The sequence below is a fragment of the Oreochromis niloticus genome, linkage group LG18 (assembly GCF_001858045.2).
Source record: "Oreochromis niloticus isolate F11D_XX linkage group LG18, O_niloticus_UMD_NMBU, whole genome shotgun sequence".
Taxonomy (NCBI): domain Eukaryota; kingdom Metazoa; phylum Chordata; class Actinopteri; order Cichliformes; family Cichlidae; genus Oreochromis; species Oreochromis niloticus.
In genome coordinates this window covers 21,906,410-21,978,498 of record NC_031982.2, presented here as the reverse complement: position 1 = coordinate 21,978,498, position 72,089 = coordinate 21,906,410, and the positions used below count along the sequence as shown (strand labels likewise).

The following is a 72,089-nucleotide window of genomic DNA, read 5'->3' as shown; positions in this document are numbered from 1 at the left end:
AGCCTTATTGTAAAGTGTAAAGCATGACACCATTTATTATATACTACTAAACATTTAAAAAATGACAAAAGAGAGCCTTGTTGTAAAGTTTAAAGCATGTCAACATTTATTAAGGACTAATAAACATTTATAAATGCCAAATGGGAGCCTTATTGTAAAGTGTAAAGCATAGCACCATTTATTATTGACTAATAAACATTTATAAATGACAAAAGTGAGTCTTAAATGTATAATGTCACCATTTATAACACTTAGACCTAAATTACAATCAGTGCTTGAAATAACATTTAACTACTGTCAAAAATGGCAATGTATTGTAAGAGTAACACATGTAACATTAAATGTGTTTTTATAAACACCAAACAGTCACCCACTCCAAAAAAAAGTTCATGCCAGACTGGTTCAAACTGGATATATTTTTTGTATGTCCTTAAATAAGCGTCCCAGCAGTCCATCAGGGTGTCGCGAATCAAGCCAAGATGACCACTCAAGAACCATCAGGTGTTCCTCCAGCAACTTCTCAGTGCGATTTCCTCTTAGTCTACGGACATGTCCTTTGATGGTCATCCAAGCCCTTTCGATATGCTGTGTATGACTGCCAGATTGAGGATCTACAAACCACCTGCTGTGATTTACAGTGTAATGTCTGTAACCTACCTATGTTTGTCAAAACATTCTTGTAGGCTCTCCATTCATCACTGATAATGGCACTACCCAACTTAACATGCTGTCTGATCAGAGGAACAAGGTGGTGCCTTGATCGTTTTTCAACAAGTTTTAACACAAGCCTTCGCCTTTTGTCTTTAATTCCCATCATTCCAAATACCCATTTCTTCCTTTTCCATGCATTTCCAAAGCGTCCACATCCATACTGAAAACAAAAAGAATAAAATTAAACAGAATATCTACAAAGAAACATTCAAAAAGATGGTTGCTTCTTAAAATTTTAGTCATAATCCTGTTATTTAAGTAAATTGGATTTTAACTTAACTACCTAACAGGATGGCCAAGATGTTTATTTATGTTTACCTGTTTTCTGTATTTTAATTTCCTTTTGGGAGTAAAAGTATGTTTTTGTTTAAATATTTTAATTCTTACTCAAATGTTAAAATATTCAAGTAATTATAGTAATTATTATAGTAAATATATATTTATTAATTGATTTTTTATTTTATTTGTTGCACTAATAATATAGTTACTACATTGAAAACTTTTCTTTTTTTTTTACTTATGGTAAAGGTTTCCATGTTTAGAGGACACATTCAGATATGCATTGATTCTAACAAACCTGTCTGAGAGTTTACCAACCTTTCGCTGATGACGGAGACAGCTTTCATCTATAACCACAAACTCTCTGTCACCACCAAGACGGTGTCCATTGTTTATTCTGTGTCTTTTAATTGCACTTATGCAAACATGTCGAATGTGTCTTGCCATGCTACTTAGTGTTCTGGAGCTGCCAGCCACTTCATCATCGATCATATCTATTTGTCTGAGCCTGAGCCCTTGTGAAAATCTGTGATAAAAATTGAGACAATTATTACTTACTGAGGCCCTAATTTTATTTCACGAGTCTTGTATTGGTGTTCAATTATGAAAGGTGCATTGCTATTAATGTCTACATCTACATATACCTGTAAATGAACTTCATCCAACTGAAAAGAGATGTTTTTGATTTCTCAAAGAGGGAGCCAGTTTTAATTGTTCTGGAAACTTTCCTATGACTTGCTCTTTTGCAGCACCTGAGAACATACCAATGAGTTAAGTAAAGAAATGGACCCTTAACCAAGAGCATTAATTGAAAAGATAATTAATTGAAAAGAAATATTTTGTTATATTTAGTACATGCACTACATTATCATGCATTATACATACCACATATATTGGTCTTTCTTCACCACGGAAATCATTTTCATCCCATGGTGACAAACAGGACATCTAAGCTTCTTTTTTAGCAGGTGTTTCTTCTGGAGCCATTTAATGAGCCTTAGTGCCTGTTTTCCTTCTATTCTGGTGCGCAATCTCATTCCCAAAGACATTCTGGTGGAAAAAAGGAGTAATTTATCTTATTATCACCTCTAGTGCAAATCGGTTCAGAGTTAAAGAACTTCACATGCTATATAAAACAAGCCTTATAATCAAAAATAGTCCCACGCAAAAAAGAGGATTGTCTCACCTGTTATAATGTATCTCCGACTTTGTTATGTAGATCTACCTGCTGGATTCCTGCTAAAAAAATATGTTCTGCCGCCAAAGGGAGGGAAAACAAATTTAATTTAAACACAGAGGAGCTTATACAAACATCCAATCACAGTTAACTTTATTAAGGAAAGCCCCTCCTATCAGAGCGCGACAGCCAGTGGAGCGCTCTGGAAGGTCAAGCCAAAGGGGCACGAACAGACACACTGAAGGCGCTCGTTCAAGTTGCTGCGCCATGGATGGAGCAGAAGATAAAAATTTGTGTGCATCTGCGACTTACACAGCTAGCACACGTTCGAAGAGATACAAAAAGCAGAGACTGGATGATCTAGAGTGCACTAAGCCAACGACATCAGCAGTTAGACATGACGGTGAGTATAATGCTAGCTAGCTAGCTACCGAGCCATTTGGCTGCTAGCTACAGTGGCTAACTAACATCACATCACATAACATGTGAATCGCTCTATTACTATTGGTTATTCCAAACGATTGGTATCACTTAGTTGTATATTTTTTAGTTTTGTTTATGTGCATCATTAAATTTATATTAAACACCCCAGTAAGGCAGTACACATAAGAATTATTTGCCTTGTTTTAGAAACGTCTGAACCACCATAGGTGTATATAACATAATTTTTACAAAGTGGCTTTTTATAAATTCAAGTTGTAACAGTTTTTAATCAATATTTTCCAAGTTTAGATTATAAATTATTTTAGTATTGTAATTTAATAATTGTTTGTTCTTTAGATTCTTCTTGTAATCCTGCCCCTACTGCAACTGCCCTTCTTAACAAGGAGCGAGAGAAACTGACTTTTCTTAAAGAGAAACTGGAGTGGCAAAAGAAGAGAATTGAAGAACTGGAAGGAGAGAGAGATTTTCTCCGAAGTCAGCTATCATCCGGCTAAGATGAACAGGCACATGGGTCAATACATGAGCGGGGCACAGAAAGGGATTGGCAAGAATACCAGAGGCGCAAAACACCAGCTACTGGTAGACAGAACAGTCAGCTGAGACTGCAAGACCAGACTGACCAACCTGTGCACTGCCTGGATTGATTACAAGAAGGCCTATGACTCAATGCCCCGCAGCTGGATACTGGAATGCCTAGAATTGTACAAGATCAACAGGACCCTAAGAGCCTTCATCAAGAACTCAATGGGGATGTCGCGTACAACACTAGAGGCCAACTCCAAGCCCATAGCACAAGTCACCATCAAGTGCGGGATCTACCAAGGAGATGCTCTGTCCCCACTGCTGTTCTGCATAGGCCTGAACCCCCTCAGTGAGATCATTAACAAGACTGGCTACGGATACCGACTACGGAACGGAGCGGTTGTCAGCCACCTCCTGTACATGGATGACATCAAGCTGTATGCCAAGAGTGAACGAGACATGGATTCACTGATCCACACTACCAGGCTATACAGCAATGACATTGGAATGTCATTCGGACTGGAGAAGTGTAGTCGGATGGTAACAAAGAGAGGGAAGGTAGTCAGAACTGAGGGGATTGAACTACCAGAAGGCAACATTGCAGACATAGAGGACAGTTACAAGTACCTGGGGATCCCGCAGGCGAATGGGAACCATGAAGAGGCCGCTAGGAAAGCTGCAACCACCAAATACCTGCAGAGGGTCAGGCAAGTCCTGAGGAGTCAGCTGAACGGTAAGAACAAGATCCGGGCCATCAACACCTACGCCCTGCCCATGATCAGGTACCCTGCTGGGGTAATAGGCTGGCCAAAGGAGGAGCTAGAAGCCACTGACATCAAGACAAGAAAGCTCCTGACCATGCATGGAGGGTTTCACCCCAAGTCCAGCACCCTGAGGCTGTACGCTAAGCGGAAGGAAGGGGGCCGGGGACTGGTGAGTGTCAGCACCACAGTCCAGGATGAGACAACGAACATCCAAGAATACATTGGGAAGATGGCCCCAACTGACCGAGTGCTCAGTGAATACCTCAGGCAGCAGAAACCCAAGAAAGAGGAGGGAGACGAGGAACCATCATGGAAGGACAGGCCCCTGCACGGTATGTACCACCGGCAGATAGAGGAGGTGGCTGATATCCAGAAATCCTACCAGTGGCTGGACAAAGCTGGACTGAAAGACAACACAGAGGCACTAATCATGGCAGCACAAGAACAAGCTCTGAGTACAAGATCCATAGAGGCTGGGGTCTATCACACCAGGTAAGACCCCAGGTGCAGGCTGTGTAAAGATGCCCCAGAGACAATCCAGCACATAACAGCAGGGTGCAAGATGCTAGCAGGCAAGGCATACATGGAACGCCATAACCAAGTGGCCGGCATAGTGTACAGGAACATCTGTGCCGAGTATAACCTGGAAGTCCCAAGGTCAAAATGGGAGATGCCCCCAAGGGTGGTGGAGAATGACCGAGCTAAGATCCTGTGGGACTTCCAGATACAGACGGACAAAATGGTGGTGGTAGACAAAAAGAAGAAGACGGCCGTATCGATGTAGCGGTTCCGAATGACAGCAATATCAGGAAGAAGGAACACGAGAAGCTGGAGAAATACCAAGGGCTCAGAGAAGAGCTCGAGAGGATGTGGAGGGTGAAGGTAACGGTGGTCCCCGTGGTAATCGGAGCACTAGGTGCGGTGACTCCCAAGCTAGGCGAGTGGCTCCAGCAGATCCTGGGAACAACATCGGACATCTCTGTCCAGAAGAGCGCAGTCCTGGGAACAGCTAAGATACTGCGCAGGACCCTCAAGCTCCCAGGCTTCTGGTAGAGGACCCGAGCTTGAAGGATAAACCGCCCGCAGGGGCGTGCTGGGTGTTTTATATATATATATATATGTCCTGTTGATCTTGTAAAATTTTAGGCATGCCAGTATCCATCTGTGGGGCATTGAGTCATAGGCCTTCTTGTAATCAATCCAGGCAGTGCACAGGTTGATCAGTCTGGTCTTGCAGTCTCGGCTGACTGTTCTGTCTACCAGTAGCTGGTGTTTTGCGCCTCTGGTATTCTTGCTAATCCCTTTCTGTGCCCCGCTCATGTATTGACCCATGTACCTGTTCATCTTATATATACATATATATATTGTATATATGTATATATAATATTCTTCATATTCTTCTCTGTCTTCCTGTGGATTCAGTGAGCAGATTTGTTACGTTATTGTTTGGGAGATAAACTTTGATTTTAACAGTTTATGAATGTCATTATTTTGTTCAACATTAATTTCTCTATGGTCTTAAATCTGGGATCTCGGCCATGCTTCACTGCAAATTCACTAAATGTTGTCCTTGGTGTGATATATATGTATGTATATATATTGTATTGGCGATCGTGGCTCAAGAGTGGCTCAAGAGTTGGGAGCTTGCCTTGTAATCGGAAGGTTGCCGGTTCGAGCCCCGGCTCGGACAGTCTCGGTCGGTGTGTCCTTGGGCAAGACACTTCACCCGTTGCCTACTGGTGGTGGTCAGAGGGCCCGGTGGCGCCAGTGTCCGGCAGCCTCGCCTCTGTCAGTGCGCCCCAGGGTGGCTGTGGCTACAATGTAGCTTGCCATCACCAGTGTGTGAATGTGTGCGTGAATGGGTGAATGACTGGATATGTAAAGCGCTTTGGGGTCCTTAGGGACTAGTAAAGCGCTATATAAATACAGGCCATTTACCATTTACCATATATATATATATATATATATAAAAACACCCAGCACGCCCCTGCGGGCGGTTTTATCCTTCAAGCTCGGGTCCTCTACCAGAGGCCTGGGAGCTTGAGGGTCCTGCGCAGTATCTTAGCTGTTCCCAGGACTGCGCTCTTCTGGACAGAGATCTCCGATGTTGTTCCCGGGATCTGCTGGAGCCACTCGCCTAGCTTGGGAGTCACCGCACCTAGTGCTCCGATTACCACGGGGACCACCGTTACCTTCACCCTCCACATCCTCTCGAGCTCTTCTCTGAGCCCTTGGTATTTCTCCAGCTTCTCGTGTTCCTTCTTCCTGATATTGCTGTCATTCGGAACCGCTACATCGATCACTACAGCCGTCTTCTTCTGTTTGTCTATATATATATATATATATGTACATATATATATGTATATATATATCTTCCTGTCACAACAGTGTTTATTTTCATTCAAAGGCTTTATGATTTTTCCTATAATGGTGGGCCGGTCTCTAGTCAAAATGCCCGGGATGATTTTTTTGTCCCAGTCCAGCCCTGGATGCAGCTCATCTGCAGTCTGGTGTTACCTACATCTTCCTATTCAGAAGGCAGAATTTCCAAGTTCTGAGTACAATCAAAAGCACCACGACTGCAGTTTTTGTGTTGGATGTAAAAAGCAGGCTAGAATCATGGCGGCGGTCAACGACGGTCCAGGCGTGGGATTTCTCTCGTGGAAATGTGCACATTATTTTTTCCTTTCTATTGGTAGGTGGCACAGTGCACTTGTGGCATGTAAGCAAGATAGAAGACTGGCAATCTTGCTGGGTATCCGGTTACGGAAGCAACACATTAACAAGAGAATTCGGAGTAAAACCAAAGTTACTTTCCCTAGTAACTAGTTACTTTGAAAGTAACGAGTAACTTGAAGTAACTGAGTTACTTTTTTAGAGAAGTAACTAGTAATGTAACTAAGTTACTAATTTAAAGTAACTTACCCAACACTGGAAATAAGGAAGTGGAGTTGAAACCCAGACGACCTACCGCCTTTGTCCTATCCCGATATCTTCACATACCTTGTCTGTGGAGTCAGCGCATACACAGCAAACCAGTTTAAGAATTATAAATCCCTGGAGGCCCACATCCAATTCACAAACGGCTGGGTGCAAGATTTGTCCATCTTTAAGCCTCCACGCTGCGAGTACGTTGTCGTTAAGACATAGGTAAGTCGGTTTGAACTTGATAACTTTCTAAACAACTTCCTTGTTACAGTTTTTGATTTGCACGTACAGCCAACCCATCTATATTAGCCTTGGTTGCAGCCTCTAATGTTGAATCAAAGGTAGCATCTCATGACAGTGACATTGCGCTGCATGATAGTGTCTCACAAGTAGCGCAAGAAACGAGCGACATGATTTCTGAACGAGTTGCTAAACCTGTCAGCAAGGGCTCTAGTAAAGCGCCCAGTAATGTTACTGCAGCCTTAAGTTTAAGGAGTAAAAGCTCGCGTGCGGCTTCAATGGCGCTGATGGAAGCTGAAGTGGAAAGAGCCACTTTAAAAGCGGAGGTGGACGCACTGCAAGAAAAACATGTGCTCGAACTGGAAGAAGTTCAATTAAAAGCAAGAAAAGAAGCATTGGCTCTAAGAACTAAGTTGGTTAAGGCTGATGCAAAAATGCAAATTCTCACCTCTGCTCAGGATCGGCAGAGCCTTGCATCCAGGGCTGAGGTTGAATCAGAAGGCGGGATTACAGCTCCTTCTGGAACATCTACTGAGTTCATACCTGCTGCTACAGCTCAAAAGGCTCCAAGAACAAAGAAAGCCCCTTTAGTTCATTCTCCTTTGCCAATGCCCCTAGAGACATATGTACCTGCTAAGGTTAAACCAGAAGGGGAAAGCCCAAGGCCAATCTCTTCTCAGGTTGATGTTCACAGCAGTGCCCTAACAGAGATTATGAGAAAGCAAAATGAGATTACTCAGATGCTTGTAAAACAACAGAGGTTGTCACTGCTTCCAGCTATAGAAATTCCTGTTTTTGGTGGTGATCCTTTGTGTTTTAGATCCTTTCTTAAGGCTTTTGAGCAAGGAATAGAAACTAAAACTGATAACATGCAGGATAGGCTTTATTATTTAGAACAGTTTACTACAGGACAGCCCAGAATTTTAGTGAGAAGTTGAATGCACATGAGTCCACAGACAGCTTATGTTGAGGCAAAAAAGCAGCTTGAGTGGAACTTTGGTAACAGAGCAAAGATAACATCTGCATTTATAGACAAGGCTCTTAACTGGTCAGTTTTAAAGTCTGATGATGCTTCAGCATTACGAGCTTACACATTCTTTCTAAGAAGCTGCTTCAACACAATGGATGAAGCCGGGTTTCTTGATGAGCTGGAAAATTCAACCAATATGAGGATTCTTGTTTCAAAGTTGCCTTTTAGACTTCGTGATAAATGGCGACTAATAGTCGTTGATATAACAGAAAAGTGCAATCGCAGAGCAAGATTTAAAGATCTTCTTGATTTTCTTGAAAAGCAAACAAGAGCTGCATTAGATCCTGTTTTTGGAGAGAGTCAAAACACAAAAGAGAAGATGGTTTCAAAACCTTCAAAGGCTCAGTTTAAAACTAAAAGCAGTAGCTTTGCTACTTCTGTGACATGACAATGACAAACACAAACTGCAACGGTTTCAGATAAGCCATGAAGATAAAGGGTTAGATCAAACTCAGTGCTTGTTTTGTGACCAAAATCATTTTTTGGACGTATGTGACTCATTCAAACTAAAAGCCAACAAAGAAAAGGTGACATTCCTTAAGAGTAAAGGTTTATGCTTTGGTTGCTTACAGAGAGGCCACATGAGTAAAGCTTGTCCACATCGTTTGACGTGCCACACCTGTAATAAAAATCATCCTACTGTTCTCCACATAGACTCAAAAGAAAGGCAGTGGCAAGCAGCTAAAGCTGAATGTAAAGAATCATCAGTCTCAAATGCTCTTGTTTCTTTGAACTTTGGTAGCCATACTGGGGCCGGGTCTAATGAATGTGCCTTGTCAGTTGTTCCAGTAAAAGTGAAGTTGGAAAATGGGACGAAGGTTGTGGAGACATACGCCTTTCTTGATCCTGGCAGCTCTGCAACTTTTTGCACTGAGGCGTTGATGATGCAGTTAAATGCATCTGGAAAGAAAGTGGAAATCATGTTAAAGACTATGGGTCAGGAAAGGCCAGTAAGTAGCTATAAACTTTTTGGTATGGAAGTAGCTGCTTTAAAACAGAATGAGTATTTGAGGTTGCCTGATGTGTACACTCAAAAGTCTATTCCTGTCACTAAAGAAAATATCCCTAAAGAAGAAGACTTAAGAAAATGGCCTTACTTAAAGGATGTTGAGTTGACACCGATAAATGCTGGCATTGGGCTGCTTATTGGTGTAAATTCTCCCAAAGCGCTGGAACCTTGGAGAATCATTAACAGTGAGGGTAATGGACCCTATGCTGTGCTAACTCGTCTTGGTTGGGTTGTCAATGGGCCACTCAATCAGGGTAGTGAAAAGGATGAGCATGATGCTAGTTTTGTCCAGGTAAACCGCATTTCTATAAGTAGTTTAGAGGAAATGCTGGTTAAACAGTATAATCAAGATTTTGTGGAAAGCCAGTGTAATGAACGTGCAGAAATGTCTGTAGAAGATAAACAGTTCATGAACATAATGTCAGAGTCAGCTGTACTTAAGGATGGTCATTATTACTTGAAATTACCCTTTCGTAAACCTGAAGTAAGAATGCCAAACAACAAGCAGGTGGCTCAGCAGAGGACGCAATATCTGCTAAAACGGTTTCAGAAAGATCAGTTATTCTTTGAAGAATACAAAGAATTCATGCACAATGTTAGTATGGAGGGACATTCAGAAATCATACCACAAGAACAGTTGAAGCATGAGGAAGGAAAGGTGTGGTATATACCTCATCATGGGGTCTACCACCCCCGCAAGAAAACACTGCGTGTTGTGTATGATTGTGCTTCAACATTTGCTGGAACATCACTGAACAAAGAGCTATTACAAGGCCCAGATCTGACTAGCACTTTATTAGGTGTGCTGATTTGCTTTCGGCAGGGTCCAATAGCGCTTATGACAGATATTAAAGGGATGTTTCATCAGGTCAGAGTAGCTGAGGAACACGTAAACCTTTTACGTTTTCTCTGGTGGCCCGATGGTGACATCACAAAACAGCTGGTGGAACATAGAATGCTAGTCCACATTTTTGGTGCAGTATCCTCCCCCAGCTCTGCCACCTATGCACTACTAAAGACTGCTGATGACAACCAACATCTGTACCCAGAGGAGGTTATACATACAATCAGGCATAGTTTTTATGTAGATGGCTGTCTTAAATCTACTCAGTCTGTTGAGCAGGCCATCTCACTTTATCAGCAGCTTACTGAGGTGTGTGCCAAGGGGGGATTTAAGCTCAATAAGTGGGTATGTAGTGATCGCTTTGTCCTCTGTCAGATCCCGGAGGAAAATAGAGCCACAGGTGTAAAGATGCTGGACCTTAGTCGGGATCAGCTACCCACAGAAAGAGCTCTCGGTGTGCAATGGGATATTGAACATGATGTTTTCACATTCAGTATTGTGAACAAGGACAAACCACTTACAAGACGTGGTATTCTGTCCAATGTCAACTCCATTTACGACCCTTTGGGTTTCTTAGCTCCAGTCATTCTGCCTGCAAAACAAATTCTGCAACATCTATGTAAACTGAGGTTTGGCTGGGATGAGACAATACCAGCAGAAATGGCACAAACTTGGCAAAAATGGGTTGAGGATTTAGTTCTTCTTAACAAGTTTAGTATTAGTAGATGTGTCACATCCAAAGGATTTGGGGAGATAAAAAGTGCGCAGCTGCATCACTTTTGTGATGCCAGTGAAACTGGGTATGGTGCTGTATCATATCTTAGGCTATCTAATAGCAAGCAGGAAGTGTGTGTTTCCTTTATTATTGGTAAAGCAAGGGTGGCGCCGTTAAAACAAGTCACCATCCCACGTCTTGAGCTGGCTGCTGCAGTTTTAGCTGTGCGCTTGGACAAAATGCTATCAGTTGAACTTAATCTTAATCTGAGTGAATCAGTCTTTTGGTCTGACAGCACAACTGTGCTACAGTACATTGCAAACACAACCACACGGTTCAAAACATATGTAGCTAATAGAGTTTCCATCATTCATGCTTTGACAAAAGTTGAGCAGTGGAGGTACATCAGTTCAAAGCTGAATCCAGCTGATGCAGCCTCTCGAGGAATGACAGTTGGCTGTTTCCTGAAATCTTCCACCTGGATCAGTGGTCCAGAATTTCTCAGTAAACCTGTTGTTCACTGGCCTGTAGGCATGAATTGTGTATCTGTCCATTTGGAAGCTGACCCAGAAATAAAAGGGAAGGGCCTGATGTGTGCAGCTGTGCTGAAAGAAGATGTGTGTCCCACTACTAAGCTGCTGATGTACTTCTCCAGATGGACAAAATTAAAAAGGTATGTGGCATGGATGCTGAAAGTAAAAGAAAGGCTTAAACTGCAAACAACGAAAAGACAGAAGCTGCTGGACACGCACTGTGGAAATCAAAGATGTGCTAAAAAGGATAATAAATGGAACACTCTGCTCAAAACTGAGGATTTGTCCAAGGCTGAGGAAGCTATAGTGAGCTTTGTGCAGAGAAAACATTATGCTGATGAAATGACTGCCCTAAACTCTGGCAATGTAAGGAAGTCAAGTCATCTGTATAAGCTTGATCCTGTAGTTACTGATGGTGTCTTGAGAGTGGGTGGAAGACTGAGCAAAGCAGATTTACCTGAGGAAACAAAACATCCTGCAATTTTGCCAAAAGAAAGCCATGTTTCAAAGCTTATTCTTCAGCACATTCATGAAAAGGTTGGTCACAGAGGAAGAAATCACATGCTTTCAACCCTTCGCCGTCAATACTGGATCCCTCATGCTAATTCAGCAGCTAGAAAAATAATCAGAGGCTGTATAGTGTGTCAAAGACAACGGCAAAAGCCAGGTGAGCAGAAAATGTCCGATCTTCCTATTGACAGAATCTCAGCTGATCTTCCACCATTTACTTATGTTGGTGTTGATTATTTTGGACCTTTAACCCGCCTTATGGGGCCCATCATGGTGGAGTATGGGAGCGCTTGGTGCAAGAAATAAAGAGAATATTATGCTCTATCACAAACCAGCAAGTACTAGATGATGAAACCTTGCATACAGTTTTGTGTGAAGTGGAGGCTATACTGAATGACCGCCCAATCACACCTTCTTCTAATGATCCCAATGATGTAGAAGCTCTTACTCCAAATCACTTGCTCCAGTTAAAAGGCAAACCTGTGCTGCCACCAGGTTTATTCAACAAAGAGGATCTGTATCTGCGAAGACAATGGAAACAAGCCCAGTATATTGTGGATCTATTCTGGAAAAGGTGGGTGAAAGAATACCTTCCTATGTTGCAGGAACGACAGAAATGGAACAAGATTCATAGGAACTTTTGCATTGGTGATGTTGTGCTTATTGTTGATGGAGCTGCACCAAGAAATTCTTGGCCCATTGGCTGCATCACTGAAACCATGGCCGATGCACATGGAGTAGTTTACCGTGTTAGAGTTAAGACACAAACAAATGAGCTGGAGAGGCCAATCAACAAAATATGTCTCCTGGTGGAGGCCATCTAGAGGAAACAATGAATGTTTGACTCCAACTGAGCCAAGTTCTGGAACCTCTGGCTCTACATTTACACTGACACTCACTTTGCTCTACACTCCATCATGCAACATACACCTTTTTTCAATACAAACAAAGCAAACACATGAACAACAGACTTGAAATCTTAGAACATTGACCTTTCTTTTTGTTTGTTTTTTAAGAAGACATATGGACTACTGAAGAAAATTATTGGTATTGCATTTTGTGATAGCCACTTAGACAGATATAATTCATGTTACACAGGAATTAGGGGTTTATAAAATGCAATTTGTATTCATTTCTGTTTTTTCTTTGCAGTTGTAAGAATATACTGACCTAGTTTTGTTATGTAAATTTGTAATCGATTTGTAATCAATTTTCTTGGAGAAAGTTTTTTGGAAAGTGATTGGTTTATTAGCTTATGGACCCTCCCATTAATCAGGGGATTAAGAGCATCCTGGAGGGGTGTGGTAAATGTTTTGTTTTTTGTTTGCCAAATGTCAGATGGGAGGACGGGAGGCTTAGAAAATGATTTTTTGACCACTTTTGAGGTTGTTAAAGCAAATTAAGTTAACTTTCGTTTAATTTTAAGTTTTAAGAAGTTATTTGGCTGATTTTTGTTTATAATTGTCCACGAAATAAATGTCATATGATTTTTAAACAATGGAGTCAGAAGTGCGTTCTAAAACAAACCTCCCGTTGCCACCCATGGCCTTTTCTTGGACTTTTTTGGTGTTTGGAACATAAAAGGCCGTGACACCTTTTATTAAAAGTGGTTTTTGTGTGTTTCAGGTACTGCACTCACAACGACTGAATGAAACTGCATTACAGCCATGGGTCATTGTGAGCACCAATGGGAGGGTTGAGGCTGCTCACTGCACATGCATGGCCGGAGTTGCAGAGACCTGCACCCATGTCGCTGCTCTTTTGTTTAAAGTCGAGGCTACAGTGCGTATCAGAGGCACCAGAACTGTAACAGACGAGCCAGCATATTGGGTATTGCCCGGAAATATGACCAAGATACAGCCCGAGGTTGCACATAACATTGACTTCTCCTCAGCAGCTGCCCAAAAACGTGGTCTTGATGAAAACATAAACACACTCAAAGGCAAAAGGAGGCGATCGCAAAAAAGGCAGATTCCTATTGCAACGCTGGAGGATTTGTCACCATTACTGGATACACTACTGTCAGGTACAAACACAAATCTTTGTTACCGGCGCCAACCACTGTGACCTCGTTGTGTGGACACAGAGAGACCTTGCTGTGATACGCATCTTCCCTGATGTGGATTTCTGGGAACCACGTTTAAAGCAGGCACAAGACTTCTTTCTTAGTGTGTCTTCCTGAACTTGTCTCCAAACAACGTGCTGCTCTAAATAGCCTTTAATGTTTCATTTTGTGGTTGAAGATTGATGCCAGCTGTGTGTTGCAATGTAAATAGTTTGCATTTCATTTTTATGTACTTGCTAAGTACATGTGAACAGATCAAGAATAAAAAACAAACAAACAAATATACTATTCTTTTCTGTTTTATTGAAACTACTTCACGCAAAGTACAATTATTTACAATGAACTACACATGCAACACAACAGCTTTATGAATACTCAACAAGAGCAAGTTTCATTTGGCCCTGGTTTGACAACCACACTGGGGCACATATTCACCAAAACACAGCAAACCTTAACAATCTTATCAAGCAGTGTTGTGTTTATTTCTGCTCTGCCCTGTTCATTGCACACACAATCCTTCGTCTGCCCTTTAGCTTCCGTGATGCTGTCTGTCCGATAGCCACTGTCCACATTTGCAGCTGGTACCTCAACCTCCACTTATCCAACACAACTGCTGTCCACTGCCTCCATGACATGGTGATTTTGTTGTTGGTCTTTTGTCAGATCTTCATCGATCACTTCTGCACGGGGCACACCTTCAGACTCTGCAGCTGCATAACAAAAGCCTGTAAGATAAAATTAGTGCATACACATAAGGTAGGCTCAGAGTTTGTGGGTTGTTCCCTGTACACAATTGAAGACGGAGCCTTTCAGTCTGTGGCACCAAGGCTGTGGAACAGTTTACCTCCACAACTGCATTTGGTTTACTCTGTGGAATCCTTTAAAAACCAGTTAAAACTTTTTGGTTTAAACAGGCCTTCTATCGATAAACGCTTTTGAATTGTTTTGAATTTACATTGTTTATATGGTCTATTATATTATCTAATGTTTTTTTTTTATTTTAACCTTTGTGTACAGAGCTTTGTGACTGCCTGTCTACAAAAATAAATAAACTTTACTTATTTACTTAATGATTAAATGCAAAGTGGTCTGTAAACACAGTCACACATTGAGTGAAGAAGGAATATGCAGTGCATCATGGGAAGCCCTCAAAAGCTGAGGCTTATTGCAGCGTGACTAAGGGAAAATTCAGGGTTACTCAATCCAGGCCTAACTATCTGCTTTGTCATAGAGGAAAGTTTTAAACCTAATCGTGAAAGTAGAGAAGGTGTCTGAATCAAAACTGGAAACTGGTTCCACAGAAGAGAGGCCTGAAAGCTGAAGGCTCTGCTTCCCATTCTACTTTTAAATATCATAAGAACCACACGTATATGATCAGTCTGAGAGTTAAGTGCTCAATTAGGGTAATACAATACTGTGAGGTCTTTAAGATAAGACTGAACCTGATTATTCAAGACCTTGCATGTGATGAGAAGCACTTTAAATTCATTTCTGGAAAGAAGAGACACCATCGTGGAAGGGCAGGCCCCTGGACAGCAGGTACCACCGGCAAATAGAAGAAGTGGCAACTTAAATGGTGCCAACCAATCAGTGTTTTAAAAAATATCAAATTTCAGTTCATTAAGCTTTTAAAGTCACTGTCAAGCTTGATTTAAAAGTGGAATGTCCTTTTCTGACACATGGCCAAAGGACCACATGGTGTGAGAAGAAGGTAAGAATATTTGGTGTAGTAATCATATTTAAAATGGCATAAATGTTTAAATGAAAATTAATGTGTGTGTGAAGCTGTAGAAAGCAGCTTTTCAGGTTTTAGAAAGTGTCTTTTATTTTGCTCGTTAAAAAAATTCAGTTTTCTTTTCCTCAGGGCAACATTGTGTAATAAGGGGTTCTTCTTGATGGCAACCCAACATTGGGATATCTCAAAAGAGACCCACAGCTCCCATTCCAAATCAGGATCTCCGGTTAGACAATACAAGTAAACAATATATTACAACCCCCTCATAACCATCCACTTGGGGCAGATGTGTCCCCTGCATAAGTCGGGTTGGACAAGGGATTTATTCCTGCTTTTCCTTCCTGCTGTTGCCAGTGCTTGCTCATAGAGGATTATCTGATTGTTAGGGTTTTCTCTGTATTATTGTAGAAACTTTACTTTTCAATATAACACAACTCAAGGTGGCTATTGTTGACTTGGTGTTAAATAAATAAAACTGAATTGAAATGAACAAGGAAAGTGAAGATGCAGCATTCCTGGGTGCACAAGGACACAAAAGTTGTTGTATAATGTGCACCTCTGTTTCAGAACAGTTTTCTGAAGTTTCACACAGAGTGCCTCATGTCATGAAAGTAAATGACATGACATAGCACCATATAACCCAAAGATTGTATCAAGTCATATTTGTAAATATGTTTCAAGTCTTTTTCAGTTCTTTGTTTCATAATTTGTTGGAATATTTTCATAGCTAGATAGACAGATAACATTAGACATGTACTCGTGTGAATAATAATGGAAATGTATAACTAAATACATAAGAAAAGAAAGGAACACCAACAAGAGCCTATAGTAAATTTATAGAGCTCTTCTCAGAAAAGCGTATGTGTTTGACACAACAGTGCATTTAGATCAAGACTCTGATTGTAAAAGCTGCCAGACAAGATCGTCCTCTACATTAGGGGGGACTAATGTTGAAACAGAAACACAGTGACTGGTACGTTTTTGTCATCCTCAGTTGATACAGCCTATGTTCGGAAGCCAAGTCAGACATTGTTAGATCTTGTGCTCCACCATGCATCTATATGACAGTGTCAAATTTCCAGCAGGTTGTTGGCTATGCAGCTGATGGTACAGGTTCTGATTGGCTGATCAGCAAATACACAGGAGCAGCCAACAGGTCAGTCCTTACCTCACTGTTATTCACTGCACAAATCACAAGTTAAGACCCACAGTCCATGATGCTGTAGTGCATATTACATACATATTACAGTATACATATTATACAATAGCTTCCTCTTTGTTCAGTCATTTATTTACTTGATGGCATGTTGTGCAGCTCTATTTGCTTTAAGAGATTGAAATATTTGTGAAAATGAACTTATTCATATTCAAAAAAGTCAGACAAAAGGCTCTGTCCAGCAATCTCTAGGAACATGGTTGTAGGAGTTGAGTAAATGCGCTTACCAGTCTTTCAAGAGTCGCTTGAACAGTTTGTAAATCTTTGATAAAAAAAAAAAAAACACAAAAAAGGTTGAGAACAGGAAAATCGGTGTCAACAAATACATTTATAACAATTTAGGCCTAACCAGAAAAAAGGAAACTAAACATATAACCTTAACTGTACAGAAATAAAGTATTAAAGTAGGCTACATTGTTATCATTGAAATTATTTTAGGTTTAAGGGGAAAAAAGAAAAATAAGTAAATAGCAGCTCATATCCTATTTCTGCTTCAACTGCCAACTCAGCTCATCTAAAAGAGGAAGCTAAAGCATCCATCCAAGAAAAGGTAAGTACTTTAACTAAAATAACTTCATCTGAAAAGTGCTGAAAAAATACATGTGGAAACTGCTTTATCAGGATCCACTGCCAGAATAAAGAATAAATGAAGAATTTGAAGACAGACTTCTTACCCCAAAAGTAGAGCAGATGACGTGCTTTGCTCTTTCAAACAGCGCCTTATAACGAGAACCAACCCCCCCTCTTTGTGACTCAGTATGTCGCTCATGTAAATCAGCAGTAGAACATTTATACCATTAATGGAAATAAGAAGGAGAAAATTGATAACATTACCAGAAATGAGCAGAAGTAGATTAATAACACCTGAGAACATTGCAAAGTAATGCAAATTGCATCATTACATCATTATCATGGTTCAGCTGTGAAAACTGCACCACAGTCAGCCAAATGTGGACTTTATTTCCACAGCCAATGGTGGTTGAGCCGTGAAAGTAAAACGAAAAATTTGAACCAAAGTGTAGCTGGTAAACACAGTATCCACTACATATTGACCAGTATTAGTGGATGCTTTTTAAAGAAAATTTTTGATTATTCTTATTTCTTCTTATTTCTTATACAAGAAACTTTTTTTTTTAATAATTTTGTGTTTTTATTTTTACCCCGGTGTTCTTCAGTCTTGCTCCGATACCATTTGTCTTACAATAATAATAAAAAACAAAATTAAGTAAACTGAATTGAAGTTAAGAGTTTTAGTAATATAAAGTAAACAATAAAAATCTAAACTGAAACAAGCACACCCACACTAGAAACCAACTTAAACTTAACTGAATTGGCACAGAAAAAAAAGTCAAAATGAGAGGAAAACTGAAACTGATAAAAATGACAAAGCAGGTCAGGGACCATGTAGAAAATGAGCAGCTAAAACTGATAACATGGGAGAACTTTGCAAGTTCATGTAAAAACCAAATTATATTACAAAACTCTTTAGAAATTGCTAATATAGAGAAATGAAAGGAATGAAACTGCTACAGACCTTGTGTTTTTTAGACAAGTCAGGCATTACATGGAAATGAAGCAGAAAACTGATTACACTGGCAGAAATGAACAGCAGAAAACTGATCCCATCAGAGAACTTTGCAAATAAATGCAAAAACATAATGATATCACTCGTTTTCTGTTGAGCATTAACAACTTTTTCACATGCCTGCAGAGGATACTGTAATTTTCAGTGCATGTGCTGTGGATTTCTTGGTTATTTCTGAGTGGAATCAGTCATGTCACTGAAATATGAATCAAAACTACTGCAGATAAGCTATAATATCTGAATGAATGAACAAAAATGCATACATTCATTTTTATTGCTGATAATTTAGGAACTAATAATATATCCAACAACACAAAGGTTGTGTGACGGCAATGAAAACTGCTGCAGAATCAGTATAGAAGTAGCTGTTATTATGGAACTTATTTCCTCCCTCACTGCTTTCACCTTGCAAAGAGCGGTGTTTCCAATTCTGTGGAATGTCGGAATTTATATTTTATCTTTAAGGTTCATGTATCCCATTATTTAGATTTAGTTTTAGATTTAGACTAAAACTATACTAAAACTCAATCTCACAGTTAGGAGGACTGAGGCTTCTTACTCCTGGGTGTCGGGTCCTGCCGGGGACCCAAAGGTGTGCATTTGATCCAAGTTGACAGGCATGGATTCGATCCAGAGGCTGCGGTTTCATTGGAAGCTCACCCACAGCAGAACTGGGCACTGCTCTCTGCACACTGGGTCAATGACAGGTTCTCCTGCTCATCCTTCAACATACCATAGATGTCTTGGCCAATATCCAGCACGTTATCATCTTCTTGGGTCTTCCTTTGGTTAACACATCAACATATTCCATGTAGTCAGCCCAGCTAATTGCAGGTACTGGATACTCCTCCGCTTTGGACTCAGACAAAGTTAGGGCCCTAGACACAAAGAGGAGATGGTCATTCAATGCAACAGCCGTCCATCCACTTTCTCCACAAATATCACAAGTCTTGCAGGGTCAAGCACTGGAGCTGGCAACAAAACGCAGAGGCTTTGGGCTTAGTCAATGCTCTCCTGGCATGGACAATTCCCAGGCAGTCAGGGCACGGATTGTGCTGGTTGCTGTCATGCAAAGAGAAACTGGACTCTGAGGACGAACAGGAGATTTCTGCTTGGCTGCCTTCGGTTTGGTATCTATTCCAAAACGCAAAGCAAAATGCTGGACAGGAAGACTTGAAATCTGGGCGCAGCCTCTGCACCAACTGCACGGTAGAGGCTAAGACCGATAGGGCCAGTTAAGCTAACTTTAAGTCGGCAGACAATAGAGCTAACTAGCTGTAGCTAGTTAGCCCAACTCAGCAGAGGCCTTCTTAGCAAGGTGAAGAGTGTAGAACTGAGTGAGTATTCTGACATCCTCTCACAGTCGGGCAATAAGAGATGGAACAATTAAACCTGGTGAAGATAATGATGAGGGGACTTGATGGGCATTCAGTCTCTTGGCTGTGAAAAGGTACGTGAGATTCTTGTGATCAGTCCAGATGATGAATGTTTATTAGCCAAGTCAGGCATTACATGGAAATGAAGTAGAAAACTGATTACACTGTCAGAAATGAACAGCAGAAAATGTATCCCATCGGAGAACTTTGCAAATTAATGCAAAAACAGAGTGATATCACCGGTTTCCTGTTAAGCATTAACGCCTTTCTCACATGCCTGGAGATGATACTGTAATAAGAACAGTTTCAACCCAATTTTTGGTGACCTCAACTTTGAACATTGGTCAGTTTAACCCAATTTTTGGATATTTATCCTAACCCAGTGTGCTGGGTCAAACCAGCGTGCAAAGAGCGGTGTTTACAATTCTGTGGAATGTCAGAATTTTTTATGTTTAAGGTTCATGTATCCCCATAATTTTATGTTGCACAATTGCTTTGGGTTGTGGCACAGATTTGTTTTTTGTTCTTTGTTGCATACTGATTTGCATTTTAGTATAGTTTTGGATTTAGACTGCTACACTGAGATACTAACAGGCATAAACAAAGAGAACCCTTCTTCTTTGAGGAATATGTGAGGGGGGATGGTCTGCCTGAAATGGTGATGGCACCAGAAGGTACAAATCTTTCAGGCTGACTCTCCTACACCAAAAGAGGGCCATAAATTCTGGTGTTAGGAAATGGTCTTCCAATCCTTCCCTCTTCTTTAACTCTACAGGCCTAAACGAAAGGCAAGAGGTGGTTGCCATGGTAATGCAAGTGTTACCTGTAAAAGGGCCATCTCTATATACAGAGATGTCCAGAGAGGTCCAGAAAAAGAAACGTGAGCCAATATTCTGTTTCTGTGACCAACAATAAGAGTGTTTGCTGCCTGGGTGTGGTGCTCTTTGTTCGTTTGGGTCTCCTGAGTGAGCTGAGACACGGCTACCGTTTTTAACTTGAACCTTGAACTGCTTAATAAATTTAAGAAAGTACACTTTGAGCATATTTGTCTTCTCTCTGATGAAAAAACCCAAGAGGAAATGAGGCAGCTTGACCTGCAACAAGTAACCCATAGCAATGGTTTGCATCACCCACAGAGAGTTACAGTTCATTCATGTAAACCAGCCAGTAATACATACACATACATACAGTGGGTGCAACCTGGTGAATCTGAAGAGAGCAAGAATAGTTTGTGGTTGAAAAATTCACCAAGTAAAGTTATCTTTGCTAAAATGCTTCCCATCATCCAAACTGTGTGGTGTTTTCTGAGGTCTGTCTCATAAACCCCACATCAATCTCCCCAGTTAATCAGCAGCCCTCCAACAAATCATCCACTGCACAGGGACATCTCAACATTTAACCTGTAATATACATATTTTTCCCTGCATTACATAATTAATCATTACATTATTTACCTGCATTGTATCAATATCTATATTTACACAATGTCCCAGCTTCATTTATAGCTACATGCTATAATTATGTTACTAATTCTTTCACTGTAAGTCTTTCTGGCTTTTATGATTCAAAGTTAGCATTTTATTAGCTGCTCTGTCTAGCTCTTGCAGAATATTTCCACCAGCTGCCACCAGAAAAGAATGATAAATAGGCATTGCTTAGATCTAAATGCAAGAGATGTGTGTTTTGCCTTTCTGAACACTAGAGGTCACTCAGGTACTCTGTGAAGTTCATGAATTCAGAAGCCTATGAGAGTGATTGTTAATGTTCTCTAAGAAACACATTGCTTTTTATGTGCTCTTTATGCTCTGGCTGGGGAGTGAGAACATATGTGATCAATGTCAGCTGCTCATATAATTGAACATGAGTCAAAAGTTGGTAACTGTCAGCAATGGTTTTGATTATTTTTAAAAACATAAAATCTTATATCACCATACAAAAACAATTATGTTTCTCAGTTTACAAACCATTAGCTTTTTTTTTTTAACATAATTCGAACAGCATTCAAAATTGTTTTATATCCTACATAATGTGCCATATTACAAAATTATTAAAGCATCGAAAATAAACAAAATAAAAACAGTGAAGTTATGCTAGTATGGCTAAACAAGCAGTTAGGATGTTTTTGTGTGATGACCATCCTGAATAGGAAAATAGTCGTTATTAGTCACGACACAGAGAGCTCTATTGATGATGATCAGCCAGGTGGAAGATCTTCATAGTGTCCTGTGTGATCTGCTTGTAAGTCACATTCTCAAACCTCACAAACTGAAAACACAAATCCACTCAAATGAATGCCACTCTAAGCAGCTCCATTCCCTTTTATTAAGAATCACACATAAGTTATGTATCCGTGATTTATTTAAATGTCATTTTAAATGTGATTATACCTTTTGATCTGAGAAGGTTGGTGACTTCGTTTCTGTATGGCTCATTTTGATCATTGTAGTCTGATTTGCCAATCCAATCTGTAATTGTTTTTAGATCATCATCTGCTATAACACCTTTGTTTTGAAGCAGAGAAAACCATGTCTTTACCATCTCTGTGCTGTGTTTCTGAAAGCTGTTTTCAAAAATTTCAAGCCTAGTGTTACTCATTGAGTTGTTCTGAAAGTTTTTGAAGTCCTTATTATGATCCAACCAGAATCTTGGCATTGAACCAAGGATTGTCAGCTTGAAGGTGCTCTTTATATCATTATTACTTATGGCTGCTGCCAAGAGGTCTCTGAAGGCTGGTGATTTTGTACTGGGAAATTCACGATGGACTTCTGTAGGTACATAAACAGTTGGAAGTTCCCGGCCATGAGAACTGTCCACTTTAGAAATGAGACTTCGATCCAGAGGAGATGAGTTTGTTGCCACTTCAAGCATGGCCTCTGCTAATCTGCTATTCTGGTTCTGTTTATGGGCCTTCAATATACTACTGACTGGTGGCTGGTGATCTGCATTGATGAACTGTCCAAGTCCTGGATTTTGAATTACATATTTATGCCAGTTTTTGTATAACTCTACTTTTCCAACCTCTCTCTGAAGTACCTCTTTGCATTCATTTATGATCTTTCTTGGTTCACTTTCCTCTTCCTCTCCCCTCCTTGCTTTAGTTAATTCTTTCTGTTTGATGAAAGGCTCCCATTGGCCTGGGTAACCGAGAAGAAAATCAGCCTCCACAGATTGGAGGCGATTTGCTTCCACAGTGATCTCTTCTTCACTGGCTTTTGGTTTCATTCCCCGTGCCAAAGCATGAAACAAGCAGCTCTTTCCCTTACTTTCTATGCTCATTGTCTGGTTATTCATGTGCACATCATAATGACCATCAGGATACTGGACACTCTTTGGTCTGTAGACTAATGTCACAGTTTTTTTAGCAGGTCTAGTGTCTGGGCTCAGCTCTTGCATTTTCGTAAGTCTTCCATTGCTGTCCTCTGTTAGGATGACAACTTTAGTGCCAGTGGCTTCTGACAGCACTCTGATATCAAGGATGGTGCCTGCAGTCGTGGAGTTCTTGAACTTCTCAGCATATGATTGTGAGTGTTGACCTGCATGTCCTACAAGTTTGTGATTAGAGTTTAGCTTTATTGGCGTGCATGCAATGTGTCTGGTGTTCTGTCCAGCTTTGAGGTTTTCCTCTGTTTTGCGACTCTTTGAGCCCTTTCTTATGTAACGACCAATTGCACCATTTGCCTGGCCTTTAACAATAGAAACTATGTGACTGGAGACCATGTAGACACTTTGGATACCTCCCAGAATTGCTGTTGTTTTTCTGTGGCTATGTAATTTAGCTTTACCAGTCACTGTGGAGAGGAATGGATTCAGCATGTTCTTCCAGCTGAGGTCTTCATAGAATGGCTGTATTGCTGTACTGACCTCTTTGAAAATGGCCAACAGTTTATTCTTCCTGCTCTCGTCCTTCAGGAGATCATGACGTTGCTTTTTATCATCAAGTTGTGAGAGAATAATGAGATCTCCTAATGTAGATGAAGGCTCTTTTTCTATTTTTAATTTCACTTTATCTTCAGTGTCATTTAGTGTCTGAGTCAGTATTTTCCCTTCAGTCTTTCCTGGTACATAGCTGATTATTTCTTTTAACATTTCTTTACTTGTCTGTTTTACTACATTCTTCAAAATTGTCTTTAAGACTACACTGAAGCCATCTTTAGCCTGTCTTGAAAGGAACATTGACATTGATTTAAGCTGTTTACCAAATTTAAATACATTTTTAAAACATTTGAATCCCTTTGAAATCAGCTTTCCAATTCCTGATGCAATAAGAGAGACACCAATAGAAATGGCATTTTCTATAGACCATGAATTCCAGCTGAATTCTCCTGTCACCATGGCCTCAATGCCAGTGATGCAGTCTGATATTCCCTCTGTAATGAGTCCCAATCCAACTTGAGCAAATGTTCCAAATGTAAATACAGTGAGCAGTGCTCCTCCAACAATCTGTAAAACTCCAAGAAAGAACACCAGCAGACCTTCCCATGAGAAACGATTCTTCTCTACCACAGAAAATACACATTTCAGACCTCGATGGTGGGCGTTCATGGCTTCAACTTGGAGATCTTTTTCCTCGTCTGACACCAGTTTAAAAATCTGGATTGTTTTGAACATTGCATCCCTCGCTTTCTCTTTTATTTCATCCGACTTTTGGATAGCCTCAGTAATGTTTTTACTATAACTATACATTATGCACTTGGTTGTTAACTGTTTTTACAGGCTGTTTGGGTTACTGTTTGTTGAGTCTGCAGAGGACATTTTTACAAATTGAAGACAGCCTGTTAGTTCCTCAATGGGAGTGGTATTATAAATACCTTGAAGATTTTCACAGTATTCTGAAAACAGGTTCATCTCAGCAACATCATTCATCATGTGATTTATCTTTTCTGCTACAAGTTTCTCCAGAGAGGACACTGTGCTGAAAGATGGCTGTAGTTGTTCATTGGAGATGATTATCTGACCAGATCCAGGTTTACCTTTGCATGCAGTTTGACCAAAAGCCTGGAGTTCCACTCTTGTGTTCTCATAAAGGAAGGAAAGGATCACAAATAACCCTCCATTATTGTTCACCTCTCTGGACACTTTAATGTCTGTGCCACGTCCAGCAAGGTTTGTGGCAACAATGACATCACCGGGAAACAGCTCCTTGTGTATTTTGCTCAAACTGTCTCTGTGGCAGTAGAGAATGATTTCACCTGGGACGCTGCTGGGAGTCCTAGCCTGCTGTATATCTGTGTGGTTTTTTATGTAATCAGTTTTGATCAGCTTTGTTACATAAGTTACTATGTTGTATGATTTACTCAGTTTTTGTTCATCAATATTTACATATTACATACATATTACAGTATAAATAATATGCAATAGCTTATTGTAAAGTGTAAAGCATAGCACCATTTATTATTGACTAATAAACATTTATAAATGACAAAAGTGAGTCTTAAATGTATAATGTCACCATTTATATCACTTAGACCTAAATTACAATCAGTGCTTGAAATAACATTTAACTACTGTCAAAAATGGCAATGTATTGTAAGAGTAACACATGTAACATTAAATGTGTTTTTATAAACACCAAACAGTCACCCACTCCAAAAAAAAGTTCATGCCAGACTGGTTCAAACTGGATATATTTTTTGTATGTCCTTAAATAAGCGTCCCAGCCTGTGAGAGACTGTTTAGTCAGGTAGGACTCCTGTTCACTGCTAAATGGTCACAGCTTCACAGCAAGAACCTTGAGAGTCAACTTCTGCTGAAGCTTAACCATCATTTCACTGAGTGAAGAAACAATTTATGGTAAAGTGAGCCATACAAATCCACATATGTACTTCCACATAGTGGAAATTTGTATTTGTCTTTTATAATTGGTTTTATTCTGACTTCAGTGTTTATTTGTGAGTGTAGTTTTTATTTGAATTATTTTATTCTGGTGTTTGTATCGCATGTTTTTAGTATTTTTATATGACATTTTGTTAATCCACTGTCTATACTTTAGGGTATTTTAGTAGACAAAGAACATTTTATAGTTTTGTTAGAATTGTGTTTGTCTATTCCTGTGGAATTTTAGGACAGATGTGTGGGTTTTTTGTTGTTGTTTTTTTGGTTTTTTTATTCCTGCTGTCTGCCTTGGGAAATAAACTTTTCCTGATTATACCTGTTGCATCTCTGTGTCCTTTATTTCTGATTTACCTCCCTCCTTGTATTTAAAAGAACCACCCCTAGTATGACATTCTGGCGCATCAGCTTTAGAGTCTACATACATATGTTGAAGTTGCCTTGTTCAAATGTTTTCTCTGAGGCTGCTGTAAATGTGAATATATTTACTGTGGATATTGCTTTAAAAAGCTTTATGTTGTGAAAACCTGAAATCTGGAAATTAGAATTGTTGTGCCTTATTTTTTTAATGGTTTTACATAATTTCTATTTGAAAATACTGAATTTTGTACATTTATGTATTTTTGTTTGTCAGAGCATTTTTAAACAAACTGAAAACATAAATTAGACATTACAACCAGTTACTCAGTACTTGAGTAGCCTTTTCGCCAACTACTTATTTACTCTTACTTGAGTACATTTTTGGATGGCTACTTTTAACTTTTACTTGAGTAATAATAATGCTAGTAGAGTAATGCTACTCTTATTTGAGTACAATTTTTGGATACTCGACCCACCTCTGGCTGTCGATTGTGCGTGCTGCACAATAACATTCAATATTTTGTATTTACTGTTATTTACTGTTAGCTAGATTATTGTGATGGTGTTGTGTTTATTATGTTGCTCTCTTTTTTGCTTAGAACTGAAGAAGCTTCTCGGATGAGAGGTGAAACGTCTTCAAGCAATTTAAAGAAGTCCAGACGCTTTTCTTTGCAAGCTCCTTTGACTACGATGACCTGGATGACTGAGAACCTTCACAGACATACTCTTTTTTGCTTGTTTTCTTTTCTGTTATTTCTTCTCTCAACAGGTGATCCAGCTGATTTTTTTAAGTGCCCTTTCTCACTGTCCCTCTTCCCCTCTGTTTCTCCCTCTCTTTCTTTCTCCCTTTCCTATCCCCCAGTCATGTCTGTCCCGTCTGTAACAACTGAAAATAAAGAGGCGTGTGAGAAAGGTGTAACTGAAAACGGTGATACAAGTCTGGTTTTGCAATCATTCAAATTCAAATTTTAGTCATCACACACAATAATACACAGTACAACATGTAGTGAAATGCTTGTTGCTGTGCAATGCCCGATCATTAAACTACAATAAAGCAATTTACAAAATGTACAAATATTAAATTTTAGAATATTTTAGAACAAATATCAGTGAGAGGTTGAATTAAAATAAGTCATTGAGTCTGAGGTAAAAATCTATCCCACTCAAAGTGCGTCTTGTATCACAGACTAAGATAAGGTTGCTACAGAGACAGTAAAGCTATGAAAGAGGTTTCAGAGTGCAGAGAATGAGGTAGAGGTACATCACAAAACACAATTTATTTAAAAAAAAAAACTTACAGTTAGAAAAATTTACATAGAAAGTGGTTATAAGAGTTCCATAATAGATAAAAAGGTCTAACAGCTATAAAGAATAAATTAAAAATTTAAACTGAGAAGTAAATACTACACTAAGAATTAAAGGTAAATTATAGGATAAAAAATAGGATGTGCAAATGAACAATTTAAGAAAGAAATTATAAGAAGTGTGCAAATAAACAGTGTGCGTGCAGTGACGTGATGTATGAGAGTCCAGTCCTACACCTAGTTCAGGGCCCGAATAGCCTGGGGAAAGAAACTCCTCCTCATTCTCTCTGTTTTTTGCCTTAAGGGAGCGGAAGCGCTTCCCAGACCTCAAAAGTGAAAAGAGTCTATTGTTGGGATGGGATAATTTGCAAAGTTCTCAGATGGGATCAATTTTCTGCTGCTTATTTCCACCAGTGTTATTACTTTTCTGTTTACATTTCCATGTAATGCCTGACTTGCCTGTTAAACATGAATGACATGCTGTTTCAACAGATAGTCAAAACGTCAGGGAGCTACTCCTTAATACAAAGATCAACAGTATAGAACAGTATAGAAGATGAATCAACAGTATATGCATTGCATCACAGTTCATAAAAAAGTGTCAGTAACTTTTATCTTATTGCAATTTGGTTCTCCAGCTGTTTCATTCCTTCCATACATTAGCAACTTCTAAAGATCTCTGTGATGTAACTTGGTTTTTACATGAAGCTGCTAAGTTCTCTCATTTTGACATAACCCAAACGCACAATCAGCATAAACTAGAACAAATGATCATAATAACAAAAACAGCGCTCGGCGGGGGTCCAGGATGGAGGGACTGGGTCCAAAAACAAACCAAAACAGGCCACAAAAATCAAAAACACTGGAGCCCAAAAACTTCAAATACAAAGGGCTAACAAAAGATACCGGAGCTCGGACGAGTCCAGAAACACTCAGAACAGAGTCCAAAACAATAAGTCCATCAGAAGCACAGGAGCCCACGAAACTGTCCAACACAAGATCCATGAAAGCCCCTGAGGCCTGGAAAACAGTTCATAACCAGCCCAGTGGCTGATCCAGAGGCCACTGGCCCAACAATCCACAGTTCAGGAGTTCTGGGGGTCGGCCCGGAGGACCACAGCACAGAGCACCAGGCGATAAAGTTCAGGGGGCTGACCTGGAGGCCAGCAACAGAGACCAAGCAGATCCCAGGACCGTGACACCTTCACCCTAAAGACTTTTTCCAAGATGTCCATTATGAAGGTCTTATACTTTTAATGAAAGCTGAGGTTGGTTTGATTGGTTTGAATGACATTGTTTGACACTACCAAAGAGTCCTTTTTGCTGACACTGAAACCATTGTGGCTTTCGTTGTACTATGGCAGTCTTTTCTTGTTTGAAAAAAAAAATCCAAATTGAAAGTTATGCTGTTATCTGAGACTTCACCCAGCTGGATTCTTCAACATCTCATTGAAATTCCTTATTGAACAATATAGTAAAGGGACACTTGAGCACAAGAATTTACTTTTTGTTTTCCCTGAATCAATTAGAAAAAATGAAACAAAACAATATTTCTTATAAGAAGAGTAAGAAACTAAAAGCAATAAAAGAAAAAGAAAAGTCATAACATCAATCTAGAGTTAATTTCTTATTCTAGTGAACTAACTGATGAACAGGTTGTTTTAAAGAATAATCAAAAAGTTTCTTTAAAAAGCATCTATTAATGCTAGTGAATACGGAATGAATACTGTGAAGCTGTGTGATCACAACTGTATCTTAACCATGTAAGTGGTGAAGGCAGCAGAGCACATTACTGGCATGAGGTTTCCTGCCATTGAGGACATTTATCTTCAACGGTGCCTCCGCAAAGCACACAGCATCATCAAGGACCACAGCCACCCAGCACATCAGCTGTTCTCCTTGCTAACATCTGGCAGATGTTACAGGAGTCTGCCTGCTCAGACTACAAGACTTAAAAACAGTTTTTACCATCAAGCCATACGACACCTCAACCACAACACTTAAATCACACACCACAGATGCACTCAGAAGCTGTCCTACAGTTTCACAAGTACAATCTACACTCTGCACTGGTCACTTCATTCTCATTAGTAAACAAACAAAAACCTTATTCCGTGCAATACTGTACTACTGCCACTCAAAATTTTGTACTGTTCAGTTTGTACTGCTGCTCACTCCTGCCACCGTATCTCATGTGCAATATCCCATTTGCCCCCCCTCCAAGTGTGTACATACATTTATATATATATATAGATAGATAGATAGATAGATAGATAGATAGATAGATAGATAGATAGATATCGTGTTAACTTTTTTCTTTTTACTAAATTTTATAAACATTTTGCTCTTACTATTATTTACTTACTACACTGCTGAGTTACCATCTGCTGCTCGTCAAATACATTTCATTGCAATGTTGACCCTGTGCTAACTTGCATATGACAAATAAAACTAAAACTGAAGTTGGTATTCAAATGTTTTATATCTCAACCACTATTGGCTGTGGAAATAAAGCCAACATCTGGCTGGCTATGGTGCAGTTTTTACTGTTGAACCATGACCTGTTTTGACTATGGAGAATGTTTCAACAATAATTTGGTGTGTTTCATTGGCCTTAGCGGCTACCCAGAGAGTCTCAATAGGAAACCATAAGTATAACTAGAAAAAGCTGTTTTGCTTATTATGGTAATGATGTAATTTGCAATGTTCCCTGATGTTATCAATCTACTGCTGCTCATTTCTATAAATGTTATCAATTTTGTCCTTCTTATTTCCATTAATGGTATAAAATGTCTGCTGCTTATTTACATGAGTGACATACTGAGTCACAAGGAGGAGGGGTTGGTTCTTGTTATAAGGCATAGGTGTTAAACAGCAAAGCATATCATCTGCTCTACTTTTGGGGTAAGACGTCATGCTTCAGATTCTTCTTAGTCTTTATTCTGGCAGTAGATGTCATGGTCCTGGGCCATGTTGGCCCAGTACTCTTGGTTTTCATGTATTTTGTTCCTTATTTAGGCCATGCTTCCTGGGTTGCTCTGTTACGTTGTTCCTTATGTGTTTTCCCCTTGTGACTCTTACCCCCTGTGTGCCCCTCTGTGTATCTGTGAGCCCTCGTCTCTCCTTGTGTTTTATTCCATGTTTTCCCCAGCCCGTTATGTCTGTGGTCTCCCCGTGCTCTCTCTCCTCCTGTCTGCGCCTCTGTGTACTTCCTGTCTTGCTTTGACAGTCTCCCGTCAGTGTCGTGTTTACTCCTGCCATGTCTCGTTATGATTATCAGTGTCAGCTGTGTTCCCCGTGTGCTCCCACTTCCCTCGTTAACCCTCTGTGTATTTATGTCTGCCTCTCCCTCAGTTCAGCGTCGCGTTCTCCCTCATGCTGTGTGTGATTCTCCCTGTGTCTCCTAGTGTACATTATAATTAGCTTTTCCCAGTTTAGTTTGTATGGTTTTTCTGTCCAGCAATAAAGCTGTGTTTTCAGTTCATTCCTGCTTCCGTGAGCTTGTGTTTGGGTCCTCATCCTGCCTGCACACAGCCTAACCCTGACAGTAGATTCTGATAAAGCAGTTTCCATCTTTTTTTGGCCATTTTTAAGATGTAGTTAATCTAGTTAAAGTGCTTACCTTTTCTTAATTGCTACTTCTTTTCCAATATTAGTGGATGCTTTAGCTTCCTCTCTCAGACAAGCTGAGGTGGCAGTTGGGGCAGAAGAAGGATATGAGCTGCCATTTACGTTTTTTTCTTAAAAAAAAACCCAAACAATTTCAATGATAACAATTTAGCCTACTTTATAATTTTATTTCTGTGCAGTTAAGGTTATATGTTTAGTGTCCTTTTTTTCTGATTAGGCCTAAATTGTTAGAAATGTATTTGTTGACACCAATTTTTCTCTGAACCTTTTTTGGTAAGTGCACTTGTTCAGTTTATCGGCTTCAGTTAATTCAAAATGCAGCTGCGCGTCTTTTAACAGGTACGAGAATCTATGAACGCATAACTCCAATTTTAGCCAAATTACATTGGCTCCCTGTTAAATATCGCATAGATTTTAAAATTCTTTTGTTCACTTTTAAAATTCTGAATAATTTAGCGCCCACCTATCTTTCTGAACTACTCCGCTTATACAATCCCAACAGAGCACTTAGATCCTCCAATCACATGCTCCTAGCACAACCTAGGTCTCGAATGAAGTCGAGAGGTGACCGGGCCTTTGCAACCGTGGCACCTAGACTCTGGAATAACCTCCCTGTTCATATTCGTACTGCTGAGTCTATCCAGTCTTTTAAATCACGTCTTAAAACGTATCTTTTTACTTTGGCTTTTGATTCTAACTAGTTGGCTGTTCTAGCTTGTTATGTTGTTACCTATTGTTTGTTGTCCTGTTTTATTGTTTGTTTTAATTGTCTCATGCTTTTACTGACTGTGAAGCACTATGGTCAACATTGTTGTTTTAATATGTGCTATATAAATAAATTTTGATTTGATTTGATTTGGTTTTATTAGTGATGGGAATTCTGGCTCTTTTTAGAGAACCGGCTCTTTCGGCTCGGCTCACTAAAAAGAGCCGGCTCTTTCGGCTCCCAACCGGCTCTTCAGGTTGTTTTGTTGCTTTCATTAATTTATTATCAACAACAATATAAAATTATGCACAAAAGGAATTACTAATTTTAAAAAAAACGTGGTTTTATTTATATATGTTTATATATAAATATATACGGTGGCCCCTAGAGACAAAGCACGTACAAACTCCAAAAAAGCATGTACAAACTCTGAAGCACGTACAAACTTTATCATCCACAACTGAAAATAGTTGTGGATGATTACTATAACTTTCTAATGTGACGTTGTCGTCCCTGGCTCTCTTTCTCTCTCTTTCCCACCCCTCCCCCCTCTGCCCAGCACAACCACAAGGCTGGCGTGCGGAGTGAAGCGGAAAAAAAGTGCAAGAGAGAGGGTGAGAGAGGTCGTGTCCAAATTCATGGGCTGCATCCTCCTGAGGCCGCATTTGTAGACCGATTACGTCACAGCGACCCGCCGAAGGCTGTCCAAATTCGTAGACTCCTCCGAATGCAGCCAACAAATGCGTCCTCCTTTTCCCCGAATTTGAAGGATGGGTCGGGTGTGTCCTTCGTGGCCCACCATATCCCAGAATTCATAGCGCGTCCCAGCCAAACTCCGGTTTCCGGCAATGGCGGCCGCTACTAAGTTTTAAAATTACTTTTATTAATCTTTCTGGGTCACAAAATAAACTTTTAACATATTTTCAGGCGAGAATGTAGCTGTGTAAACTTCAAATATCTGCTCGGTTTATCAAGGTATTGCATATTTGCAAAAGTGCTTCGACGTTTTCGGAGACGTCTGTTACCCACGAGCTTGATAGCTAACCGATAGCTAACCGAGAGCTCGAGGGTCACTGAAGCCGCCGAGAACGGCACAAGTCCCGGCACATCATTTTCAGATCACCGCGGACTTTCGCTACTGAGGTTAAACGTAATATATAAGTCACTTAGACAACCTAAAAATGATATTGTTTGGCTTTTTTCAGTGTTTTATTTGTTCATGAGTAAATCGGTTTGGCTGAGATTAAAGATATTAGATTAGATTAGATAAAATAAAACTTTATTAATCCCCTGGGTGGTTTTCACACAGCTGAATAAACGTCAAACAGAAAACCGATTAAATAGAAGTGTGAGATGGTCGAGAATTTACGCCAGTGTCCTGTTATATTTTAGATAGCAAGGAGCAGACGGCTGTTTATTAAACTCCACCGAGACAGCGGTGACGTTACTCAGAAGGCTAGACCGTCCAATTTCACAGCCGTTTACTTCCGGCCTACCCAACCTTCTGAGGACCCGGCCCACGTAGACCGCGAAGGCCGGGTCCTCAGGAGGATGCAGCCCATGAATTTGGACACTACCAGAAAGAGAAAGAGAAAAAAAAAGGCTCCCAATAAGGAGCCGGCTCGCGTCGTTCACTTCAAAGAGTCGGCTCTAAGAGCCGTTTCGTTCATGACCGACACATCACTACAGTTTATGCTACAACCATCTCCTTAGAGATTGCTGGATAAAGTTTGCTTGTCTTTTTTTAATATAAATAAGTTAATTTTCACAAATATTTCAATCTCTTAAACCTCAAGGAGCTGCACAACATGCTATCAAGTAAATAAATGACCAAACAAATAGGCAGCTATTGAATAATAAGCCCAGGAAAATAGTCTGCTTTGATGACAAAATTCTAGTTTCTTTTCTAATTCTAATACTGTTATTCTGTGCATTGAATAACAGTACGGTTAGGACTGACCTGTTGGCTGCTCCTCTGTATTTGCCAGCAGCCCATCTAACTGTATCATCAGCTACATAGCCAACAAGATGGAAGGAAAAACTCACTTTTAACAGGAAGAAACCCCCAGCAGAACCAGGCTCAGTGAGGGGCGGGGCCATCTGCCGCAACCGGTTGAGGTGAGAGAAAGAAGACAGGATAAAAGACATGCTGTGGAAGAGAGACACAGATTAATAATAAGTGTGATTCAATGCAGAGAAGTCTAATAACACATGTTGAGTGACAAAGGTGACTGAAATGGAAATACTCAATACATCATGAGAATCCCCCAGCAGCCTACACCTATTGCGGTGTGACAGGTGAGACCTGAGTCTGGGAACGGCCCCTGGTAGGCTGAGCTGTTTTTTGTCCCTTTTAAAAGCTCAGGTGTAGGCAATTAGGTATTCTCTGGAGCAAACCTGAAGCTGTGAGTGCTTGGTCCAAGCCGAGCGAGTTGACACTTTTAACTTCTTTTATGAAAGCTTGATGCGGGCCCCCTAGCCTTCTGTCAGAACGGTGGGAAACACTGCCTTACTCTGGCAGAGAAACGTGTAGTGGACTCTTACCAATATCACTTACCAATATTTGTTAGGGTGTGACGCGAACTTGTATACAGAGTAGCGAGCTGCTGCTTTGCCCAGTGGATTTATGGCTGCTGGCCGAGTATATCAGTGTATTTTAATTTGGTTTTAACTGGTGTAATTCGACAGCCAAGGGCTGAAAGCTTATTGTGACGGCTGCGGCTATCGATTTTGTTCAGGTTATTTGTTTTATTCTTTCTGTATCAGTAGGCACCGCAGATATTGATTGCCTTTTAGAGTGGTTTACCTTTTTTTTAATCTATATAAATGTATACCGTTGCAGACAGTGAGGGCGCTGCGTGGAAAACCAACCCTTTTGTTGTCTTGCCGCTTTTTTGCATGCACCACGGTGAGCCTGAGTTAAGACGGCAGTGAAGATTCGCCTTTTTATAGTGTTTTGCCCATTTGGGGTTCTGTGTGTGTTGCCGTCTCTTTTAACGTGTGTTATATGCTGGTTTGTTTTTAACAGGTTCCCCGCAGCGCTTATCCTTTCAGAATTTCACAAACAGCATCTCTGTTACATGACTTTAGCTCAACAAGTTGAAATACGAGATTTGATGATGATAAAGAGTTTTGATGGTTCTCTGAAATATGACTCTGTAAAATGACGCTATAAATTTCACACTGTAATATTGGTAGTTTATGTCTGTAAGACATTCCTGCAGCCTAACTAATTAGTGTGTTATATGGCTTCATGGATAGATAGAGTTGTGTGCCATCTGCATAGCAGTGAAAATGTATCATATGTATCATATGTATATAATGATACTGCCTAAAGGAAGCATGTATAATGTAAACAGAATTGGTCCTAGCACTGAACCCTGTGGAACTCCATAATTAACCTTATTGTGTGAAGAAGACTCTCCATTTACATAAACAAATTGGAGTCTATTAGATAAATATGACACAAACCACTGCAGTGCAGTACCTGTAATACCTACAGCATGCTCTAATCGCTCTAATAGGATATTATGGTCAACAGTATCAAACGCAGCACTGAGGTCTAGCAGGACAAGCACAGAGATGAGTCCACTGTCAGAGGCCATAAGAAGATCATTTGTAACCTTCACTAAAGCTGTTTCTGTGCTGTGATGAGCTCTGAAACCTGACTGAAACTCTTCAAATAAGCCATTCCTCTGCAGATGATCTGTTAGCTGTTTGACAACTACTCTTTCAAGGATGTTTGATATGAAAGGAAGGTTGGAGATTGGCCTATAATTAGCTAAGACAGCTGGGTCTAGAGATGGCTTTTTGAGTAAAGGTTTAACTACAGCCACCTTGAAGGCCTGTGGTACATAGCCAATTATTAGAGATAGGTTGATCACATTTAAGATTGAAGCATTAATTAATGGCAGGACTTCTTTGAGCAGATTTGTAGGAATGGGGTCTAAAAGACACGTTGATGGTTTGGAGGAAGTAATTATTGAAGTTAACTCAGAAAGATCAATTGGAGAAAAAGAGTAACTTAACATCAATGATACTGAAAGTAGGTGTAGATAATATTACATCTGTGACATGATTATGGGTAATTTTTTCTCTAATGGTTAAAATTTTATTTGTGAAGAAGTTCATGAAGTCATTACTAGTTAACGTTAAAGGGATGGTTGGCTCAACAGAGCTCTGACTTTTTGTCAGCCTGTGCTGAAGAGAAACCTGGGGTTGTTCTTATTTTCTTCATTTAGTGATGAGTAGTAAGATGTTCTGGCTTTGCGGAGGGCTTTCTTATAAAGCAACAAACTATTTCTCCAGGCTAAATGATGATCTAAATTTGTGACACGCCATTTCCTCTCCAGCTTTCGAGTTATCTGCTTTAGGCTACGTGTTTGAGAATTATACTACGGAGTCAGGTACTTCTGATTTGAGGCCTTAGTTTTCACAGGAGCTACAGTATCCAGAGTCGTACGTAGTAAGGAGGTAAAATTATTAACAAGATAATCGACCTCTGTTGGAGTAGCGTTCAGATAGCTGCTCTGCTCTATGTTGGTACACGGCATTGAAGCTGCTAAAAGTGGGTGGATTATATTCTTAAACTTAGTTACAGCACTTTCAGAAAGACATCTACTGTGTTGAAGTCTACTCTGTGTAATCAATTATTGTAAATTTAAATTTTATCGGGAAATGATCAGACAGCAGAGGGTTTTCAGGAAACACTGTTAAATGTTCAGTTTCTATGCCATATGTTAAAACAAGATCTAGAGTGTGATTAAAGTGGTGGGTGGGTTCTTTTACATTTTGAGAGAAGCCAATTGAGTCTAATAACAGATTAAATGCCATGCTGAGGCTGTCATTTTTAGCATCTACATGGATATTAAAATCACCCACAATAATTATTTTATCTGAGCTGAGCACTAAATCAGATAAAAAGTCTGAGAAATCAGACAGAAACTCTGTGTAAGGCCCAGGTGGGCGATAGATGGTAGCGAATAAGACTGGTTTCTGAGTTTTACAGCTGGGGTGGACAAGGCTAAGCATCAGGCTTTCAAATGAATTAAAAGTCTGTCTTGGTCTTTGGTTGATTGATAGGCTGGTGTGACAAATTGCTGCCACACCGCCCCCTCTGCCTGTGCGTCAAGGTTTCTGATGGTTAGAGTGACTCGGGGGTGTTGGATTCATTTAAACTAACATAATCATCCTGCTGTAACCAGGTTTCTGTAAGGCAGGTCCGAATGACATTCTGATGTTGTTGCTGTAGTTCTTAGTGGAGTGGCTCAGTGTCTCATTCACTCTTGGCATACAGCTTGATGGCATCTTTGTAAAGTAGGTGGCTGATGATTGCTCCATTTCGTATTTAATATCCCTAGTCTGGCTTGTTAATGATTTCACTGAGGGGTCAGGCCTATGCAGAACACAAGTGGGGAAAGAGCATCTCCTTAATAAATCTCACACTTGAGTTTGACTTGTGCAACTGGCTTGAAGTTGGCCTCCAGTGTTGTTCACTACATCCCCATTAAGTTCCAGATGAAGCTTCATAGGGTCCTGTTGATCTTGCACAGCTTCTAGGCATTTCAGGATCCATGTGCGGGGCACTGAGTCAGAGGCTTTCTTGTAGTCAATCCACAGGTTGGTGAGCCTTGTCTGGCAGTCTCGGGTGACTGCTCTATCAGAATCAGAATCAGAAGACTTTATTTATCCCCAAGGGGCAATTAACAAACAACCGAGCAGCATAACGTTGAAGATAAGGACAATAAGAACAGGCAATAGGAGTGAAATAATAAATACACAGAATATGCAGTATATACAGTTTTAAAATTACACAGTTATTACAGCTATCTACCAGGAGCTGGTGTTTTGCCCCTCTGCTATACCTGCCTGTTGCCTACTGTGCCCCACTCATGTATTGAGTTATGTGACTGTTCATCTTAGATCCTATGATGCCTGACAGACGCTTCTATGTTATACTGAGGCAGGTTATTGGCCCCAGAACCAGTAGGTGGATGGGACTGGGCTCTTCTGGAGATCCTTGGGGATCAGGATTTTCCAGTCTTCAGTTAGCCTTATCTACTAGTAGCTGGTTCATTTGTTCTGCCATGTGCTCATCAAGCACAATCTAGGATATATTAGAAGGATTACAGATAAAAAAGCCTGTGTGTGTGTGTACAGTATTGAAGCGAGATCGATCAACTGTAGACCAGACAACAAACGACGGAGGCCCAGAAAAGTACAATCAAACGATGAGTTTATTGACAACGGAGAACAACCGTCAGCATATGGCTTATTTGCTCTGACAAAAATACACTGAGTTCTGGTTTTATAGCATAGAGGATCACACCCCCACATACACGTCAATACAGGTCAAAAATACATTATGTCCAGTCATTGTTTACAGACAAGGGTACATTTTGTACATCTCTAATAACTATGAACAGACATATAACTTCTCTTTTTGATAACACCTTCCTTTTAAGGTAATAACTTCAAGCTTCAGGGCCTCTAAGGGCTAATAATGGACCCTCGTCCTCAGTCACTAAGTAGACTGAATTGCAGCAGGTCTCAAAGAAAAGCAGAAGACACTTGGGCCTTCGCTCAGGCCTGCTACTAGATTTATGTGTATTGTAAGCATGCATGCAATTAACCTGCTATGTTCTCATCTTCCCTCAACATGTATCACCTGGACACTCTCACCAGTGAAGCTTAAAACCCTCTTGGATAGAACATCAACTCTAAACAAGCACAGTTATGCATTGTGTATAGAATGAACTCAACCTGTGAATAGAATGAATGTGATGACAAACATATTCAATGCAATATGAACCCTGTAAACAATATTACTGATAAAATAATACTGTAGAACATGTTATTAATGCATTTATCATAAGGCAGATTATATGGCAGCAATAAAAGAATCTCTAAATCCCAACAGTATAAAATATAATGAATAATTAAAAAACATGAATGATCATGTAGGGCCAGGCGATATGGCCTAAAATCCATATTGCAGTATAATTTGAAGTATGTGCGGTAACGATATATATCGCAATATATTCTTCTGTGTACCGTATTTTCTGCACTATAAGGCGCACTTAAAATCCTTTAATTTTCTCAAACATTATAATCCAGTGCACCTTACGTATGATACGTATGTATTCTGGTTGTGCTTACTGACCTTGAACTGATTTTATGTGGTACACGGCACTCAACAATCTGTCAAAAATGTTTTAGTATGACTTTGGTAAGCTAGGAAGCTGCACCGCTTGATGGATTGTCGGAGCATTATGGCTACCGTAGTCAGGAGCCTCGCGGAGTAATCTGGGTCCTAAATGCTGTCCTCTTCAGGTCCCAAAGTCAAACAAACACTGCGGCATCACTGAGAGTTAAAAACTGTCTAAATTCTTTCATCTTTATTAAAATGATCAGCGTTGCTGCTTTACCAGGTGTAACAATTAAGTTTAACATCCAGGCATCCATGAAAACAGAATTTATTAAATTTAACAGAGTTAGAATTTAGGGTTAGCAGGAATTTAGCTCGCTAGTTTCCACCTAAACATGATATAGCATGTTCTGACTGAGAGATTTCTGAAAAAAATAAAACGTACACCTCTGCTATCACTTCCAACATAAATGAAGACAGAAAACTAAACAGCAGTGACTTTTTTAGGGTTGCTGAAGTTGGACTAGCTGGTATATAATGATGTGCTATGTTATAGACAAATGCAATTGCATGGCAGGATGCTATAAACGGACCAAGGTTCAGTCAGGAGAACAAGTGAGATAATCCATCCACAATACAAGGTTAGTCATTAATATACTGCAACAACATGGGAATAGAGCAGCTGCAAGAAAATTAATGAATCAATGGTACGGAAGTGGAGAAAGCGCAGTTTTTTGGCTTTCCCTCGTATTCCAAAACGTGCTTTGTCTCTTCGCTATTACTGTCGCCCGGCATAATTTGCAGATGATATTGCTTGCAGCCGCTGCAATGCTTTTGACCAAAACAGGCGCAGCTTGATGACACCATCAACATGCATTATCGCGGTAGAGCAGTGTAGTCAAAATCTCTACCGTTGGCCAAATTCATATCGTTTCTACCGTATACCGTTTATACCGCCCACCCCTATGATCATGATTATCTATCATCTGTATTTTGCTTTCTCATCACACAAGCATGTTATAAACTGACATTAACAGTTCCTGCTATGTGCTCAGGCAACACAAGAAATATTGCTAATTAGAACATCTAAACAAATATTTAAAACGTTTTCTCTACTGTTATAATGCATCTTGTATTTTCCAATCATATCACCTTTTTAAAACCAACACAAAAAACCTTCTTAATAATAAATATTTAAAAAGTTACTGCTATGTTAAACATAATTCTACTTTCTTTTTAATTTTTCAGAAACAAACATATTACTGCTAAATCCACAATCAAGAATGGGGAACCAAGTACCAAAGGAAAGTAACATGGGTGACAGACTTAGATGCATCAAATGTTATGAAGTCCTGCCTCCATGCACATCGTTTGATGACTTAGTTCAAAGAACCGTTCATGGGCAATACGTGCATGTATTTAATGGAGGTGAATACTACAGACCAGTTGGTGACAATGAGTTGTACGAGTGTGAATATTGCTTTAATAAGCCAATCAGGGATCAAGAGGAAATGAGGAGAAGAGAAGAGGAGCAACAAAGGAGAGAGGAGGAGAGGAGAAGAGAAGAGGAAAGGCAGAGAAGAGAGGAGGAGAGGAGAAGAGAAGAGGAAAGGCAGAGAAGAGAGGAGGAGAGGAGAAGAGAAGAGGAAAGGCAGAGAAGAGAGGAGGAGAGGAGAAGAGAAGAGGAAAGGCAGAGAAGAGAGGAGGAGAGGAGAAGAGAAGAGGAAAGGCAGAAAGAAAAACTGAATCAAAGACTAGAAGAATCTTACCAACGAGCTAAAGAGCAGCTGGAGAAGCAACTGTGCAGTGACATTTCAGAAGAATATGAGTCTAAGAAAAATGTTTTAATAACTCATCAGGATGAGTTTGAAGCTACCTATGAATCAGGTAGTGACAGTGATGAGTTTCTTGAAATCCTCTCAGTGAAATGCAGTTTCCCAGTTTCAAATCTCAGTCTGAGTCAGCTCACAGCTGATCAGCTCAGTGAGATCCTTTCAGTCCTGGACAAACTTCTGTTTGATGAGTGGATTCGTGCTCCTCCATCCATCAACACTCTGCAGCACACTCAGGTGTTCATCACAGAGCTCTGTGCTCTGTCTCTGGAGATATCTGAAGAAGTTTCCTTACAAAGCATCTCCAATCATATGCAGTCCCATTTGGGATCCATCAGCCAATCAGCAAGTGGTGTTTTTGAAAGTTTCCTCTTGACTCAAGCCCTGTATCTGAACCTGATGCAGTTTTTCAATGACCGTGACAGATCTGATAATGATGCTGTCCTCATAGCCAAACAATGGGCAGAATGTGAGATTTCCACTGAGAACCTCTTTGTAATTGAATTCCTGAGCACCCTCTCATCATCACTGCAGAGTGCAGTTGGAAAAACATCTGTGTTCACTTTAAAGATGGAAATCCAGTGTTTAAAGCTTCTCTTATCCACACTCACAGATCTAAATGGAAAAGAAGCCCACTCAGAATCCACTGAAATGCTCCTGAAACTTGTGGAAAGAAACCAATGGACTCCAATGGAAGCAGTCACACTGCTTAAAGCACTGTCACAGAAATATGCAGATGATGATTCCATAACTGAAATCCTTACCTTGGTACAAGTGTATGACATACCACCAGACTGGATAGATGACTGTGGGCGCTCTCTAATCCAGCTCCTTGAATCTGCTGCTCCTGAGAGATTTTGTCAGGATTTCCAAAAGACTCTAAGAGGAAAAGATGAGAGCAGTGTAACTGCAGTTTTAGCAGAAGTAAAGATGTTGTGGAATTTGGATGACTCTGCCATTGATATGATAAAAAACATTAACACTGGTGTCCTGAAATATACAGAAAATGTACCAAAAGAAGAACCTTTTATGAAAGATTTATTTAAATGTGAATCTTTGAATTCAGACAACATACAGAAATGTCTGTGTCAGCTCTGCAAAGCAGTGTTCAACATAAAAGGCTGGTGGCCCACAGTGAGGCAGATGGTGCGGTGGTGTGGACTGGTGCTGACTCAGAAAAGTGGAGTGGTACAACTGGTTGGTGTGGAAGAAGACCCATGTGTTACAGCCATGTTTGCAGCCATGCAAGTCTGCATGGGAAACAAACTGGACATTGTGCTGAGCTCTGATGTTCACTCAGAGGAGCAAACAAAGGAGTGGTCTGACTTCTACAAGCACCTTGACATTTCACTCAACACAAACATGAAGAAGACTGATCCATCATTCCAGGATGTCTATGAAGCAGACATTGTTTATGGTACAATGGATGATTTTGTGTCTGATTATGTTCAACGTGGCATAGAGGCAATGGAAACAGGGAACCCACAGATGAGTCGTGGATTTGTTATTGAAAAAAGTCTCAGTGCTTTGCATGCTCTGGAACTTTCAAGACTCAAAGACGATGACTCCCTGGTGTTTGCTGCAGAGGTCCTGCAGAACCTCGTGAGTAAATTTGACAATGAAGATGTGGAACTGAGACACATGTTTATTAAGGCCCTTTTTCAGGTGCTCCACAGTAACCTAAACAAAAATACAATCACTGACACAAAAATCATCACCATCTCAAAGAAAATCACAGGAAAGGAATTACTTTCTAATGAGATCTTTATTTTGACCTTTCTGGAAAATCTCTTGCAAGTGTTTGCTAGAGAAACAGAAGCTGTTAAAAACATGACAGATCCTGCAGGCAAATGGTGTTTGGAGAGCTTATTTGCCTGTGTGGAACAATTCCAAGACTCAAATGAAAAAAACAAAGAAGTCTTCAAGATTGTTTCAGATCTTGGAGAGCAAACACTTTGGTCACCAGTAGAGGCCTTAAACCTTCTTAAAGCATTAGCTAACCACCATCATGATGAAGGCTGTGTTTCCATCATGAAGATTTTATATTTAATTAAAACATATCAGGTTTCTTTCAAGTGGAAAGATAAAAACAACAAATCTCTCCTTGAGCTCATAGATTCATGCACAACTCAGAATCTGATCCAAGATCTGGAAAAGAGCCTTAAAGACGAAGAAACAAAAAGCATTGACAGTCTTCTTTATGAAATATGGCAGATGAAAGAAATAGATGAACAAACACTAAGTAAATCATACAACATAGTAACTTATGTAACAAACTTGATCAAAACTGGTGAAATTAAAAAACACACAGATATACGGCGAGCTAGGACTCTGAGTTACAGCATGGAGACAGAGCACCTTCAGGAAGTCCTTGCAGTCTTATGCAATGCTGTACACCTCCACAAAGCAGAAAGAAAGTGGTTTCCCAGGACAACTCAGATGATAAGCTGGTGCCTGTTGGCTCTGTCTGACACTGGGAAGCTCCTGGAGATGGGAACTGGAGAAGGGAAGTCTTGTGTCATAGCGATGTTTGCAGTGCTGCGTGTGCTTAGAGGTGAAAAGGTGGACGTGGTGTCCAGCTCCTCTGTGTTATGTCAAAGAGATGCTGAAGAATGGGCAGAATTCTACCAGTCCTTTGGCATTACAGTCGACACAAACACAAATAAAAATGAGGATAAAGATCGGAAAGAATGCTATCAGAAGGACGTGGTCTATGGAACCATTGAAGCCTTTGCTGCTGATCACCTTCGCCAAATATTTGAGATGAAGGATGTGAGGCCTGATCGTAACTTTCAGTGCATCATTATCGATGAAGTGGACTCACTGCTGCTAGATCAAGGAGTGCAGCTGACATACCTGTCCAGCCCCATGGTGTCCATGCAGCACCTGAACATTATTCTCACCATGATCTGGAGCCACGTCAGTCAGCATGGTTTCCTATCTACAGGACACCAGACATTTGTACGAGGTCCTCCTGCTTCATTCTTCAAGGCTATCTATGACTCAATAAACACAGAAGACACTGAAATTAATGATCCAATGGACATTTTAACTATTGCGGAAGAATCCAACATTGTGCCAAAAGGATTTACAGAAGATATCTACAAAAGTGAAAAGGATGAAATTCTCAGTAAACTGAAAACAGTGAGTCAGGATGCTATGGTTGACTTTTTCAAAGAAATTGAGGACTATGTTCCTTACGGCTTTACTGTTTACACACTAGATGACAAGGGACAGCTCTGTCTTCAAAAGTGCAGTCCATACAATGACAGGGACATCCCAGAGCTTTCATTTCTTGTCTTGGAGGAAGGATTGTGTTGTCCTCTCTATGAGTCAGAAGAAGTTCTCATCAAGCCCATTGCAGAATTGATCTCTGAGAGGATTCAGTACACCCCGTGTGAAAACAATAAAGATAAAATCAGCATTCCTGGATTCTTGAAGAATCTGGTGGAGAAGAAAGTCTCAGTGTGGGTCCAGAATGCCTTTCTGGCAATGTTACTGAAACAAGGACGAGAATATGTCGTAGAAAATGACAACGTCTGTCCAGTGGACTTCAGATCCACTGGTATTGTTGAACTGAATAAGAAGTGGGGTGATGGTCTGCAGCAGTTTGTGGAGATTAAACACCAAGTCAAACTGAGCACAATTTCAACAGTGACAAACTACATTTCCAATGTTTCTTTTTTTGAGAAATACCAGGGAAAAATATACGGAACAACAGGAACACTGGGGAGCAAAGCAGACATTCAGTTTTTGCAGGACCTATATCCAAATCTCTCTGTGTGCAAAATACCAACATTCAACAGGAAAAAGTTATTTGAGGTCAAAGGAACTCTGAAAAAAACAGCTGAAGAATGGAAATCTGAAATAAAACATGTGGTCATGGCTCAGATTTCCCCAAATTCATACAGAGATGGAAGAGCAGCGTTGGTGATCTGTGAAACTATCAACAAAGCCAAAGAGATCTGCGAAGAGCTGAAGAGCTGCATCCCAGGTGAAATCATTCTCTACTGCCGCAGTGACAGAGACAGTTTGAGTAAAATAGACAAGGAGCTGCTTCCTGGTGATGTCATTGTTGCCACAAACCTTGCCGGCCGTGGCACAGACATTAAAGTGTCCAGAGAGGTGAACAATAATGGAGGGTTATTTGTGATCCTTTCCTTCCTTTCTGAAAATACAAGAGTGGAACTCCAGGCTTTTGGACGAACTGCACGCAAAGGTAAACCTGGATCTGCTCAGATAATCATCTCCACTGAACACCTGCAGCCATCTTTCAGCACAGTGTCCTCTCTGGAGGAAGCCAAGAGCACAAGGGACCGACTTGCAGCAGAAAAGATAAAACACATGATGAACGATGTTGCTGAGATGAAACTGCGGGAGGACCTGTTTTCAGAATACCTCGAAACACTTCAACATATTTATAACACCACTGATGGAGGCGAGGAAAGAGCTGTTGTTGCCATCATGAATGAGTTCTGGGGGATTTGGCTGCAAACTAAATCAGAAGAAATTGATCAGTTGAAGAGAAATGAACTGCAAGAGAGTCTGAAAGCTGATTTGTCAGAGGCAAAAAGTCAGTGTCAAAGTCAGACTTCACCATGTTCCAGCATTTATCACTACATCAAGTTTGGAAATATTGCACTGGATGAAAAAAAGTGGGATATTGCAGCCAGACTGTTTGAAAAAGCCATGAAACAAGATGAAAGCTGGGCAGCCATTGCTTTTTACAATCATGCATACTGCACTATAAAGCAGCAGGAAGGAGATTACCTCACTAAGGCCATAGATGATATTACAAAGGCACAGGAGTCTCTGAAGATTCTTAGTGAAGAATCACTCGTGTGTCTTCAGTTTGTCAAAATATCTTCTGTAGACTCAACTAACAATAACCTAAACAGCCTGGAAAAACAGTTAACAACCAAGTGCACAATGTATAGTTATTTTGACAAAAACATTACTGAGGCTATCCAAAAGTTGGAAGAAATAAAAGAGAAAGGGAGGGATGCAGTGGCAAAAAAGTCCTCAACTTTCTCCCTAGTGTCTGATGCTGATGAAGATCTCCAAGTTGAAGCTTACGCCCTCTACAGTCGAGGTCTGAAATATGTGTTTTCTGTGGAAGAAAAGCCTCGTTTCTCATGGGAAGGTCTGCTGGTGTTCTTTCTTGGAGTTTTGCAGATTGTTGGAGGAGCACTGCTCACTGCATTTACTTTTGGTACGCTGGCTCAAGTTGGCATGGGACTCATTACTGAGGGAATATCAGACTGCATCACTGGCATTGAGGCCATGGTGACAGGAGAATTCAGCTGGAAGTCATGGGCTATAGAAAAAGCCATTTCCATTGCTGTCTCTCTCATTGGGTTTGGAGTTGGAAAACTGATTTCAAAGGGCTTCAAATGTTTTAAAACCTTAGTTAAATTTGTCAAAAAACTTAAGTCTATGCCAAAATTTATTTCCAGACAGGCTAAAAATGGTGCCAGTGTTGTCTTAAGGGCAAATTTGAAAAATGCAGCAAAACAGGCAGCTAAAAAAATTGTAGAAGAAATAATTCAATATGGATTAGGAAAGGCAGAAGATGAAATAATAAAAACAATATTAGAAAAAATAAAAAATCAAGTCAAAGAGGAAGTTAATCAAAAAGTGAAATCGAAAATAGAGGAAGAACCTTCATCTACATTAGTAGACCTCATTATTCTCTCACAACTTGAGGATAAAAGGCAACTTCATGATCTCCTGAAGGACGACAGTAGAAAAAATAAACTGCTGGCTCTTTTTAAGGAGTTAAATAAAACTGCAGTACAGCCATTCTATGCAGACCTCAGCTGGCAGAATAAACTGAACTCATCCCTCTACAAAGTGATTGAAAAAGCTAAATCACACACCAAAGGAGCAGCAAAAGCAATTCTGACCACTATCCAAATTGTACACATGAGCGCACTGGCATTAGATGCCATCAGTGCGGTGGACAGCCTGTCAGACAAGTTTTTCACCAATCTTCAGGAACAGCTTAAAATATTTAAAGAAAAGCAAAAACATTCGGAGAATATAAATGTAAATGATCTCTCTACAGAAGACATTATGCTGTTGAAAGAATTCAAGCAGGATTTAGCCGGCACCATCAGTACTTTATTGGCTGATGCTTTGGTAGAAGTTTTCCACCAGAAGTTCTCCAGTCACATTGTTTCTATTGTTAAAGACCAAGCAAATGGTGTTATTAGTAAATATGTGAGAAAGGGCTTAAAGAGTGACAGAACAGAGGAGAAGCTCAGAGCTGGACAGAACAACAGCTACATTGCATACATGCCAAGAAAACTGAATTCTAAACACAAAGTTGAAGGAGAGGCAGGTCAGCACTCCCAATCACATGCTGAAAAGATCAAGAACTCCACGACTGCAGGCACCATCCTTGATATCAGAGTCCTGTCAGAAGCCACTGGCACTAAAGTTGTCATCCTAACAGAGGACAGCAATGGAAGACTTACCAAAATGCAGGAGCTGAGCCCAGACACTCGACATGCCAATCAAACTGTGACCCTGATCTACAGACCAAAGAGCCACCAATACCCCGATGGTCACTATGATGTGCACATCAATAACCAGACAGTGAGCATAGACAACAAAAGCAAGAGCTGTCTGTTTTATGCTTTGGCACGTGGAATGAAACCACAAGCTAGTGAAGAAGAGATCACTTTGGAAGCAAATCGTCTTCGATCTGTGGAGGCCGATACTCTCCTCAGACACCCAGGCCAATGGGAGCCTTTCATCAAGCGGAAAGAATTAACTGAAACAATTAGGGGAGGGGACTGGTACATGTTAGAGGGAGCTGGAGCCAGAAAAGCCATAAAAGAAAGCAAAAAGTTACGCCAGGAAGAAGTTGGAAAAGTAGAGTTATACAAAGAATGGCAACGATATGCTGTCCAGAATCCAGGAATTGGACAGTTCATCAAAGCAGATCACCAGCCACCAGTCAGCAGTATATTAGAGGCCAGAAAATTGAACCACAATAGTAAAGTAGCAGAGGCCATGCTTGAAGTGACAACAAACTCATCTCCTTTGGATCCAAATCAGAATTCTGATGTGCACAAATATGGCCGGGAACTTCCAACTCTTTATGTGCCTGCAGAATTACATCGTGAATTTCCCAGTACAAAATCACCAGCCTTCAGAGACCTCTTAGCTAGGGCCATCAGTAAAGATGATATTGTGGGCACCTTCAAGCTGACAATCCTTGGATCGATGCCAAGATTCAGGTTGAACATGACCAAGAATTCCACAAACTTTCAGAGCACCCCAATGAGTAAAAGCAGACTTCAAATTTTTGAAAACAATTTTCAGAAACACAGTACAGAGATGGTAACGAATTGGTTTGCTCTGCTTCAAAGTAAGGGTGTTATGACAAATAATGATCTCACTACTATTACTGACTGGATCAACAAACTGGGGTACAAAGATCAAAATGATCTACACAGGAAGGAAGTCACCAACCTCATCTGATGAAAAGGTAATATTGCAGTTAATATGATATTTAAAAAACATGTTTTCATTATTTGGAGTAGAGTGGAAGCCATTGTGGTGAGCATCTGACCAAAGTGGATTTTTGTTTTCTTTTCAGGAAAATAAAATGTGACTCTTGCAAGCACATCAAGTACAGTGAAAACTATGGCCTGATCATCATCAACAAACCTTTCTGTATTGTGAGGATCATTTTCATTTTGTTTAGTGATAATTAGATTTTCCTTTTTAGTATGGTCATCACAGACAAAAACAACCCCAAACCAAAACAAAAAGAAAAATACATCCTAGCTGCTTGTTTACTCAAATAAAACAAAACAACAGGTTTTGTGCTGTTTGCCTTTTTTCCACATTTTTCAGTAATAACAGAATATAGCATATTGTATAAAACAATAAAAGAACTATGAATGCTTTTAGACACACTTGGTCTATTATGTCAAATGTCCTCATGGTTTCTAAGCACATATCAATACATTCAGTAGGGCACTACTTTAATGAGGACTCCAGTTTATTTTTTTTACTTTTGTTTGTTTGATTGCTTTCAAAAAGAGAACTACATCCTGAGTACAAATATCATTAACTTGCTTGAACACATCTTTTCTGGTTCCCCAGCCAGAGCACAAAAAGCACACTGATACTGCAATAAGTTTTTTCTTATAGTACATTAACAATCACTCTCATAGGCTTCTGAATTCATGAACTCCACAGAGTACCTGAGTGCCCTCGAGTTTGTAGAAACTCACAACACATATCTCTTCCATTTAGATCCAAGCAGGACCTATTAATCATCTTTTATGTTAGTGACCGCTGGAGTAAGATATAGGGAGATAAACAAACTTACTACTTACTTACTTACTAGAAATCATAGAAGCCAGAGAGATATACTGAAAAAATAGAACAGCATGCAGCTATAAATAAATCTGGAACATAATGTAAATATAGAAAGTGGTATAATGTAGGGAATAATGTTATTAAATAAAATTATCTAACGCAGTGAAATAAGTATTTGAAATATTGCTGGTAATCATTTCAATCTTAAAATGCCCCTCTCAAGTGTTTGTTGGAGGGCTTCTGATTAGCTGGAGAAAGTGGATGTGGTGTTTGTCAGAAAGACTTTCTAAAAGCCAAAACAAGGTTTTAATGTCATGGACTCTTGGTGAAATCTTCTACCATGAAATAATCTATCCACTGTCAGATGTGCCTCATTTAATTCACTAGATTGATCACTGTGCCATGCTTTGTGTCTGTAATATCACATCTTAAAAATGGTATCTAATGTCTGTTTAGTTAAATGTAATAGCATGCCCTGCAGCTATATTAAATAGAATGTAAAAGTAATCTTATTGGTCTTAACCCTATACTTTTACCATTAACCATATACATTTAATATATTATCTTTGTTACTGCTTGCACTATGCTTTTTCACTATGACCTGAAAAATAGGTCATAGAGTCCTTGTGTCTGAAATATTTCTGTCTTAATAAAAATAAGCTAAAATCGACAGTTTGTTCATGTTCTTTTTCATTAGGTGCTATGCATTCATCTGGGTGTAAACTGTAATGAACTCCAATTGTACTCCAGTTCACCTGCATCATTGTGGCTAAGACTTTAAGAAGGGATTTTTTTCTAGACTGCAAAACTGCTACTACATTTAAAGAGATTATTTAAATACCTTTAAAAAACATAAATGACAATAACCTTAGACCCCTGAAATTTAATTGGCCACACAGGAAGCTATTCATGATTTTATATGTTTTTTGCCAAGTTCAATTGAAGTCCCAGAGTGTCACATTATCTCAATATTTGGAGATTTTCCAAATAAAAATGGGTCTAGCTTTACCAGCTGCAACACTGAGCTAGGGTGACAAATACTACATCAGTAAATCTTATTTACTAAGGTAATATCAGTGCTTTGTTCTTTTACTGTTTTCCATAAAATTAAAATATTAATTCAAAGATTTAAAAAGTTTAATTTAGAGTAATGCTATATTAAAGTATGTCTATAAATTTGAATGCCTTTAAAATGCTAGTGATTTGCAGTGGATGTGAGATAATTTTCCATTAAAAGAAGACATTAGCCCAGCTTAGGCTTGCATAATGTAAGGCGTAAAACTGGTGACTGTAAAACAGAAGAGAATAAAACTCTTGACCTTCTGTATGCAATCATGCAGGATGCATACAAAGCCAATGCCCTACCCCTCCTCAGTAGATCAGATCATAACGTGGTCTTGTTAACACCTCAGTATTTTGCTGCTGTTATGGAGTGTGTAACTCCCTCCAAGTTGAAAAACGGACACAAGGCGTTCTTGATTTTTACTGGCATTTATTGCATATTGCATTGCATACATGCCTTATTGTCTGGGAGATTTGGTCGATCTTTCTTGAAGGGAAACGGCATTTCACAGTGACCATCTGCTTTAATTTTGATTCCTTCTTCCATTATGGTTAGGAAACGCAAATCTTCCTGAGATAAATTAGCATCCTCCACTCTTCTCTCACTGAAGTCAGACTCAAGCATCCTCAGCACATCTGGTGGTGAAATGAACTCCTTAACTTGGATTCGACATATGTATTTCACTTCATTTGTGAGCGTCTTAGATGTCTGGAGATGAGGTTTCACTGACTTCATGACAATCTTGTGACTGCTTCCTATAGCATCACCATAGTCGACACATGGGCTAACACAACCGACTATGCTCCATCCAAGATCTGTCCTTTGAGCAAATGGCTCATTGTCTTTACCTGGGACAACCTCTCAGGGTAGCAAAGCCTGTGGACAGTTGTAACCTATGAGAAGCCCTACATCACACTCAATCAATGGAGCAATCTCCTCAGCAAGCTCTTGCCGTTTTTGGTGTAGGAATGTGACTTAGATTGGCAGGGATGAACTCTCTTGAATAGGTTACAGGGAGAGAAATCTTCTTTGATGAATAGAAACCTCTCACCTGCAGTCCAACTAACCTTTGACTTGGGATGATTGTATTTCTGGATTAAAGTGTGGAGAGTTTTAACTGCACAGCCTCCCCTTTCATTTCCAGAGCTTCTGCCTTATCTTGCATAATGAATGTGGTGTCGCTTTGGTTGTCAAGTAGTGCATATACAAGAATTTCATTCTCTGGGTTACTTGATGTAGATAACCAAACTGGGACAACTGTAGAGGAGTACATGCTGTCCATGCCTTGCACTACTCTGTTTGATGTAGCTTCATTTGATGGTTCAGGAGTGTGTTTGCTCTCTGTTCTTTCCGTTGACATAGCATATTTTGAGTTTTTTACACTCTCCCCATGGCTCATCACTGCTTTTCTCTCTTCTGGTTGCCCTTTCGCGATCTTCATGTAAACATGTTGGGTGTTTTTCCTTACATGTTTCACAAAGACTCCTCCTTTTGCAGGTCCTTGAATGATGTTCTGGTTGTAAACATCCAAAGCACAACTTCTTTGTCTGGACAAATTTAACACGTTCTTCAACGGGTTTTTCCTTGAATTTCCAGCATGTCCGAATACCATGATTGCATTTTTCACAAAAGGTCTTGCGCTCTGCATTCTCTTCCGAGTTGCTCACAAGCACCTTTGCACCAATGTTTCGTGCCTTTGTTGTCTTTATTTTTTCACCATCATTGGACTTCAGGGCATGAAGAGAAGTTACTGGATTGCAAGCTATTTTTGCTTCCTTTGTGATAAATTCCACGAACTGACTGAAAGCAGGAAACACATTACAAGTTTCTTCTATCTCAATCACCTTCCTATTCCAACTGGCCACCAGCCAATCTGGCAGTTTTGTTAGAAGTTTTTGATTTTCATCACAGTCCTTCAATACTTCCAGACTCTTAATCTGGGACATTGCAGCCTGGCAGCCTCTAAGGAAGTCTGAAAAATCCCTCAGCTCAACACTGTCTTCGGGTCCAATTTTGGGCCATGCTGCAAGCTTATCCTTGAAAGCTTTAGCTATCACAAATGAGCTTCCAAATCCTTCTTCCAGGATATCCCATGCTGAGTTGTAAGCTGCATCCGTTCCTCATAGGAAATAACTTTCAATGGCCCTTTTTACAGGTCCACCAACATATTTACGAAGGTAATAGACCTTTTCATTTACTGGAATGTTTTTCCTGCCTATTAGGGTTTGAAATCTTCCAATCGTTGTATCTTAGTGGGTCTCCCATGAAGACAGAAGGTTCAGGTGCTGGGAGACGGCTCACATTAATAGACTCTGCTATTGCTTCAGCAAAGACTGTGACACTATCTGCTTGGTGTATCACGGGATGCTCACGTGGACTCCTTATAGCTCCTGGAGATCTTTGTTGCTGAGCTGCGTGGTTATGAAGTAACTCTGTTATTTCCTCATCTGAGCTTGCATCTTGTTCATAAACTTGGAGCCGTGCTTTTGCCGCACTTAGCTTCTTAACAGTCTGTAAGCGCTCTATTTGTCTGCGCTTCTCTTCCAGTGCTTTCTTTATTGCCACATTTTCTTCCTCTTGTAGTGCAATCCTCTTTCTATCTTCTTCTTCAAGGCTTTCAAGTTCTTGTTGTTCACATTCTATCTATCTAAAGGTCTCCTGCAGGACCTTTAGTGCAGCTTGTGTGGCAGCCAGCTCTGCTACGGCCTCTTGTCTCTTAATGGAGGAAAGGCTTGACTTTCGTGACTTTATGCTGGAACTGCTTGCAGAGCTTAAACTTCAAAGAAGTTTAAGCCCTTACTTGTGCCTTGAGAAGCTGAAGATGAAAACACTGATCTAGACTCAGGCCAGACTAAATCTTCTGTCTGAACATCTTCGTTATCTTTATTCTGAAGATAAGTGGTTGCATTGTCCAAGATTATTTTAGATACCGCATCACAGGTGTCTACTCTACGATGGATCTCACTGTCTGGGGAAGCACATTTGCGCAAATCTTCATATGCGTGTTTCACATCTGCTGATATACAACTTAACTTGCACATCAAATCCTTCACAACCTCAACAGAGGGGACTCCCTTTATCATTTTCTTAGCTTGCTTGGCGGTTGCTTTCCATTTATCATAAGTTGTAGTGAAATGATGCTGAAGTTTTTTTGACTTATCATCATGCAGTTCCTGAGCCTTTTCAGTAAGTTTTCGAGGTCTCTGACTTCTTCGTGGCTCCTCTTCACGTGACTGCTGTACATTTGTGGCACTACTATCCTCAAGTAAGTTGCCATTCTTAGTTTCATATTCAGTCATTTGATCCATTCTGCAATATTTACTTATTACTTGGCACAAAATAAATTATAGCTATACCTTTAACAGACATGCGGTTTAACAATAGACCAGCTCAATTGCCTGAAATATTAATAGCTACAAGCTTAACCTTGCCTTTAGATGAACTTGTCCAAAACATCAAGAATGGATAATACCTTCAAGATTTTACAACACCTTAAACCTTAATAAAATATCTGAATGAATACCATCTTGAGTCGTATAAATATGGTGAACTTTGTTCCTAAACCCAACAACACATATGATGCAGCACTTAATTCTACAACACTTCTAGCATCCAAATAACACAAATAGGTAAAATGACTTCACCTATAAAAAAAAAATCTTAATTGGACAGAACCATGAATTTAGAAAGGAAATATGCAGAGCACCAGATTACTTAAAGTTTCAGTTCTTACAGTGTTCCTTTAAAGCAGTTGACAAAGTTGATCCGCTTCCTTCCTAACATTTAACTTGTTTTAAATGTATCACTTAAAGGATCATCCATGTAAAACTTCAACTGCTTGCTGCTTAGGTTACTGGCGTATGCACAGTCTTATCTGTCTGATGCTAGAGTGCGATGAATTTCTTCTTGCTCAGTGGATGACAGGCACAGCTCCTGTCTCCTCGCCTCATGTCGAGCAGACTGAGTTCTCACTGTAACTCCCTCCAAGTTGAAAAACGGACAAAAGGCGTTCTTGATTTTTACTGGCATTTATTGCACACAGGTGAGAACTGTACAAACAACATGAAATAATCAATTTCCACAGTAAATTGTTCTCATAGAGAATAAACAATAAAGCACATTATTAAACAACATAAAAACACTCACAAATTGACCTTTACAAAATGTTAACATATTACACGTGACTACCATAAACTCGACAGTTCTGTCACAAACAAACATCTTATTTTCCTACCACGACATATAAAATACAATTTGCATACCTTAACTTGCAGGGGTTAATGAAAACGCATCTTGCAGTGTGCACTCCTTCCCAGTAGCGGTTTTTGATACGGGCGACACGGGCGGTTGCCCGGGGCGGCATCGTGGTGGGGGCGGCATCACGGGCAAAAAAAAAAAAAAAAAATTGCTCGTACTCATGCTGCCCCGACATCAGCCAGCGCATATTGGGAATGGCATAGGCACCGATCGGTTTTCTATCGCTCCGTCTGCGAGGTGCGCCTGCTGCTTGCGGCACAGGGAGGAGAGGGCGGGGCGGCGGGGGATTCTCTGGCTGGCTGGAGCAGCGTCTAATAACCCACCCCCAAAATAAAACAAAATACAAACAAACCAACAAACACAAAAACACCAGACATCATGATACAGACTAATAATTTGCACCGATGTTTTTTCGAAATTCTATACGCGAAAAGTGAGCGTGAGAGCCCTCGGTGCGCCTGCTTGCTGCTGAAGTCAAAGTAAACTTTATTGTCATCTCCGCTACATACAGTCCAGTATATAGAGACGAGACGACGAGGCTCCAGTTACTGCAGTGCAAGTAAACAAACAATAAATGTAAGAAGAGTAAGAAAATAAATACATACTTTAGGACTCGGGGTAAAGGGATCAATAACAATTTAAAATTTATAATTTACAGTTTGATGATTTAAAGTCTCACACACAACCCGTCGAAAGGGGAAGGGGGGCTGCTTCCAAATAGAGCACATTTCATTTATAATGTTGTAAATCCAAGCCCATTATGTATTCATGATTTGAATCCTGGGTTGTGTGAAATCCCAGAAATAAAACCCAGACAAAGTGAATCTGTGAACTAAGGTGCAGGTCTATTAGGTTGTGTTGGGGGACTTGTGTTCATACTGGAGTGCAAAATTAAAACCAATGGAAGATGGACAAGAAAAGTTCAAAGCCATCAGGTGTTTAGTTTAGAAAAAAAGAGAAAAGAAGAGGAGGAGAAACGAAAGATAAAGGTAAGCAGATGTGTCATTGGATAATGGCAGGTCATCCTGAAACAGTCAGAATCAGAATACTTTATTGATTTATTGATTGATTCCTAAGGAAATTATGTGGGTTACCGTTGCTCCAAAAAGAATTGGTAAAAATAGTAACAGTAACAGACTAAACTCCAAACAATACATTATGTTACAGATTTTAATATTAATTAGTCATTGTCAATTGTTGATTTGTCCTGTTCTCATTGTATGACGAATTAAGACGGCTGTTTGGTAGCCGTTTGCATACAATGCATACTCCCTATCTCTTCATATGTGTATGTGTGTGTTTCTCTGGTGAAATTCAGTATGGTTCCGACAACAGTTTTATGTTAATGTACAATCGTTAATATGTTTTATGTGTGTATGTGTGTATGTGTGTGTGTGTGGGGGGGGGGAGGAGTGTTCGCCCAGGGCGCCAAACAGGCTAGGACCGCCACTGCTCTTTCCCACAGCTGGAAAACTTCTTTGCATGCCTCTACATAGCTCTACCACCAAGTGAGAGAGGAAAGCATGCTGCCCTCTACCGAGTGTGGCGCGTAACTGAAAATACTGTCAACCCCAAACAACAGACTGAACATTGGTTCCACCCTGGAAACATTCTATAAACCTTTAAATGTGTATTTTCAAACTAACAATGTATACATTAAATCTGATATATTAAAATAAAGTATTTTTAACTTATTTATTGTAACTTAAACCATGAAATTATCTTAAACTGCATAACTGCTGCTGACGGCAGCCACAGAGTGGTTTGTGGTCAGCAAACAGTGGACCCAGATACAGGATTCAGCAGACAGATTAAACTCAGAATCACAGCTTTATTTAGCTGGCAACTAGTGGAGCAAACAAAAACATAACCAGGCACTAGCAAATAGATGGACAGATGCTCACACAATATGAGGCATGTGACAAAGAACAGAGGGACACACAGAGAACCCACACTTGCACAAGGAGAATATTCAAGCACCACACAGGTGTTTCTGTTAATTAGTCCTTATTGTATCTGTGTTTATATATATAGACAAAGGTTCCTTTTGTCTTTTGTCAGAGTGTCTGTTTGTCTTCCTCTTGTTTCTTGCCCTTGTGAAGTTCTGTTTTTATCGGTTTTTTTGACACTGTGTTCTTTTGGACTTTGGCTTTTTGGATTTTGATGCTCTCTGGTTTTGACTGTAATGAAGGTTAGTTTTTTGTTATTTTAATACAAGTTTTGAGTCCTGCATTTGGGGGTCTTCTCCTAGAGAAATCTCATTTCATAAGACTGAGAAACCAGCAGCTTTTTTTCTGTTTGATTGTACATGCACATTGTGGATAAACCTCAGGTCTTTGAGGGGAACTTGATAGGAGAGCAGTGTTTGAGATAAGTTGCTTTTGGGCCTTTCACTTCTCTGTTACCATATGAACTTTGTGTGGAAACAGAACTAGCATTAGATAATGATAAATGGTAAATTGACTGATTCTTATATAGCCAGATTCTTATGTCCCAGAGTCCTCAAAGCACTTAATACAACATGCCACATTCACACACTTTCACACAAGCACTTCCTTCTATGATTTTAAGTGCTTACTAAAATTGTGCTTACTGCATCGGAGAGCAACTTAGGGTTAATATGCAGACTAGGGGGAGCCAGGGATCGAACCACCAACCTTCCAATCAGTAGATGACCTGCACTACCTCCAGCCATAATAAACAAGCTTTGCCAATGTGTGACGTAAAAGAGTTAGGATGCAGTGTAAGGTTTGTAAAAACTCCTTTATCAGACTAGTGAAGAAAGCCCTGATGATGGAGTGTGACAAACTCCTGCCATGTTTGGGTTAATAAAACATGTTAAGTTGAACAGCTGCAGGTTTTCATCTAATGAAATCCTCAGTTGAATGTTTGTAATCACAGTTAAATAAAAGTCTTCCTTTGACCTTCTCTGGTTAATGGCTCACTGGTTCTATGGACAACATTTCTGAAAGTCTTTTCTTTATGTGATTTTTAGTGGTTATTTTGCTCTCTCTTGTCACGCTCTGCACCTGCTTCAGATGTTATCAGTCCATTCAGTGGGTGTTATTAGTGGAAATGAGCACATAGATATGGGCCGGTAGGGGCCTACACCCGCTAGTTTGTTCGGAAGGATGTTATCATCAATTCAGGTGGACGATCAATAAGAGGAGACTCCAGAATCCACTCTTGCTGGATTCCAGTGAATACAGCAGTGTTTACGGATAAGACAATGTAAATGAACAGTATATTTGGAGCAGCGATAATAAGTCAGCAAGTGTCAATAATGTTACGTGGTTCTGTGGAGTAATACAACAAGTGCTTATATAACAGCTTTGAGAAGCATTTGTAAATATTACGTTTTACCATTTTATGCTGCTAGCTTAAAGTTACACTGTAAACGTTATCGTAAATTGTTGTAAAGCTGTTACTGTTTGACAAAAATATTAGATTCTGTTATGACTTTTTAAGTTACCATTAAAATTATTAATCGCAGCCACAGACTCATGCATTTATAATAAATATGTGGTAGTTCCAGTGCTTCATTTTAACTGTATCATACTGACCCAGGGTCAGTATAAAATACAATTCTACCTGTCTGAATAAAGTCTGGCTCCTTTAATCCTGCATGAGAAACCTCAGGATGCAGGTTTATTGACTCTCTTTCGTGCTGGCACACCTGTCACACCTGAGAGTCGGCTAAAAACCTACAGTAACATTTACATCATGCAAAGACTGCCAGACTCTGTAATATTCTAAATGATCACTGACTTAGGTTAACAATAAACTTTAAACGGTACCTCTCTGTCTGTGTCTGTGCCGACCCATTATAATCAGGATTTCAGTTAGGCTGCACTGAGTGTGGGACATTTCTCTGTTGAAAACAGGTTGAAGATGGCTCAGAGAGTTTTGAAGTTGTAAATTTAGAGAAAGAGATGGTTTAAGTCTCTAATTCAGTTAACCATAATTGATTCAGTCTGTTTGGATAAGTATAGTAATTTGATCTATGTCCATTTATTCACACATTTTCTTAAGTGCTTATCCAGTTCAGGATCACAGTGGGGCTGGAGCTGGATATGTTAAAGAAATAAACCTTACTGAATTTATCAATAAAACTAAATCTATGTGTGCTGAGAAGTAGGCTATATGAATGATCCCTTCATTCGTTTTTTGACAGTTTTGGCAACTCACCTGACAAATTTTCATCCGAGATAAAACATTTTCTATTAAAAAACAGCACTATCATATCATATTCCGGGAGACAGGTTCAGAACAACTTCTCGGGAACCTGCGGACAACATTGTGTTTATTCTGTTTATCAATCGTGGTGTGTATTTTGGTTTTCAGTGTGAATTTATGCAAACAGACATTACTTTTATAGATGCAGGATCAAATTTTTTGATGCTTTTTTTAGACACTGATCTGAAAGACAAAAGTGTGTTAAAGAAGCAGCTTTGCTGGATATCTTTTTAAGTTGGTGACACATAGTGTGAATCTTTTTTTTTTTCTTAATTCTGCATTTTTACAGGTTTTAACTGTGTGGTCTTTCTTTCTGGGAAAAGGTAGACCAACTTGTGAAATGAGAGCATGCACCGCACTTCAGAACTGTCAGCTTTGCTCGTTTCATGTGTCCTCTGTTAATGAAACCGAATATTTTATGGATCTTAATGTTTAGAGACAATCGCAAGGTATTGATCTGTGTGTCTCTTTAAATTGTAGATGTTTAATTCTAAGGCTACATATTATTTATTTCGCAGTGAGTCTGCATGGCATATGCTATGTATAAAGGCTCTGAACCTTTCGAAAATGGCGTAGAGGCGCCTTTAGCGTGATTAATTTATTACAGTTTCAATTTCTGGGAAGTTTTCAACTTTCCCTCCTGTGTTTTTTGTGAAACTGAGCGTAGTTGTGAACAATTCCAACTGTACTGTTTGATTTGAGTTTCATGTTGGATCCCTTTCTTCATTTGTTAATTCTCTGGGAGCCGTGAAGACCCAAACTAGGGGCTTACAAGTTTTGCCGTGCCCCTGGGGCCAGTGGGAGGTTGTGCTGCAGATCCCAGCATGGAAGCTGAAGGTCCAGCTGGCAGAAAGACCAGTTGATGCCTGGACGTGCATTGGAGCTGACTTTGTTACCCGCACAGAGCGTTTCTGATGGTCTGGTGTTGCTTATGCAAAAGAGAATAGCAACAATACAGCGTATTTCTCTGCTCCAAGATAGCCACGGTCCTTTTACACAGTAAGCATGTCTGTTATAGCCTGCGCTTTCATAAATGTCTGTCTCTCAGCACTGATTATTCAAACCGTGTTTAAAACGTGACTTACATGTTGGCCAAAAAAACATTTCCTCTAGATATGCAATGTTACTGATTAAATATATATATATACATATATATATACATACATACATATATATATATCTTCAAGTTTTTAGCTGGATGTCAAACATATGAAAGACTCTGTGAAAGTGCCCTTAAACTATTATTGTTCATACTTACTGAGTTCCCTAGTTATTTACTTTGCTTTACTTCTTTACGCCTTTGCTTCGATTAAGATGCATCTTAATTGAAGCAAAGGCGAAAATTAGGAATGAATTTTATGTGACTGTTCCTATTAAATCCATCAAAGAGTGGAAATCCAAAAGCTGCTGCAATCCTTTGTATTAATGATCTCTCTCTCTCTCTCTCTCCCTGTGTGTGTGTGTGTGTGTGTGTGTGTGTGTGTGTGTGTGTGTGTGTGTGTGTGTGTGTATGCGTGTGCGCGCTCAATGCTGCGTGTGCTGCTATGTGAGTTTGTGTGTGTATGTGTGTGTTTATGCTCGCAGAAGGAAGGTCACGACAGGAGCTTTTTTGAATGCATTTCCAATCAGTTTTTTTTTGTTTTGTTTTTTACAAGAAGTGTAGTTCTTACATTGGAACAAATGTCTTCTTTTCGATACTTCGTAAATATGAAACTCTCAACATTTTGAATTCATGCACATTGTGAACAAGAATCTAAATCTTTATGTCACAATGATTTCTATAAAAACATGTTGTTTATGTTGATAATATGGTCCTTATTAATGATCAATGGTAACTGAAGAGGAAGCTTGAACCCCGGCATTGGCCATTTTCATAACAAGTGTCAGCACAGACATCTGCTAACGAGAGGACACGTTTTTTCATCATAAAGATCGTGATGTGACACATCAGCAGTACGTTAAAGTGTCACTTCAGTAATGCTGCCGGGAGAAAGAAGTGTTGACTCATGTTTTTAATAGATGACTTAAAGCCCTGATATTAGACTTTAGTGTTTTATTTTAAGTTTAAAAAGTATAACAATTGGTACGACAATGAGTTTTACTTCTCACTGTCCGTGTTATGTTGTAGTATCTACTTTGCTCTGTGGACTATAAAATGTTTGATTGTATTCATGAAATAAACCAGACTTTCAGCTGCTTTTTTCCTAAACACAATCAGTTGACTGAGAGAAATGGCTGTAGTCCTTCACTTTGGTGACTGTGAATGCTGAAGGACATTTGTTCCATAGACACCTTATACTTGTATTTCCTTCACTAACATCCAACACTACTGTATTCTATTTAAATCCAGCTTCCTTCTATAGTTTGCAGTGAAATTTGTTAAACCATTGCTCAATGGGCCAAAAGTGCAAGTCACTGTTTACTGACATTGTAGATAAGTTAATTGTCAGACAACACAGCTAACAGCCTCACACACTCTTTAGATTTTGAAGTTTTGTGTGTAATGGTTTAGTCTCGCACACCTTACCCCAAGGGCGTAGATTTGGCATGGACGGAAGGGACATGTCCCCACCAATATCCAGCGATTATTGAATTGTCCCCACAAATAATTTGATCTCTTCGAGTAAAGAAAAACAAACCCGATAGAAAGAGAGAAAAAAAACAACGATTTGTCAACGTCTCATTCACCCAGCTGTGCAGAAAGATTTAAATTACGTTCGCTACTGGAGTCCTACCTCATGTGACAAATATGGCCAATGTGATTGGCTGTGCCTTTCAGGGAGCTCTGTTTAGTTTTAGCAGCGGCAAGCCTGCGCTGCGAGGACCTGCAAGGAGGAGAGGAGGATGGCAGCAAAAAGGAAGAACCTGGATATAAGAAAGTATTTTTCAAAGAAACCTGTAAGTCACTTAAAGTCAAGCTCACTCATAAAATGTGTCCGTCATAATAACGTTACAGGCTATGCCCGGCTTTGGCCCACATCAGTCTAAAATTGTATGTAACCATGAATAACGTGTTTTGGAAACTAACTGCACAACAGGCAGCACTATTAGTTATCTCAGTCTCCCAGAGTAGCATTTCTAATTTTGATTGAAAGTGTCAGAGAAAACGGCAGCCTCGAGCAAGCCAGGATATTAGTTTACAGAGGCTGTTAAAATTATATCTAATGTTAAAATGTTGGTGACACAGTAATTTCATCCTAATGGTACTGACATATTCATAGGGTTGATTTTTGAGACAATATATCATGAGGTAGTCATGATTTTGCAAATATTCCACCTTGTAGTGCAGTTTGCACAAATTGTTTTAAAAATGCACTCACCCTACAAACATTACTGATGAGTCAAGATCTGCACAAATTGACAGAAACACTGAAGCAGCTGCACATTTTATTCTTATTGTCATGGATGTCCTATTTGTCAGGTGACAGAAGAACCAACACAAAGCTCAGAGAGCAATGGCGATACAAGATCACAGGTGAAATTGGATGATGACTTGGTGGTTCATTACTGTATTTGAAGCACATGTGTGACTGCATGTATTTGGAATGTCTCACTGTTATTTATCAGGTGACCGAGGCAGCTCTGCCATGTTGTAGCTCGGACAGAGGTGAAGAGGCAAGGTCACAGGTGACTGACTGATGATTTGGTGCTATAGATTAACTAGTATTTATTATCATGACAATTGTTAGGCTGCTGATGTAAATTGATTCATTAGTGTACATTTGACAAAGAATCTGAATTGACAAGTCTCACTTTTTATATGGCACAAATCAATGTGTTATTTTATCAAGTGGCAATATGTCCTAGTGCAGTCAGAGGGGAAGAGCCAGGGCCAAAGGTGAGGCACATCAAGCACATAATAATAATTTTGTGGTAATCTTAGATGAGTAGTTTTATGGACAAAAACCACCAGGTCATTCAGTGTTCCCTTAGTGCTAATGTATAAGAGATGTTGGTGTACTATAACTGAAGTAATGTTCTTAAGTCCTTAAAGTCATATTATTTTATTGTCATGACTGTATTTGAAGCTGTTTTTATTTTTGTATGATACCTGATTTATATGGAATATGGCTGAAGTAAGCTAAAGTCTAAAATACTTAGTCATTTGTTTAATAGTAATTTAACATTTTATAATTCACATATAAAACTATGAATTGTAATTTTAAATGGTTTAAAAGCATGTAGAATAGCATATGTAGACAAGTATATCTCTCCATCTTTTTATCAAGAAGCAAAGACAAAAAGGGGGGGGGGGGAACAGGGCAGGGTTCGGTGGTTGAATCATCCGTCCCCACCAATGCCAAAACCAAATCTACGCCCTTGCCTTACCCTGTTCTCTTCAGTATCACAACAGTTTGATTCCCAAAGTACGGCTCAATAAACAAACAATGACTCTCAAGCCAGAACAGAAAGATACAGTTGGAAGATTAATGATTGTGTTTTTATGATGCATAGTAAACTACCCCCTCTTCTCCTTCTCTGTCTTGTTGTTGTTGTTGTTGTTGTTGTTGTTGTGTGTGTGTGTGTGTGTGTCCGTGTGTGTGTGTGTGTGTGTGTGTGTGTGTGTGTGTGTACCTTAGAAGTCAAATTATACATTAGCCATACTTACAAAAACATTTTGAATTTCATTTAGAACTGAGATTCTAAGAAAGAAAGAAGAAGATTCAAAGAACTTTTCACTAGGATGTAACATTTTGTGAACAGTTACCTCAGAACCTGCGGAACCTGCAGGGATTCTGTACTGTTAGATCTATGTATGTAAGGTAAAACTTTCCACAGTACTCCCACTTAAGTAAGTAAACAAACACATAAATCCACCCTTGTCAATAATTGACTGTTACCTCAAAAAAAGTAGCACAAACAGATAACTGACTCAACAATGATTAGTAGATCCACCCTAGGTCAATATTCAAGCAGAAAAAAATAAAAGTTTTTTTTTTGTGTGCCTCTACAGAAAGAAAAATATGTTTATTCAACAAGACCCGCACCTTCAACGCATGTACATTTAAATTTTGGAACAGGCTCAACATTGCCATTGTTCAATGGTTTTTAGGTGCTCTGAAAAGTCATTTTATGGTTTTAATATTTTCAGCTGATAAGGAGACTTACTGCATTTCAAATGCACGCCCAAAGGCTTTAAACATCAACTTTGTCTGTAATGACAGTATCAAACTACTGAGCATTATTTTTACTAAAATCCAACTTTTTCTGATGAAAATTTTTTGTTTGTTTGTTTTTTATTTCACTGTAACAACCCCCAGAATACCAACCGCAAGAACCGCTATTCTTGCAGTTTCCATTTTTTATATTTTATGCTTTTGGAGTGAGGGTATCTAATACACATGTTGTCACTGTGTTTTGTACTACCAGCTGTGAGGGCTTTGCTTTTACTTTTGAGCAGTCTGTTTTTATTTTATCTTGTGAGTATTTATTTTTCAAAGGAGATCTGTATCAGTTTGATTTTGTTACCACAAACTTTGTGTGAAGTTCATAACAGAGGTAAAGAGATTTAAACACACCAGATTAAGGAGGTAGAGGTTGGACCAGGAGAGGTAAAGAAGAGAGTATCAGGGTAGATGTGCAACAAAAGCAGAGGGAACATTTCACAACATGGTAAATGGCAGATTTAGTTGTTTAAGGATTTGTTTAAGAGTTCAGCAACATTTCAGTTTGATTAAAGTTTTTACAGGGTTTATTTTCTCATCTGATATAGTTACTATGTTGAACATGTCAGCGATGGAAGCAAGAATATAAAGAACAATAGTAAATGTGTGTCTAATTAAACTATTCCAGTGAACCTTAAGCTCCAATCAGTCTTAAATCATCCTTTAATATGTTCATTGTTACAAACTTGAAGAAACACAGAAAAAATCACCAGACATTAATCCAATCAGGTTTCAGCCTTCATTCTTACATGGAAATGTTGAAATCTGTCCTGCTAGACCTAAGTGCAGGGTTTGATACCATTGACCATAATATTTTATTACAGCTATTATTAAATGGAGAGTCCTCTTCACACACTGAGGTTAATAATGAAGCTCCACAGGGTTTCGTGACAGACAGACATTTATGAAAGCGCAGGCTATAACAGACATGCTTACTGTGTAAAAGAAAACGAGCTCTGCTACTAATTCTTTTAACAACAAACCTCTCTGACTCTTCCCCCATCCTCAAAGACAAACAAAGAGACTCCATCATCCCCATTTCCCGAGATATAGGGTGTCATAAAGTCTGAAACAGGCATCAGCACTGTTGTTAAGTACATCAAAGGTATTGCAGCACAGACCTGTGACCACGTGTTGGAAAGCAGTTAATTCGGCTTAATAAATTAAAAACTAACCCAACAAAATCTGCTTCTGAAACACACACAATTTACCGTTTCAGGTCAACTGTCTAAAAACAAGTAAGTCTTTCTATAAGGCTTTCTCCGGTGTTAGGGTAAAACAAAAAGATAAATTTACACTGAAATATCACTTTACAAAACAGATAACCCTAATTAAAACGCTCTCCCACTAGGAGGAGACAGAGCGTGCATGGTGAGCGCTGTGGATGGAAGTGTCACTTTTTTTTGGATGAGTGAACACGCGCGTGCTCGTACGTGCACAAAGCGTCAGTCCTGGAGGTCGCTGATGGGGGTGGGGGTTGGTATCCCCCCCGGGAAGGGATATTGTGCTGTTGTCCACAGGATGAGGAAATCATTACACAACACATTTAAGCTGCATGAGTCAACTAAAATGACTAAATTCACAGTTTGGGAAGGAAATATTTGAGGCTGATGAAGGAATCATGATGAAGGGTATGAAATTCTGATTAGATGGGTTTTAAGATGAGATTTAAAAGTGGAGAGAGAATTTGTAGTCCAGAGATCTGGTGGAAGTGGATTTCAAAGTCTTGGGGCAGAACAACTAAAGGCTCTGAGTCCCATGATAGTCAGGCGACCAGGTGGAACAGACAGAAAGGAAGCTGAAGATGAGAGGAGTGTACAAGGGGCTAAGTACGTGTGGAGAAAATCAGACTGTTGTAACTTTATTCCAGTCTGTTTGATTTGATAACAGCATTAAGTGATTCATTGCCAGTAACAGATTTATTGAGAGCTGTTAATGAATTAGATTTAATTTTCTGCCGAGACAGAGCTTTTAATAAAGATTATCATTAGAAGACTACATTTCCCAGAATCCTCTGCAGTAGAGGTGGAAGGTACTCATGTTTAGCTAGAAAAAGAAAAGTTTGTGGTAAGCCATTATATATCTTTCTCTGATGTTAGTCAGTTTTTTGTGTTGTACATGCCTTTTTTGAAGTCTCATATAATCGTCTATCTATAACTGATGTCCTGTCCATTTTCTTGGCTAAGTGGATTTGCTACATTACAATATTTTTTTGGTATCGAAACCCGGGAGAAGTGAGCGAACAGGATTCACATGGAGATGCAACCAAACCTGCGCCAGTGCCAGAGGATGAGCGTCAGAGGGAAATGGTGCTACCACATGACTTGTACATCAGATCCAGACACTGACCATCCGAAAATGTTGCTGGAAATGCTGTCTGCAAAGTGCTAAGTGCTCATACTGCTCAAACTAAGTGCTCATTTTGTATGCTCTAGATCAGGGGTCTCAAACTCAGAGGAGCTGGGGGCCGCTACTGGCACTGTCATCTCATTGGAGGGCCACTTAAGTATTCACTTAAACATCCACAAACATTTCCAAAAATGTAGTGTTTTTTTTTTATTTTAAATATTGTATAATAAGACAAGACTGCAAAAGTAAGCAAAATTATATTCTCACTTTTAACTAACTGAAGACTTTCATTGAACTACCAAATAAACAAATTGGTACTCTCTTTCTGGCCACACATGTGGCAGCACTTCTGCTCTAATTTTGTTCATATTTAACAAAATGAAAATGCAGACATAAGTGTACACATTAGTTTTTGACTGCTAGTGAAAACTGTTTTCTTTACAAATAACTCTCACTGAACTAACTAAGTTTGTACTCTCTTGTTACCTCAGCCAGGTCCACAGTTCTGAACCCTGGTAAAGAGACCTCTGGTTAATATGTCAGGTTCTGTGTCTGGCTCGTAGCCAGTAACGAGCTTCACTGTCTGGGTCAACTTTGCTAGAGAGAGGCGTTAAAAGGCTGCTCCAACAGAACTTTATTATTTGGAGGCGGCGAACACATTAACTGAGTAACATAACACAACTGAGTTATTGCAAAATTGATTCAGAAGAAAGGATTGTTGGTGAAATGGCCTATATGCAGGCCCCATCACAATCAGAAGAGGCAGTGGTCTCCTCCCTCACTCAGTATGAGTTAAACCAGGTGAACAGAACACTGTGTTGCTACAAACTGCAAAGGTGTGGATTTAAGGCCCATCAGGCAAAAGGATGGAGGCAGTCAGAGAAGGTTTATACATGAAACCTTGGTGAAGAACCTAAATTTACCAGTAATAAGGCAAGAGACATTAACGCTGCACACGTTTGGGTCCTCTGCATAAGATCACAACGCGACATAGTGAAGGTCATACTACAAAATATCTGGGACCCTAGCCAGAATATTGTAATAAGCGGTGGACAAGTGTGCTCGGCAAAAATGAAGGTTCCTCAGTGAACAGCATGAGCTTAAGAAAAGAGAACTACAACTAGGTGACTTCCCATGAAACAATGAGGAACCAGAGCTTGCTGTCCTCATAGGAGCTGACTACTATTAGCAGATTGTGACAGGAAGGGTGGAGAGACTGACAGAAGCATTGGTGGCATCAGAGAGCACCTTCGGAAGGTCTGTACAGGGGCCAGTCTCTGCATCAACTGTTACCGACACAACCTGCATGTTCCTTGCAATTGAGGAAGAGATGCTCGTATCCAAACAACTGAAGGCATTCTGGGAAACAGAGTCTCTGGTTATCGCAAATGAGAGATCGAAGAACCAAGCAGATGATGAGGCTTCGCAGATGTTTGAGAGAACAACTATGTTCAAGGATGGACGATATCAGCTGGAGTTGCCATGGCAACCAGAAAGTATGGAGCTCTCAGACAACTACACAGTTGCCAAAAACTGCTGGAAGGTCTAAATAAAAGATTTAAGAAGGATGTAACACTCCTTAGCAGGTATAATCAAGTGGTGGAGGGCTATTTGGAGTAGAACATTGCAGCAGAAGTGACACAAGACAACATTGGCGCAGAATCTGTAATATACTATATGTCTCACCATGCAGACCTCAGAAAGGACAAAGCAACCATAGTAAAAGCGGCTCAATGAACAGAACCCAGACACAGCTTTTCTCACTGTTTCCGGCTCCCCCATGAGCCAACAATCCAGTTCAGGACCGCGCACACATACACATACACACATATGCACATTCTCCCTTAGCAGGAAAAAAAACTACACTGAGAGCTCACACACACACACACACACACACACACACACACACACACACACACACACACACACACACACAGCAAAAATTGTTTATTTGTTTGTGTACCTCCATCTGTTTTGTCTTTTTGGTGCTGTGTATCATTCGAGTGTGCTATGTTACAAAAGCAGCAGTTGGAGACCCAGCGTGCTCTGTTTACTACAGAGCTAACGAGTGGAGGAGTTCTCTCCTCTACTGCTGAAGGCGCTGCAGAGTGTCATGGTCCGGGTGAGTGTTTGAGGATTTTTCCATTTTGAGCCTGTGTTATCCTGTGTCTGGCCTTGTGGATTTCTTACCTGAAATCCATTGGCGGCTAATCAGCAGAGAGATTCTTAAGGTCAGCGCAGTTCTCCACTCTCGGCCAGTTTGTCAGTTACCTTCTGGTGGTGACTAGGCCTCCATGTTCCTTGTGGTCGTACCTTGTGCTTAACCCTATCTCCTTGTGCCTCTAGTTCTCTAATTATGGTTACATATGAATTTTTGTATATTTCACAATTTGGTGTTATGAGCAGAGATGGGCAGTAACGCGTTACTGTAATCTGATTACTTTTTCAAGTACCGAGTAAAGTAAGGGATTACTATTGCAAAAAAGTAATTAGATTACTGTTACTTTTCCGTAAGCACGCTGCATTACTGCATTACTAAACTGTGATTTTGTTTGTGACAGTGTCTCATGACAATGACGTAAGCGCGTGCAACGTTCGTGGGAAGAAAACTTATTTTCACAGCAAAAAAACCCCTAAACTTCGTGAGCAAGTACCTAGTACATTGCCACTGGAATGTTAAATTCACAGAGAAACCCCCAGATCCCACTGACATCACCACTACTGCACCGGGCAAACCTCCGCCTGCTCCACTCCTGCTAAACAGGTGAAAATAGATTTAGAGACAGGACTTAGTGGTGATGAGTCTTTGATTTTATTTATTTTCTGCTGTGTTTTACTTGCATCTATTTGAAAGAGTGAGTGTAAACACAAAACATTATTTCATTTTTTATGCTGGAACATTCAGAAAATAGGTTTAAATATTAAAGAACTTCTTCAAGTCAAAGACAGTTGCATATAATTTAATTTTTGCTTAATGCAATGTGCAAAAAGTTAAAAGATTAAAACTGGTAAAACAAGTTTTAAAAAGAGATATTATATATATATTATTATATGATGGATTATGCAGAAAAATTAGAATTAGGCTGAAAGGTCTATTTCTTTTTTACCTATTCAGGTGTGTATCATGTTTTTAAAAAGTAACTAAGTGACTAAGTAACTAAGTAACTAATTACTTTTGAAAATAAGTAATCAGTAAAGTAACGGCATTACTTTTTTGGAGATGTAATCAGTAATTAGTTACTAATTACTTTTTTCAAGTAACTTAACCAACACTGGTTATGAGTTTCACCAAGTCCTCCACGTTTTGTGTTTAAGTAAATGTGTACCTTTCTGATCCAACTGACGAGCTAAATGGTAGCACGTTTCCTCTGCTCATTGTTTCTTCTGTGTTACAGATCAGTAATGTGACCAAGTGGACAAAGATGTATGAATGAACACTATGAAGTTTACCCCATGTTATTTCAGGCTGAGTTGACAATGCCCAGTGTATTTCACAGGTTTTTCTTGAGCTACTCCACCCTGGTACACTGAATTAGTGCCTACAGGCACTATCATCCTTTAGCTAACCGTCCTACTCAAGTATAATGTAAAGCTTCAATTCATTTATGTTTACAGTTCATGTCAACTTGTGTTTTAATCATAATAAAGTAGTAAAGTGTTAATTTAGGTTCTTTTATTATATTCATGGGAAAAAGTTGTTTTTTTCTTTTTTGTTTGTTTATTTTAACTTTTCTTTCATGCTGACGGATGAACAGAACTATTAGAAACAAGATAACTGTGAATGAATTGAAAAAAACACACACACACACACACACAAGTAACAAAAAGACTAAATCCTGGCAAGACTGATGGACAAACTTGAGCATGTTTCCTCTGCTCATTAGTTCTCCTGCTTTAAGGGACCCATATCTGTTTTTGCATCCACTGTTTCAATTGCACTACACTGTTTTGACCTCCTGTGCTGAACTGTTTTCAATATGCTGCATTACAGTTTTTATTAGGTATATCCTTATTAGGTTAGATTGCTTATTTATTTTTATCTTTATTTTCATTCAAGTTTGCTGACGCAGCTGGACAGTGGATTCAAACCTGGATCCTTTTGCTGTGACGTGATGATGCTAACTGCACCACTGCAGAATCACAGCAGGGATTACAAATATGTTTATGAATTAATTAAATTAAAATTAAAAAATCAAAAAGAATATCACAAAGAGCCACATGGAGCTTCTTTGAGACCCGCAGCTTAGTTAAATCCATACAATGCCCTTTTTCTCCTTTTGGGTTGGTAGTGTATTTACTGTTATTTACTGTTACATTTAATAAATAATGTTAATGCTTACGTTTCCAGTGTGACTCCATTCTTTGTTAAGGCCTGCTGGTTGTAACAGTGCAAACAGAAATGTTCAGCAGACAGTCATCATCAGTAGAACAAAATGCAGATTTAGGGCAGAGACATGGACAAAAGCTTCAAAACAAACACTTTTGGAGGAAACCGCAACATTTTCTTTGTATTTGTATTTCTGTAATACCTTTAATCCCAGTGCTGCAGAAAACCTAAAATGAGAGGGGTCTGCACCCTTGTGGAGAGGTGACTGGGAGGTCCCAAACTCTCTGCTCAAAGCTCTTTGCTCCCAAAAAGGATGATACTGGTGTACTTGACATTTCTTTAACTTGCTAAAATCTAGCACAACTCACTGAAACATGTTACTGTATATTGTATCTGCACAAGAATCTCTTTTTATGACTTTTTATTGTTGTTTTGTTTAGTTTTGCTTTCCTGGTTTTAGAGGAATACTAAAGTTTGTCAAATGGAGTCGTCCTCTTTAAAATATTGTTTCAGTGCTGAACTACATTTTTAAAAAATTAATTCTTTATTTAATTCATTAATTCTTGAGCTCAGTGAGACAGAAATTTAAGAGACCTAAAAAGATGCCTCCTGGATTTCCTGCAAAACTACAAAATTGCATGTTGTTGTTGCCACAGCCTTTGTGTCACAGTAACTGAGGATAAAACACAGAAAAACATGAAGGAGATTTTCCTGGCCTGGCTTTTTATAGCAGATAACCTTAAAATATTCTGCAGTAGAACAAAAACAGAAGAAAACCATGAATCAACATATGAACAATACCTGATGCAGCTGAAGTGAAGCAGAGCAAAGTTAGAGAGGTTTTATTAGATACACAGCTAAGCATTTTGCAATTTTGCATAATTTTAAACGTTTTTAAATTTCTTCAGTATTGAACAGCAGAAATGAGGCTTTCTTGTCGGAAGTCATTTAAAAAAAAAAAAAAAAAAAACAGCAGCCGACAGCGCTGTAAACAGCGGTAGACTGGTGGGTAATAAGCAAGCGAATAATGCAGAAAACAGATTTTTAGATGGGAAACTGTTCTTGAAGTATACTGAGAGAGAAGGAGAGCTGTGCATGAAGTGTGATTTTATTGTGGTGGAAGCAAAACAGCAAAAGTAAGAGAGAATTCATGACGATGTTTATCAAATGTGAAGTGTAGTTTTTATCTTCCTTTGCTGCTTGTTCAGTCAATTTTGGTTGGAGAGTGATGAAATCTACAGATGCTAAAAGAAAAGACGTAAACACAAAGTGTCGACCAGTTGCATCACAATCTGTGAGCTGTCGGCTTTCGGCCCCAACAGCATGTCAGTGTACGTGCCGTCGGATGAGAAAGCCGACAGCTCACTGATTCTGATGCGTCGGGTCCATGTTTTGTGTTCATGTCTTTGTGTGGAATCGGTTTACCAGCTCTCATTTACTCTTTTAGCTGTTTGGTGGTTGTCAAAACAGTTTTGTGAGAGTCTGTCATTGAAATACCACGTTTGTGTGTCACCAAACACTTTTAACTATGAGGGGCCGTACAAGCCAAAATTCATTCTTTCACTCTCACACACATACATTCTTCTTTCACACACATATATTTTCACTCTCACACACATATATTTTCACTCTCACACACATATATTCTTCTTTCACACACATATATTTTCACTCTCACATACATATATTTTCACTCTCACATACATATATTTTCACTCTCACATACATACATTTTCATTTATGCATTCCTACATTTTGCTCTCCTTTACATGCATTCAATATGCATTTAATCTCACAAATAATATATGTATGTAAGAAGAGAATGCATACATGTCAGAAGAAAATATATGTATGCAAGAGA

General features: G+C 39.6%; 1 protein-coding gene across 1 annotated transcript; it reads left to right on the top strand.

Annotated features, from left to right (window-relative positions):
- The first annotated feature begins 40,313 nt into the window (after positions 1-40,313).
- Positions 40,314-49,495, top strand: LOC102080835 (uncharacterized). Its single transcript, XM_005476536.4, has 2 exons — positions 40,314-47,989; positions 48,101-49,495. Exon 1 carries the CDS (start codon positions 40,804-40,806, stop codon positions 47,980-47,982), a length of 7,179 nt encoding a protein of 2,392 aa, XP_005476593.2. The 5' UTR covers positions 40,314-40,803; the 3' UTR covers positions 47,983-47,989; positions 48,101-49,495.
- Positions 49,496-72,089: the final 22,594 nt, after the last annotated feature.

Excerpts from the sequence above, each read along its gene's own strand:
- LOC102080835 (XM_005476536.4), top strand. The coding sequence starts at position 40,804 with ATGCAGTCCCATTTGGGATCCATCAGCCAATCAGCAAGTGGTGTTTTT.